We start from the raw sequence: 72089 nt of genomic DNA on the forward strand, positions 1-72089 counted from the left end.
TCCATTGGCTGTAAAGAGAGGCTTCTTTGATGAGGAGGGACAGCTATGCTTATCTGTGGGTGTCAGAAAAAGACTATTATGCTGGTCTGTCAAAGTGATTGTAGCAGATTCTTTTCTGAGATCCATGATCTCGCTAGGCCAGGGAAGCTGGTTACATTTCCAATACCAGGCATGATCTCTTTCCTGTTGAGCGGGCCTCAAGTCCAATTAGACAGGTGTTGCTTACCAGTGACATTTGAGTACCACTTGTAACACCTTTGTCTTGCCATGTTGGCCTATGTTGTGTTCCACAGCGTCATGACTGAATAGGACTATAAATTGCTTCCCTCCCTTAGCATCTTGCATAGTGTTTTCCGTACTATGAAAGCTAGACCATTGGGAAAAGGCTTACAGGTCAAATCCAGACTGAATCATCAAGTCTTGTGTTCTCATTGTCTTCAGCAACAGAGGCCCACCCACAACACCTGAGAGGTCGTAACTAAGGACTACATCAATAATCCCTGTTGTGTCAGAAGTCACTGGGACTACGTGGGCCAGCCACTCAAAAGGATGTTTCTCATGCCTGGTTCTGGGGATCTTGTGAGGCTATGGTTTTTGTGTTGAGTTTTGTCAGTATATGTGGCCTGTGGCCACTCTACCTCATAGCAGACCCTTACCCATGGGCCAGCTCACCTGTGCCCCCTCCACTAGGGCCAACTATACTGTGCTGCCCAGGTGAGGTGCAAGGCCTGCTGTCCCAAGTGCTATGGCAAGGGGTGTAAGTGCAAGGGGTGAGGCACGAGGGAGATTTGCTTGAAATACATTTTTCCATCCCTTCATTTTACAATGGTGCCTATGTTTAAAGCTATGATACATTTCTTTAGACAACAGATAGGCAAATGTTACACATTCAGCTAACCTGTGTATTTTGACTGAAGGGTTGAAGCCATAATGATAGTTAAGAGTTATCATTGAAAAGGTCGTGTAGATTGGAATCACGTTGATGAATTTTGCTAGCTTGTGTTTTTATGGGGTTTTTTTTCCATTAAATTATGGCTTTGTTTGTTTTCTTTCTAGGGTCTTATCACTGTACTCACTCCTCTCTTGAGTTCAAAGTGTTTCTTTCAGTACTCTGCTTAGTGTTTTGTTGTTGTTGGAAGAAAAAGAGGAGGAGAAGGATATGATTTTTTGTGGGGGGGGGGTGCTTGGATCATGGAAAGTTCTTTGGTTGTGTGTCTGATGTGACAATTGTTCATTCCTTAAACTGTACCAGTGCAGGAGATACATAACCTGATCCAGAGCATGCAGGGTTCTATTTGAAGGGTTGTTTAATTGGACCAGGAAAAGATGGCCGCCAAAGCATGGGCCTATAGCTAGGCCAAACAAGGTTCACAAATAAAGTGTGTTCATGGCCCCAGGTCTGAAACTAGGATTGTGAGTTCATAAATGGCATCAAGTTGTGGAAAGAACAGGGTTGAACAATGGATTTTTAAATGTACATTTCACTGCAAGAGAGGGATGTTAGTGCAGTCAGAGAGTGACCTCAAGAAAGATGAAAAATGGGGACTAGAAAGATGACTCAGTCTATGATGTGTTTACCTTGCCAGCAAAGAGACCCACGTTCAATTCCAATAACCCATGTTAAAAAAAAAAAAAGAAAAAGAAGAAGCTAAGTGTAATTGTCACACTTGAAACCATAGCATTGAGAGAGACTAGCACATTCCTAGGACTCAAGAACAGATACTCTAGTCTACTTGGTGAGTACCAGGCCAGTGAGAAAGTTTATCACAATATTAGGTAAATGACACCAGAATAAAAATACTCAAGGTTATTCTCTGACCTCACACAAACACACCCACACAAACACAAGCACATGAACACATGCACACACAAATACACAAAACAAATGGGTGAATGAATGAACAGGAATCCCGAAGAACAGACTTAGGAGCTGAAATCCTTATACAGAACTTCACCACTTCTGCCTCAGGTCCCGTTGCTTCCTCTGGTTAGCATTTAATGCCTATCAATCAGATAGCCTCGGGGAGAGGGGGGGATCTGACCTCCATTTCCGCTTGATGCAGACATCCATGGAGGAAGGTGGTTTTTCCCAGCTTTGATCTCTAAAGTATCCAGAGTAACGTGGGCACTTAATATGTGGAGAATGAAGTATGCAAATGAATAAATGGGTAACCTTGTGAATCACCATCCCTTAAAACTGAAAGTATGATAAAGAAATCTGTTTCAAGAACTACAATATAATTAAAAATAAATGCTACAGATGATAAGACCCTCATGTTCTAAGGCCAGTGATGTTGTTGTAGCTTGGAGGTTTTGCATAGTTGAACTCTAGTCCAGTTTCCATTCCACTTCAGTATTATCAGCCAATAATAATCATCATAATCATAACCATAATCAGTGAATAGTTGACTATCACTCCACAATAAATATGACCCACTTTCAATAATTAATACTTTGTCATGTGTTCAGAGTCCTTTCACTTTATTTGCAAGGATTTTTTTGGCCCTGTGATTCTAGTATTAAACAGAAAATAAAATAGGATCCACATATACATGTTCTCATTCTATAAGTATCAACCTCTTAGAACTGCTTCTTCTTTCTCTTTAAAGATGTCTGCAGTTAGGGGTTGGGGATTTAGCTCAGTGGTAGAGCGCTTGCCTAGGAAGCGCAAGGCCCTGGGTTCGGTCCCCAGCTCCGAAAAAAAGAACCAAAAAAAAAAAAGTCTGCAGTTCATTCTGCACTCTGTGACTTTAATAAATAAACTTATTTTTCTAACATAAAAAAGTTAGCATGGCCTGAACATCACAGTTTCTTGGTATCCTAGATCTTACAAATACTTAATAAAATAAATTAAATCACTTGGTCAGTGTGTGATAAAAATAAGAGCCTGAATTGAGTCAGCTTCTCAGTGGTGTCTCACACCTCTCCCTCTCCACTGAGACATTGAAGAGAAGAGAAGAGAAGAGAAGAGAAGAGAAGAGAAGAGAAGAGAGAGACAAAGACAGACACAAAGACAGACACTCAGAGAGAGAACTTTCTTGGGGTATAAATAAATAGATAGATGAATATTAGAATCTTTGCCTATAGAATGAATAAAAGTAACAAGGAAAGGTCAGTCAAGTTTCCCAGGGCCATTCTAGAAGTCAGTCAGTCCTGGGAAGGAGGAAGAAGCCAGGTTTCCAGGCCACACTGGCTCCAACCATCTTTCTGAGGATTGTAAATTATAGAACTGTTGAAGTCTCTAGATTCTCCAGATGTTATTTTCTCCTCTGTGTCCTTGTGCTACAACCCAATGCATACACATTTTTTATTGAGTTAGATGAAAGGCTCCCTCCTCCTGACAGCTTTATTACCCCAAGAAACCATTATCTCCTTCTAACTTAGAAAGTTAGACTCAATTGTTAGTGCAGTAACCAAACAGGAGTCAAATACATTTATATGATTGATGTTCCCTTCAGAGGAAAACAGCTAAAAATATGACCGCCTGGATATTCCCATTTTTCCAGGTCTAGAGGTTAATAAGTTGACAATGTTATACAGAAAGACTATTTCTAAAATCCAACAACAAAGAGACATGTAAGTTAGATAACTCTTTTCGAACCAAGAATAATAAAGCCAGAATTATCTAGGAATATGAACAAATTGGGGGATATGAGTGTTGCTTATTATGGATGATTTGTAAATCCCATCATATCCAAAAGACACTGTTTTACCTCAATCTTTCCCAAACTCTAGCTCTAACAATCCTTCTGTTCCCTCCTCTACATTGTCTCTTGAGGGATATGGGTATGATACAGATGTCAAACAGGACTGAGCAGCCCACAAGTACTTACTCTCTGTACTCTGACTGGTTTAGTTATAAGTCTCAGAATTAACTGCCATTCACAGCAAAGAGAAGTTTCTCCAATGAGGGTTGAGAACCGGACCAAGTTTAGGTATGAAGATCGGTGTTTGGAAGACAGTTTAGTCCTATGTTTATTTAGCAAAGTAATAGCAGGTTCTCCTCTGGGATTTTACTATGGGAAACACAGTAGTCAACGTACGATCTCCTCTCCTCAGCCATGAGGTCTTGGCCAAGCTTACAGTGCACTGGCATGAATTTCCTTCTTTGGAACAGGCCTTCAACTCAACTGTTAAAAGTTGGTGGTCACGTCCATAACATCCATGGTGCTGTCGCACCAGTGAGCATATCTTGCCAAAGCTAGCTATGTTTTTAGCTCACAGAGTCGCAGCTGGGTAAGACTGTCGATTTCTCTTCTTCCCCAGAAGCCTACACAGCACTTTCTGACATTAAAAAAAAAAAAAAAAAAAAAAACTACCTATGGGGTTTTTAATGGTTCCCACGTGTATCTTTTCATTTATTGCTCGAAAAATTCTGCAAAGTAGATAACACCGCCACAAGTTAATAAAGGAGGTTCATAGGTCAGGAGGTTAAAAAATATAAAAGGACTCAAATATGTCCTTCGGCCATTTCTACACTCGACTAAGGAAGACTGTACTACACCATATCAAAGAAAATCATTTTATGGAAATCCCTAGTAACATGAGATGAAGAACCCCAAGCCTTCATTGCAGATTCTATACAAATTCTACCTCCTGAAAGAGAAAGAGAGAGAGAGAGAGAGAGAGAGAGAGAGAGAGAGAGAGAGAGAGAGAAAGGTAGGTAGGTAGGTATGGGACAGGTGCCTTAGGTGTCATGATCACAGCAGTTCTTATAAGGAAACCTATAATGTGGGGCTGCCTTGTAGTTCCTTATTGTCATGGCAGGGAACATGGTGACACAGGTGCTGGAGAGGAGCTGAGAGTTCTGCATCTGGATCAGCAGTCAACAGGGAGAGAGAAGGGGAGGGAGGACTTGGCCTAGTTTGAGCATCTGAGATCTAAACCCACCCCCAGCGACATACTTTCTCCAACAAAGCCACACCTATTCCAACCAGGCCACATCTCCTAATAGTGCCAATCCCTATGAACCTATAGGGGGGCATTTTTATTCAAACCACCATGCCAGGAACGCCTAACTTTCAAATATGAAGAGGATACATCTATATTCCTCCATTTTTGAAATCAAAGCAAACATACTTAGGTAAGCAATAACATCCATTATTAAAATAAAAGAAATATGGTCAGCACATGTAAAGCAAATGATGAAGAATGGAAACTGGAAGACAATGTTGGCCAATCCGGAGGGAGACAAAGATCCCAGAGCAGGGCAGGGTGGCCCTCTATGAGCCACGCTAAAGAACAGAAACCTTGTCCTTGTGGTAATTGGCTTCGATTTAAAGATGGGGCTAGGGTTATAAATGACATAATCAGATTTGGAAAAAATAACCCAGAATCAGAATCAATAGGAAAGGAGAAGAGGGTATCTATAGGACAAAATGTAATATGAGATAAAGTATGGACATGTAAAATAAATTGAGAGAAAGAGGTCATAGTCAAGAGATTAAAACAGACTCAATAATATGAAGCCTTTGGGAGGAGACATCAAACCAGGTGAATGAATGTTGTTGGCATTCACAAGTCTGAGAAGAACTAAGGTCAATGAGATGGCTCAGTAGGTAAAGACACCTGACAGCCTAAGTTCAGTCCCTGGAACCTGCATGAGAGCAAGAGAAAACATACATGTTGTCCTCTGACCTCTACATGGTCATACACACACACACACATACACACACACACACACACCCATACACACACACACACACACACACACACACACACACACATTCACACATACACTCATGCACACAAATGTATAATGAAAAATTTAAGACTGAGAAGAGAACAATTGTAAAGCAAGTTGAATTTTAATTAATTGTAAGCATACCATGATACACAACCAGTAAACAATATAAATATGGCCCTGGAGATCAAGAGAAAGTTGGTGCTGCTACATGAACACACCTATAATAAAATTAAACTTAAGCATGCTGAAAGACCGAAAATGAGAAGTAATGAACTAGAATAATCCTAACAATAAACTAATAAAATTAGGTGAATATCTTTTTTAAAAGTAAAAATAAATGTTAATGTTTTTCACTGCAGTGAACCACAGGTAACTGAGTCTATGGGAAGTGAGACTTTGGCTAATGAGGGCTTCTGTACCCTCGGCAACCTTTTGTACTGTCTCAATGTGTTCTAGTTCATCCCACTGCCAGCTAAAATCAGCCAGTCCAGTTAAACAAACTCTCCCTTGACTCACCACACTGATGACATCAAATTGAGGGCAAGGAAGATGTCCCCAGCACTGAACCAGTCCAACTGTCCAGACACCACCGAGTCTACTGTGACTGAATTTAACTTTGGTAATAACTGCTCATAGTCAGCACCAAGCCCCCAGGATTAAGGATTTAGTATCCTAAGAGAAACATCAGCTACAAAAGCCACTTGCCGATGTGATCCATTCACTTTCATGACCAGCCAGGTAAAGGCAGGGAGTACACGTTTCTTTCCTCATGTTCCATGATTTGCTAAAGGATTCCTGGAAATTGAGGGAGCATTCGCTGGCTTCTGCCGGTTTCTAACAAGAGGTGCCAAATGAGTGGCCAGACAAAAGAGCATACAAAGTGAGCTCTGGAAGGCCGCAAAGCCCAGGAGCCTCCAACCCCACAGAGCTAGACACTCTACCTCCCACCACATGGTTGCCTTCACCACCCCAGGAGCTCGGTGAATGCAGGGATTCTGATGGCAGACTTACCCTGTAAACACCATAGATTGGTAAACGACTCTCTACCCTTCCATGCTCCAAAGGTTCAAGTTTCTAGTAGTGGTTTGGTCTTCTTGAGGAACAGGCTCTATCCTGAGAATTTCCGGGACCCCAGCAAGAATCACTTCAGAAAAGTAATGCTCTTAGCACCAGGTTTAGGCATTCAGAGTAGGGACGCTCATATCAATTGCTATTACTTGAGAAATTACAAAGATTTCATAAATGTTATGCCAGGAATCAGGGATTAAAAACCAAATACATGCTTCTCCTTATAACACATGTAAGCGAAAATTCTTATTCAAAAGAAAATTTAAAGAAAAAAAGGTATTCAGGCCAAGGAAGAAAGCATAGAGCTTTAGAGAAACAAATTTTCAAAGTTGTCATCATGGGATTTAGGAGATTAAAAAGGAAGAGAGATTGCCATTTCATTTCAAAGTTCAACTGAATAAATCCAATTTGAAAATAATTATTCAGCACCAAATACATGCAAAGTTTCCGGTTTGAAAGTGAACCAGCTGTGTCAGAGTGATGTAAGTCATTTGTTCAGAGTGAAAGTTCACCCCAGCTCCAGGTGATTTGGCAAAAATCACAAAACTCCATACTTACCCCTCCATTGACCTCTTTGCCCTCAAGAGAGTTGAGAGACCGGAGAGCAACACAGGAACACACAATTTCTACCCAAGCTGGTGTCTGTGCTGACAGAGATGTGTAGAGTCTGCTTTGGAAGCCTAGGAAAAATAGCTGGCAAGATAAGGAATAGGTCAAAATCAGATGAGCTAGGTCTAAAAGCCTGCCAGCCATTAGCTGAGAAAAGAGGGGTGAAGGAACAACTGGAAATACACCAGAAATCAATTTTGGCATCCCCAGGAAGCCTGTTAAATGTGAAAATTCTCAAGGCTTTCCCCAGACCTACTGAATCAGAATTCTTGACTGCTATGTCTAGCAATCTGTGATTTCAAGCACTCAGAGGACCCTGTGAGTGCTCACATTGGATAACCTCTGCTGTTAGCTAACAGGAGGCAGCAGAGTGGAGCTGTGAGAGATGTACTGTGGAACCAATCAGCTTTGTCCCCGCTCCAGGCTCCACAACCTGAGAGGTGGGCAACCACAACTATGTTACTTTATCCTCCGGGGCCTGAGTGCCTTCCTTTCTAGGATAATCGCACTTTAACATTACTGTACACGAGGTGCTTAAAACAGCACATAATGAGTGTTGCTTAAGTGTGTACTTGTATTAGGCCAAGAATGGTGGGATGGTTCCTGGGCAGCTCTGTAGTGTGAGCATCAGGCATGAGGGGTGCAGGATATGGCAAGTGTGCTAGATAGAGGCACAGGGGAGATTGTGATACTTCGTGTCGCGAAATTTTCAGTTCCAAAAAAAGGTGCAGTTTTACTGATTCTTCCTGCCAAGTGTAAGCAACATCCCTAGACATTTTACAAAAGAAGCCGAGAGAAGGCAAGTCAACAAGGGCCTGAGGAATGACAGAGTGATAACAGGATAGTTTCTCTTCATACATGGCAGACATAGAGTCAATGCAACCAACAAGACAGAAACAGCCACAAGTGTAAAAGCAAAAACAGCCAACCGCCACCACCTCATGCACACACAGACAGGCAAATGCTGCTCCTAGTCTCAATCGGAGAAGCATCTCTTTGCAATAAACAGCAGTGAACAGAGGTGTATAGCAATGGGGGATGGGGAACTGGGGGTAGCCACCAACAGGTCCCGGATGCCAGGAAAGCAAGAGGCCCGCAGTACTCAACAGGATGAGACTAGATGAAATGCCCAACAAAGGGGAGGGAGAACTGTGGAGACCATATCCAGAGGTTAAACAAGACCCCCTGTAGGGCGATGGGACCACACAACTCATCTCCAAATTCTTAACCCTGAAGGGCTCCTCTCTAAAGGAAATACAGAGACAAAGTGTGGAGCAGAGGCTGAAGGAAAGACCATCCAGAGTTTGCTCCACCTGGGGATCCATCCCATATACAAACACCAAGCCCAGACACTATTTCGGATGCTAAGAAGCACTTGCTGACAGGAGCCTGTTATAGCTGTCTCTTGAGAGGCTCTGCCGAAGCCTGACAAATGCAGAGGTGAGCAGCAATGGGGAGGTGGGGAACTGGAGGTAGCCACCAGCAAGTCCCAAATGCCAGGAAAGCAAGAGGACTGAGCGTAGGGTCCCCAATGGAGGAGTTAGAGAAAGGACTGAAGTAGCTGAAGGGGGTTGCGACCCCATAGGAAGAATAACAATGTCAACCAACCAGACCCCACAGAACTCCCAGGGACTAAACCACCAGCCAAAGAGTACACATGGAGAGACCCTTGACTCCAGCCACGTATGAAGCAGAGGATGGCGTTGTCTGGCATCAGTAGGAGGAGACATCCTTGGTCCTGTGAAGGCTCAATTTTCCCAGTGTAGAGTCATGCCAGGGTGTTGAGGTGGGAGTGGGTGGGTGGGAGTAGGAACGCTTCATAGAAGCAGGGGAGGCCAGATGGGAGGGGAGAGAACCAGGGAAAGGGGATAACATTTGAAATGTAAATACATAAAATACCCAATAAAAAAAAACAAGATTAAAAACATAAAATAAAACAAATAAACAGCAGTGAATGCAGAGCCTTGAAGCCACTCTAACTGCCAAGAATAGTGGGTGAGTGCTCAGCCCCAAACACCACACGAAGGGAGGGAGCAATATAATATTTTGGGACTAACCAACCACTTTTTGATGGAATTTAAGGTCCATTCCATGAAATAGAACCCATACTTAATACTGATAAAGTGGCCAAGAATCTGAGACCATATAGGTTATGGGCCTAAAGGAAAACCTACTACTATGATTCTGCTAAAGAAACATACCAATCAAATGACTCCTGATGACATATGGCCATGCCCATAGATCCCTGTCTAACTCAGATGACATATGGCCATGCCCATAATCCATGTCTAACACAGTTGACTTATGGCCATACCTATAGATCCCTGTCTAACTCAGTTGACATATGGCCATGCCCATAGATCCCTGTCTAACTCAGGTGACTTATGGCCATGCCCATAGATCCCTTTCTAACTCAGATGACATATGGCCATGCCCAGAATCCATGTCTAACTCAGTTGACTTATGGCCATACCTATAGATCCCTGTCTAACTCAGGTGACTTATGGCCATGCCCATAGATCCCTTTCTAACTCAGGTGACTTATGGCCATGCCCATAGATCCCTGTCTAATTCAGGTGACTTATGGCCATGCCCATAGATCCCTGTCTAATTCAGGTGACTTATGGCCATGCCCATAGATCCCTTTCTAACTCAGATGACATATGGCCACGCCCAGAATCCGTGTCTAACTCAGTTGACTTATGGCCATACCTATAGATCCCTGTCTAACTCAGGTGACTTATGGCCATGCCCATAGATCCCTTTCTAACTCAGATGACATATGGCCATGCCCAGAATCCGTGTCTAACTCAGTTGACTTATGGCCATACCTATAGATCCCTGTCTAACTCAGGTGACTTATGGCCATGCCCATAGATCCCTTTCTAACTCAGGTGAGTTATGGCCATGCCCATAGATCCCTATCTAACTCAGGTGACTTATGGCCATGCCCATAGATCCCTGTCTAACTCAGCACTTTTAGAGAAGCATTATCTTGCAGTAGATGGGAATTAACAGAGACCCACAGCTGTGCAATGTACAGAGAGTGAGAGACCCTGGAGCACCCAAATGAGATGTCTTCATCAAACCCTTCCCCTCAAGGTTCAGGGATCTACATGGACGAGGAGGCAGAAAGATTTGTGATGGATGATTCCGAGGAAACTGTGTCTTCTGGACACAGCAGGGCTGAATCACGTAAGCTCGGAGAGACTGTGGTGGCATGCTCAAGATCTGCACAGGTTCAAGCCAGACAGATTCCAGCACTGAGAACAGGAAAGGGAATGAGTCACACCACTAACCAAGAAGCTATCTGCAAATGATAGTCACTGTGTCACTGGATATATCGACCATACTTCGGGGCAAACCCCATGCCCAGGAGATCGCCAACTCAGAACAAACTCCCTCGTTTTATTTGGGGAGCTCTTTTGTTTTAAAGTTGGGTGTGGTGGAGGGTGGAGGTAGGAAGATTTAGAAGGAATTGGTAGAGGTAAAAAATCAAAATATATTGTATTCCAAAACAAATTTTTAATTAAAAAGACAATTATTTTTTTTTCTTTTTTCTTTTTTTCGGAGCTGGGGACCTAACCCAGGGCCTTGCGCTCGCTAGGCAAGCGCTCTACCGCTGAGCTAAATCCCCAACCCAAGACAATTATTTTTAAATATAGACATATATTTAAAATATAGAAATGATGGAGTCGGAGCAGCAATAGCTGACTTAAAGCTGACAATGAAACAGGTAGAAAATTTAGACATTAATGGTTACATTTGTGCTCAAAACAAAACAAAATAAAAAAAAATCCCTGCAAAAGCCTTCTTTGTTTAGCAGTATGACCAGGAAATGAGCAGCCTAGAAAGACAGAGTGAAAATAAACCAATGGCAATCTAATTTAAAGAGCAAAGTTATTGATTCGGGGCTTACAATAGCAAGGACCTCAGGCACGGTCATTGCATTTTGGCAAGAACTCAGGGGCAGGCCAAGAGGTGGGGATGCTTGGGAATGGAGAAAGTCCCTGGTTTCATGATGCCCTGACTGGGGGCTGCCGATATGATACTGCACAAACTGGGTTAACTAGCAGTGAGCAGAGTCTCCTTTGTAAGAGGTTCACAAATGGCTCTTACCAGATGATACTATTGGCACAAAGGGCCAACATTAAGAAAGCTGTTATTACTGAGGACCTAGCTATCTGGGGCAGACAAACGGGCATTATCATTCAGCTTTCTGAATTGTCACTGGGGATGGGGACCTGGCTTCCTGCAAGTCTAACTTGCAGCAGATACACATCCCAGGTTGCTTATTGGAAATAAGTGCTTTCTGGACAGGTTGCTGCAGGCCAATGTTCTATTTTTGTATATAGGCTGATCTCTGTCAGTTCATATACTCTGCTAATCAGACATGAAGCACGGTGAGAGTAGTATGGAAACGTCCAGCAAGGCACAGATTATGGTTGTGCGTGTTTATAAAAAATAGAAAGGAAAGGACACCTGGAAACCTCTCAAGCTGAGCCACGTAAAGTTTTGTGATTGTTTTGAGAAGACTTGAAAGTGTTCAGAGGAAAAAGCAAAAGGGTAAAACCCAAGACCCAAGAGAGGCCATGGCAATGAGTCTTTGGATGTTCCTGTGGCTTCGCGAATCTCTGAATTGTAGCTGATGTGCCTGGCAATTTAGAAATGCCAATGACAGTTACACAAGAGGCCAGAAAACTCAGCTACAGCCGGAGTCCAGGAGAGAGACTACCTAGAAATAAATCCTCAAGAGTTTAGCTGTTCTGCCCAAACACTACAGGTAACATTTGACCTCAACACACACACACACACACACACACACACACACACACACACACACATCTGTAAAGACCAGTAAAGAATTTTGGATCTCACACTAACAAGGCTACAGCATAGGGTCAGAAACCCCACACCAAGTAGGGCCAGAGAGACCAGCAGGGAACTAGGACATGCACACCTCCAACGACCAAGAACCCATTTTCCATGATCAGTAGAGCCAATGTGGGAAGGCAAAATACCATGTCCATCCAGTGGTAATGAGAAATATCCCAGCCTCATACATCACGAACACTAAGTGGGAGGCTTGGCCCACTCCCTCCCTCAACCCTAAGCAGTAATAAATGTCTAGTGTACAGGATTGTGCTCTAATTTTGTAACAATAGCTATGGAGGACCAGGGCAGGTTTTAGAAAGCAGTAAAATGCCTGGGCTTTGGGCTGTATTATTATTAGCACTGAATTTACATGTATAATTTTCCCAAAATGAAGGCTTTAGTCTTAAAAAAAAAGTAAAAGTAAATCTAAACTGACTCAAATGACTCAGAGCTAAGGACTTTGGCAGAGTAACAGATTAAATCTGTGATGATCCACCCTTTGTGACTGCAGTGTAAACAAAGGACTTGATCGTGGCAGCCATTGGAACTCGCTCAAGAGGAGACAGTGGCAGGCTGCAGGCTGCCTGCACTTGATACGGAATCTTCTACTTGGCGTGGTCAGAATTCTTTGGGGTCATCTTTAACCATAAACTGATTTAGTAGGCATCAGGGACGCCTAGAGGATTTGGGCTGTGTTGCTGAAGCACCAAGCTTAAAGCCTTGTGGGAAGTCTTGGGGACAACACGCAGGAGCTTCCTAGAGAATCTCACTTATGGAGAAAAAGGATTTTGAATCAAGAGGCTCTTCATTCTGAGAATGTGCTTGTGAACCCTCTCTGCTAAACCTAAGAGGATCTGGAAATCCAGGAGGATAAAAACGTGTCAGCGTGATCCAAAGGAGACTGCGGGGTTTTTGAAATAAAGACTGTAAAATGTCGCCTGTGTAACCGACCTCTTTCCACATGTACCACAGCAAGTACCACACTAGTCACATCCTGGCATTCCTAGTCTCCCAGGCAGTGGTGGCAGTGACCTGTGACTTCTCAGGGTCTTCACCCTGGGATACTCTTGTGGAAAGTATTTCAGGCAATGAACTACGTTTCTCCCACATCGCCAAAGCCATCTCTCTTCCTTCATCAGCCATGGTTTTTCCAGCCCTGGTTGCCTTTCCTCTGCCATGCCAATCTTCCCCCAGCTCACTATTCTTACAGCACCAGAGTCCAGGGAGGGACAGCATTCCCCTGGTCACTACCAATGACCCCATCCTATCTCCAGTAGCACAGATGTAGCAAGGTACCAATTACAAGGCTTTACTAGCTACCTCCCAAAGAGACTGCAGATCTCACTCTGGTTTCCTGCTTCTTCAGCTCTTTCTCTCATAGATATATCCTGTTATTTCTTATTTTTATATTTCTCCTTCCTGGGGTCAACATGCAGCTTCTAGTCCACCATCTCACCTGTTCGTTCCAAGGACCCACCCAGATCATCTAAGGCAGTGAGTGGTTCCCATCATGTGTGCCACAACCACTTTGGGGTTCACATATCAGATATTTACATTATGATTTTTAATAGTAGCAAAATTATGGTTATGAAGTAGCAATGAAATTATTTTATGGTTGGGGGGTCCACCACAGCGTGAGAAACTGTATTAAAGAGTCACAGCGTTAGGAAGGTTGAGAACTACTGCTCCAAGATAATCTTCCTGTATAGAAAAACCTGTAATAAATCACACCTATGAAGTCTCTATTAAGCCAACATAGTCACAAGTTCTAGGACAGAAATGTGGTCATCTTTGGATCATTCTTCAGCCTACCTCAGACTCTTACCACAACTTACTGTCCTGTGTTACTTTGCATTTCTGTTGTCTTTATCATGCACCAGACTAAATTCCATAAGTGAAAGAATTCTAATCTAGTCACAGTGGTCATTAGACATTTAGCAAACAAATGGATAACAGAAAATCTAAAATTCAGGGGTGTGACCAAAGATGTCTTCTTTAAAAGGTGTGCATAGATATCCTGCCTGTGCCGGATTTCACTAGAAAATAGTAGAAACAAAGCCAGCTTTGTCCAAGAGGCCTTCCTTGCTCTGCTCAACCATGGAGCAAGACTCAACTGGACGAGTTGGTTCCAGTGTCCACCTCATACACTAATACCTGTGGCTATAAAAATAAGATGATGTCATTGTCAGAACCACCATCATTAGTGGGCTATAGCAAAGAGGGCTGCCCACAGAAATAAATAAAAATGGATTGGACGTGCTGCTGCCAGACGGAAGAATGCAGAGTAGACAAGGTCAAACCAGCCTCTGCCCAATGACATCCTAATACGCACTATTAATAAAAACTGTCACTCGAGCCACCTCAAATCATCTATCCATCTTCCTTTTCATGCGTGTGCATTTTTAATGCTTAGATTCTGTATTTAAATTAAGCCACTTCCCTCATTTATCCTTACTATTTTCTCTCTCCTCCCATGCATGTCTGACATAGAAAACTATATTGCTTATCTAAAAGTATTGTGTCAGTTAAACAACCCTTGGTATTCCTAACTCTTAATTTTAAAGTAGGCTGAGTTAGACTATTCTACACCAAGGTGTGGAGGGAGGACTCTTATCGGTTAGATATTTACAGCTCTGAAATCTGCTGCTAATTCTCCAGTTGGCCGAGGGAACTAGACAAGACATTAGCCAATATTCAGCTTTAAATGTATTTCTGATAAATGAAGGAATTTATCTAAATGACTTCTAAGAAGTCAACACTGCCAAGATTTAGATAAACAAATGTAAAAAAAAATATAACAAGGGGAAAATTGCTCATAATCAGGAAGATAGCTTATATATAAATAGCTTTTGTTTTGTTCTTGGAAGCCTTTATCATATAATAATAATAATAATAATAATAATAATAATAATAATATCATATTCATTATATTCAGTCAATTCAGCTACTATAAGATTGTAAGAAAGTACAATCTGCTAAGCTAATGAGAAGGAGCACATGGAAAAGCCCTTCAGGATGAGAGGGGGGAATGAGCTAAAGAAGGGAGGGGCAGAGGCAAGAGGAGGAAGGAAGGAGAAAAGAAAACAGAGCTATATAGACAATGCCTGCCAATAAACTACATCTAGTCCCTTGATATCTAGCTTCCAGCCAGTTTGTCATCAAATTATGTATAACTACCTAAGAGATCCCAAAGTAACCAGGAAACTACTCAACCTTTTCAAACTCATGAAAATGAACAAATCCTTAATTGTTTTGAGATGCTCAATTTGGGAGTAGTATGTTTTACAGGATTGTGTATGTGAAGTTGGAGGAATGAACTTTCCCCATCTCTTTAGGTTCCTTCCCAGTGGAAACAAACACAAACAAACAAACAATGTGAGCTACTTGGTACAAGTTAATTATCTCTAGAGGCGCGATCTAGGCAAAAACAGATGGGTAGAACAGGAAGCTTGTGGTTCTACCAGAAACAAGGGAGTTTGGCCTGGAGTCAAACGGCACTAATATTTGGTCTTATCTATGCATGTGAATTAGACATTCAGCAGCAAAAATATGTGGTTGCATTTAGCTGGGTCCACCATCCAAGCACAGTGACATGTGGTCACCCAAATTCTGCAGTAGGAATCTGTCACATGCCTAGGATATGCCCTAGCTGTAAGCCCATCACAGTCACCTTCACCTTGTGTTCCATCAGGACCTTGGCATCCTCCACACCATAGGATTGTAGCTGACAGACAGAAATGTCACTCACCGTGCAATGGAAAACTGCATGCCCAAGGTTCGGTTTGCTAGGTCCCTCTTCTAACACTGTCAATGCCTGGCACCTCCAGGTACAGATATCTGCTCTTACCTGCACTCTGTAAATGAGTTTCTCTGACTTGCACATTTGCGAGACCTATCCTGTTCCATTTCTCTGATCTTTAAAGTTGGGCAAGGAGGTTCCAGCCTCTGGTTCCAACCCCACAGCTTCTGAGTCCCTGTTAAAGCCAACTCATTAAATATTCTCTGAGTTCAACAGGCGCTAAAAGGAAGCTTTAGATTTAGACCCACCATCAGGGGCTTCCAAACTGAAGGAATTCTATTCTTTTTCTCTTCATTTAAAAGGCTTGGGACCAACTTTATAAATCCTCTGTCTGGTATCTAGAAAGCTACACTGTATACATGGCATCCAGTTTGTAGTGAATTAGAAAAATCACAAAAATATACCTGATACCAAAATTATACTGCACAGAAGTCGATCACTTTCTGAGAATCCATGAGACCCTTCAGGATCTCACAGAGCCTCCAGAATATCATTTTGAATATCAGTTGTTCGGCTTACAGAGCCAAAAATGCCAATTAGCAGAGACGCTTGATTACTAGAAAGCTAGCTAAGCCTGTTCTCATTTGAAGGGGAGGAAAAGTAGTAGCAAAACAGAGAAATGAACAGAATTCAGAAAATAGCGGTGTGGGGAGTAGCCATTTTTAACAAATGCAAGCTTTGAACTGCCTCGTTCTTCTACCCTGGAGCAAAGCTATGATAGAGTACTAGGTATTCATGGGACCTGGTGGGTCTTCACTGGTGCCCCAAAAGTGGGACAGGGTCCCAGGAGGACTCTTACCTTCTTGGAATAAACACCGATTTATTTGAATGTCAAAACATCAAATCTTTCTCATATTTTAAGAGGGTCTAAGAATGGTAATAACTGAAAAAAACTATTTATGTCTTGGTGTTAGAAATGCAGAAGCTAGGCTGGAGAGATGGCTCAGCCAGTTAAGAGCACTAACTGCTCTTCCAGAGGTCCTGAGTTCAATTCCCAGCAACCACACCTCTTCTGGTGTGTCTGAAGACAGCTACAGTGTACTTATATATAATAAATAAATAAATCTTTAAGAAAAGAAAGAGAAGGGCTGGAGAGATGGCTCAGCCGTTAAAGGCTAGGCTCACAACCAAAAATATAAGAAAAGAAAGAGAAAAAAAGAAATGCAGAAGCCACTCCAAAAAGAAGGGAAGAGACCACAATGCAACCCACACAAAATTGTTAATGGCACCCACCCAGGTGAGCTCTGGAATTCTGTTTTAAAGAAATATCCAAAAACTGCAGTGAGGAATTACTCTTACAACAGAATTATTTAAGCCCTCCAAGTTGTTGAGTAAGGAATTACTGGCTCAAGACTTCGCAAGGCTTCAGTAATTAAGCTAACAAGTCGTAAGTACACCTATCTGGATAAGAGCTATTCACCCAGGTTGAGTGACTGACACACCCCACATATTCAGTATCTGCAGGTTTTCTCGTCAGTGCTCTGTGTTGTGATAACCATTTGCTTAGAGAAGGGTCTTCATTTAGTTCTACTTTTTTTATATCTTGAGTGACAGGCCACCGAGGAAGTTTCAGGGGAAGGGGAAGGGGGTGAAGAAAGGAGGTCTGATCCATTTTAATGCCTGAAGCTACAGGAAATTAAATCTTCTAGTCAAGGCTCTGGGAACAGCATAGGATATGAGAGGAAATATTAAGTGTGTATATAGACGAGAAAGGTCAAAGACTTATTTTTCTTGCTCACCTTCATGCAATTTATTGGGAGACTGGCATATCATTACTCACAAAGATAGAAACGAGACCATGGTGGTTTCTGTTACTTTACTGGCTGAGTCAAACTTTGCATTTCAGAACAGTCCTGCATATCAAGGGTGAAGGTATTTATGCTGCCAGGTTTTCCCAGGGGTGGCAATAAAAATTGTTAAACCCAAGTGTTCCGTCTACTGTCCTAGTTAATGATTTGCAGATTATTTAGTGATTACCACAGTGTCACCAGCAAGCCCAGCAGGACCACTAACTAGCCCATCATCCTGATCTTAAAATCTTAAATCAGACTTTTCACTTAACACGTCCTTTGACTTGACCTAAAGCAGTGGCTCTCAACCTTCCTAATGGTGTGACCCATTAGTACAAGTTCCCCGTGTTGTAATGAACCCCAACCACAAAATTATTTTCATTGATATTTCATAATTGTGATGCTGTTACTGTTGTGAACCATAATATAAAGATCTGATACGCAGGATATCTGATATGACACCCCTGTGAAAGGGTTGCTCCACATCACACCCAAAGGGGTCACAAACCACACATGGAGAATCACTGACCTAGAGTCTTGGAAAATTCATGTTTAGATGAAAATGTTGGCATTAGGTCTCTAACCTAGCTTATGGTGGCCTGAGACCTGATGGTTTGGAGACGCAATGCAGCAGAGAACCCACCCACCAGCATTGTAGTGGTAGGCATTTGCCTACTGGGTCCCAGGTTAGCTAACGAATCTTAACTCTAGGCATCTAAGTCTTCCAATTCAGCCTTTCCACTCTGTGATTGTAGCCTGCCATTACTACCCACTGGCAGACATTGATGCATCACACACACACACACACACACACACACACACACACACACACACACACCTCATATTGGTGAGCTGGTCAAACTGAGCAACTTGAGTGCCCCCAGTTTGTATGTTCAGATTCTAATCCCCAGCACCTCATGATGTGCTGCCGCTGTATTTTTAGAAAGAATCTGCATAGAGGCAAACTGAAACTATTGGAGTGGGACCCTGTCAGGTATGCCTGTTGTGTTTATAAGAAGAGATTAGGTATAGACGCGCATGTGATAACACTGAAAAAGAAGGCTATCTGCCGATCAAGGAGGAAAACATCACAACAAACCAACTTGTCACATCTTAATCTTTGATCTCCAATTTCCAGAACTGGGGAAGAAAAAGATACTGCTTTTGCTTAAGCCTAGTCTGTGGCACTTTGTAAAGGTTGTCAGAGTAGACTCCATTGGTTTCTCCCTCAGTGTGCCTTGATGAGTCTGCCTTCTCTGGAATATACCTCATCCCAAAAGTCACTCTTGGTTTCTGGCTCTGAAAGGGAGATTGGCCAAATCAAATGGACCCAAAGGGACAGAGAACATTTTGCTATGATCCAAGAATCAGGATTGCAATAGCTTCTCTGTGTGGGGAACCTATCTGGATGCTGGTAGAGTTAACAAGATGCTCGGCAAACTAAGAGCTGTGACCAAGATGGACTTCTGAATTGATCTCATAAACTAGAGGATGAAGAAACGCCATCAGAGTAGAAGCTGACCCATGGCAGGTTTAGCGGAAATTATCTGAGGAGGCTAAAATCACTATGATTTGTGGTGAGTCTGGTGGATAGCAGAGCCCTGACTGGAGCTGAGAGCAATGATAGAGAAGGGCATGGGGCTCAGGTAGAGAAAATCAAGAGTACTTTATACCGCTGGCCATAATGAATAAACAGCAGAGAAGAATGAAGCCAAGCTTGGCTGTGTTTATAGAGAGACTCGGGCACATGAGCACACATGTGCCTCTTCTCTGAGGTTTACTGAACAGGAGATATAAACCTGGAGAGTTAGGGAGCCTTTTCATAACCAGAAAGATATCTTCAGTTCCCAGATGCCCAAATCTCTACCAAGACATTCTTCTCTCTTCTTCTTTCTCTCCTCTCTGTCTCTTTGTCTCTGTCTCTCTTTCTCCATCCCTCCCTTCTCATAAACCTGTCTTGACATAGATTTTTCCCCTTTAACTAAAAGAATACTAAAGATACTAAAGATACTAAAGAATACTAAAGATACTGCCTTTATATTATATGCTAAAAAGAAAGGTGATAAGTAGGTAGGTAGGTAGGTAGGTAGGTAGAAAGATAGAAAGATAGATAGATAGATAGATAGATAGATAGATAGATAGATAGATAGATAGATAGGTAGGTAGGTAGGTAGGTAGATAGATAGATAGATAGATAGATAGGTAGGTAGGTAGGTAGATAGATAGATAGATAGATAGATAGATAGATAGATAGATAGATAGATAGATAGACAGAGTATTAGACAATATGTACAGAGAATTAAGAGAAAAGAAAATCTTTCTATAAGCTATAATGAGAGGGATAGCTTTATATAAGTGGGAGATTTGAAAACCTAGGAAGAGGGGTTCTTTTAATAGGCCAGGAGATAGGTATGATCAAATATCCCAACTTAGTGGTAGAATACTTGCCTATCATGTGTGATGCCCTGATTGGAATCTACAACACTGGGAAGACAAAATAAAGACCCAAGAAAAGATCACAACATTTGCAAGCTAGAGAATAGACTTCCTCTGCGATCAGGGATTGACACTGAGGCAAAGAGAAAACACTGAAAAATCAATCTGAACCAGGCCTCAGCTTCTTAAAATACTGAATATAAATGTGTGAACAGCTTCAGGCCACTGATGCTTCTTAAACAAGGTTGAGATGGGTGGGAGGGTAGGAGAGGAAGGGGGCCCAGTCTTAGGTGCTAACTCTGCAAACTCTTGCTCCAGTCATGAAGACTTGAACTAGGGGGACCAAGCACAGAGGAAACAGTTAAAGCAGGGCAATTGGTTTCCTGATGTCTCTAATGCACACGTTGCTAGGAATCAAGGCCACACAAAACCCAAAGGGTGAGAAGAATCATTATGGATTCTTGAACCTGGAAACAAAGAAAACTCTGTTTATTCAGTTATTCCAGCTACCACTTCACCAGCAGCAAACCCTCATCAACATCAAGGTTCTCAAATAAAGAATACCACCCCCCTGCATGTGCCTTTCCTGATTAAATACCCAGAAACCTTTCCTGGGGATGCATGAAGAAGCACCATTTAGAATTACCTTCTGAGAGCCATGTGGGCAAAGCACCATCAGCAAAAATCCCCAGGAGATGTGTTTGGAGACCATTGTTGGGCCCAAGAACTGACTAAGACATGAGTGTTTCTGTGTTCAGCCACTTAGTAAGAAAATATTGTCCATATTTCCTCCAAGGTCAAAGCCTAGTAAGTATAGTCTTCCCACATCATCAAGGAAACTTCTCATTGTGATAGAGAGTGACCACTATAAAACCACAACCAATCAAAATGCAGAGTGGGGTCCAGTCCCAACGAAGGTAACTACAAATGCCTGTACCTATAGCTCGAGGACCATTTCAGAAGGAGTAGTAAGACTAAAACAGCCAGATCAGGAAGTTTGCTGTAAGACCGCGTCTCCTAGCAACACCCAAAGTTACACCCATAAAGTCTGGCCAACATGCTTGCCTAAACATGAGGAGAACAAAGTGGGCAGGAAAAGAGGAGGAGGCTCCAACCCTACACAAAGAACTATGGGCAAATAAGGGATATTAAGAGCGGAAGAAAATAACCCTCCAATTTGTTACCCAATACCAAATGGTCATCCCTGAAAACATACATACAAGTGATATTCTACAGGCCATGTGTCTTACATTTAGAAATATATGTATGAGCATATGTATATGCATATGACATACATCTATGCATGCAATAACAGTTAATGAAAAAGAGGCCATGAATTTGCAATGAGGGCTATATGGGGGAGTTTGAAGGGAGGAAAAGGAAGGGAGAAATGTGATTATAATCACACAAAAAAAATTTTCTTAAAAAGCATTTGTTGAAGACTTTCAGTGAGTTACACTAAGCTTCAGCAAAAATATTTGCAAATGACAGTACAGCTACCAAAGCAATCCACACAGTAACTGTGATTTGAGCCCTTCATTGATACGCTTGAAAAGCGAAGCTTTTGGGTCCCCTCAGCTTCTAGAATTAACTTGAGACTGAAGAGTAGATAGATTTATCCAGTCTCTCCACCCACAGTGTGGACCCAGGCGTAGGATTCTACCGTCCAGAACCCCATTCATTCATGATGTGCCAGTGGATAGAAAGTCTGGGGGCAGCAACCAGGAAATGCTGCCTGTGCTTGCTCCAGGCCCAGGACACACCCTAGCAGTCTATAAAGATCAGAAACAAGGCTGAGTGAGGGCAAGGAAATTGACCTCCCTGGCCAGTGGAAGAGAAGAGAACCAAGCTAGTGTACTGAAGCCACCGATAACAGGGTGGCTCTCTGCCGACCACTAATAGAGAACCAAGGGAAAATAGGATTGAATATGGCCCAGGACCACAGCAGAAGCAGGTCCCAAATGCCAAGAGGCCCCATGGTGAATAACTAACCATCCTGAAGAGAATCTGCACAGTTCACAAAGACCTTTCGGGTATTTAAGAAGAGCTAGAAAAGCAGGTGCTCAAAGGTTCTAAATGTAAAGAAAATGTAAATTGAAAATGCCATACCCCAGTTTGTTCAATGGCCTTTGCATACATGTGTTGAAATACCATGCTATAACTCATACATGTGTACAATTATTATGTTAACTTTTTATACAGGATAGTTTACAAGTTAAGGAAGCCTGGGTATTGGGAGTGCTGCTTTCATATTTCAGTTTCTACCTCAGAACATCCTCCAACTCATGACTAAGTTCCACAGTCATGGTAAGTCACAACCACCATCTTACCCGTGAGGACGATGGTGGAAGAGCTGACTTGGTCAAGTCTCAGAAGAGGCTGAGTGTCTGTGTGCTACTTTGGATGAGCCCCTAACCACGAGACTCTATGTTAGTAGTTGTTCTGCATACCTTGTTGGATTGCTTATACGCATTAAACGTAGGAATGCAGAAAGCTGTGGGCAAATGCCTAGCTTGTGATAATGCATCTTATACGTTCATACATCTTAGGTTATGGGTTATTAATATGGTTTCTCTGTTTTAATAACCTAGTGACCAGATGTGGTAATAAAGAACTTCTTAGAAGTCACCACCAGGGAACTCAGTTTCTGGCCTAACCACTCTTTCTTACTAGTGAAACATTCTTTCCAGTGGAAAAACCCACTCTGCGTGGCTAGATAGGACCTGATCAACCACATCCAGAGGCAGGTAACCCGGTGTGGCCAATCAGAGCTTCACATTCCTTGGTTACATGGCTGAGTCCCCCAGAAAACACCACCCAAATACTACGTGAGAGTTGACTTAGGGGTTCTGGAAGGAACAATGTTACTCTTTCTCCAGACTGGAGACTGAAATTATAATGTGATCATGTAGATGTTCCAACAGCAGGGCTTCACCGAAAGGAGATGAGGGGGTGGGAGCAAAGGTAGAAGTGCTCAAGGCAAGGAGACCCATGGGGCCCAGCTTGACCCCACAATAGGCACTTCCTGTGGAGTAAGCCAATAATCTCCCTATTGTGACATAAGCAGCCGATGTTCATTCCCAACTTTCATACCCAGTAGGCCCCTCTCATTCAGGGCAGTATTGGCTGAGTGGGAACTGACCTAGCAACCTGAGCGCCAGGGTAGACCCACATTGTCTGGAACAAAGTCACTGGACGGTTAAGATGCTGCCTCCCCGCCTCATCTGGCAGAATCTAAGCACAGCAAGAAGCTGAAGGAGAAATAGCAAATCCGGCTGTTGTTTGAAAGGATGGATGGTAACGTGTATCTGGCTTTTCAATTATGTCTCCCTCTAAAATGTGTCTACCTAACTCTACCCATTCATAGGTTCTTCTACTTTAGAATAACACTTTGATCTGACCTTGGTCCTGGAGTTGGTGCTCACTAAAGAGAAGGAAAGCATCTTTCCTCCCTCCGTCTCCAAACCCACAGATAGGCTGAAAGGCACCAAACCCTGGGAGAGGAGTGACAATGGGACGGACCATTGTCCTTTCTACACCTCATCCCGAGCTGTGTCACAAAAAGTATATGCTGTTTGGAAGAAGAAAGGATTTGGGCTTGAACAAGAGTAGGAAGTCGCTAAACCAAAGAGGTTCTATTTCAAAATCTAGAGTCTTCGCCCTTGTCTGCTAATAGATTCCCTGGGATGTCAGGGTCACAGAGAACAAGGGGAACCTCTGGGTTACCTCAAAGTCATAACGTCCTGGTGCTGGCCACTGGACAAAGGGATGTCTATGATCCTTGGAAAAATGAAGCATCACTTAGCCAGCCCTCCAGGAGCTCGGCAGCAGTTCCCATCCACCCTGAGCTGCAGCTGAGCCCTGCCCGTGCCTTGAGTCTTGAGAGGCCTTGTAAAACAGTGACAGTGACAACCTTTCCCACAAACTCCTAGCCCAAGGACACAATTTCTGTACCTTTCAGGAAAGACAAGAGATGCTTTAGAAAAGAGTCCCCATACCAGTGCTGGGGGCCTCCAGCTGTGCAGGACAGGTACATTAGAGAGGGCAGATAATCATCAGCTGATTACTGCTAAGCAAAATACACTTCAAGGACACTCAGGAGGAAATCAGCCACCCACAGCCCTAATACTCTCCTCGTAGTTTGTTACCCAAAGCTCCAAACTTAGGTAACTGAAAATCCACTCAAAAAAAGTTAAATAATCAATCCCTAGTAACGTGTGTTTACCTAGTCATGAATTATGTCCCTGAGTCATTGTTCTAACAATATTATGTATGTTATACATGAAAACAGGTATTATAACTGCCAGAGACATAGGTTATTGGAAGGATGTTTGCCTAGCATCTATAAAGCCCTGTCTTCAAGTCTCAGTACTCTTCAAAAACATTTTTTAAAAAAAAAAGGATTCCATTTGTTTTAAAGATTTACTTATTTGCTTATTTATTTGTATGTATGAATGCTCTATCTGCATGCCAGAAGAGGGCACCAGATCCCATTAGAGCCACCATGTGGTTGCTAGGATTTGAACTCAGGACCTCTGAAAGAACAGACAATGCGCACTTAACTGCTGAGCCATCTCCTCAGCCCCCCAAAAAAACATACTTTAAAAAGATGTAATAAAGAAATAAATAATATGCGTACTAATCACCATGTATCCCATTTATACATTCAGGGGAAGATTTAGCATTAGAACCGGGGGATATAAATTCGTATTTGAAATAAATATCTTGATTTCAACATTGAGGCCAGCTTCTTGCTGGGTGACTATACCATACTGTGTTTGCCTCAAGAAACACCTAACAGAAGCAGAAGTGTGGTCCCCACTTGCCCGTGCTGTTTCCTGTCTATGCTAAGTGCCGTCTCCAATCCCAAGCTGTATCTCAGAACTCTTAAACCATTTCCCCATCTTTGTGCATATTGAGTGAGATGTAACCATATTAACATAATCTGAGAATCCATTTAATCAGGCAAATGTACAGAGAGCTGCAATACACTAGAACCCAGCAGAGCAGGGCTCCTGCTGTTAGCCACCAGGAAGCCTCTGTTCATGCCTCAGGATACGTAGGTCCTGTGTGACAAATGGAGTAGCTCACTATGGATTGTGGGAGACATAATTGTGCATGCCTCCAGATAAACCCCAGTAAAAAAAAAGTTTCACTTTTAGGCTATAAATAAATAAGAGAATTTTTTTTTACAATGTTCTCCCATCCGATAGCTCGTGTGGCAAAACTCTACCCTTTTTAGAAACCCTGCTACGGATACCACTGCCCTGCACTTCTGAAGGGGCTGGTTCTCCTAGCCTGTCTCCCCTTCCAACCTCTTCACAACTAGAGAAGCAGAGCCACAATCCTGTCTTCCCACTGCCCATGAGACAGAGTCCGGGCTGCTTAGCACAGTGTGGGAGACCTTCACACCACTCTCCTGTGTCTCTTGGCTTTATCCCTTTCTCTTTCTCTAGCAAAAGCATCTCCCATCCCCACCTCCTGCCCAAAAAGCAAGCACTGATGGATCAGGCTAGAGTCTTTCAGGGCTCCGCAATTTCTCTCTTCTCTGCCTGGACTGTCTTAATTCCACACTAAAACTAAGTGTGCTTTCTAAAAGCACTAAAACCTAAAAGTCTGCTTTCTAACCGGCAATCAACACCACCCCCCAAACCCTCCACCCTCGACCCTATAGACCAAGGCATTACCTCCACCAACTCACGATAAAATGGCAGTCATGTCCTCTCTCTCCAGTTAATCTTTTCAACACTCACCTCTGTCTGGGGACTTCACCACAGCCTGGAAACATTTTCCAGTAAATCAAATGAGTTTAACTCCCATCTACTCCCTAATCAAGCACAGAGACTTAGTCAGACTTTCCCTTTTGTTGTTAACGTGACCTGCCCTTGTTCTGGTGTCTGAAACCTTGAACACTCGTTCACCCCAGAGTACATATTTCTCAGCCCTGTGGAAACATCGACACTGCTGAGTGGCCCGGCTGGAACCCAGCGGCTTCACGGATGCTACACTTGAACTCCTAGTGCCCTTCCTCATGCTCACACACAGCTTAACTCCTCGAAGGCTGGTGGGGCCTGAGATACTTCCAAGTTTAATCACACCCTAGCTCGAACCAGACAACCATAAAAACAATAGTCGTTGCTTTATCGTGAAACCCAGTCAAAGGCACAGTGGTTCCATGTTAGGTGGTAATTAGCTATTCTTGCTAGCATTACCACCATTTCCTGAGCGCCGTGGCTTCTTCAGCAACTCACCGTGTTTGGCTCTGCTAAGCTACCAAAGAACACTGACCATCTGTAAGACTGAGGAAGTCTATTGACTTCATCAGCTGGCGCTTCCGATACAAAATAGAGTGATCACTTCCCACCAGGAATGTGTTGCCTCAAAGTTCTGGAGGCTGGGAATTCAAGATGGGTGGTGCTGGTAGATTAATTTTCTCAATGTCTTTCTCCCTGTCTGTGAACAGTTGCCTTCTCTCTGTGTGTGTAAACATGGCCCCTTCATGCATCTAGAGAGCAGTCTCCAGCGTCTCTTCGTTTCAGAAGATCAGCAGCCCTGTCAGATTGTATGCTCTATGCATGCTCACTTGGAGATTACTATTCCAGTATATGAAGGGAGACAGTTGGATTCTAGCAGCCATCCATAGCTTCATCAAGTTCTGCCCATACTGAGAGCGGAGGCAGCTCACTTGATCAAAGACAAAGAGGAATTATTCTTGCAGAGATCAGTAGGCCCACCTCAACTGTATAAACTCCCCTGGGCACACGCCCCACTCTCCACACAATCCATTAGGAATTAGCTGCTCCACTTCCCATGTGCCCACAGTACTCACTTCATGGTGTGAGCTGCACTATTCACGTGGTCAAGTCTTGACCCAAGGACATCAAAGTGTAATGATTTTAGAAATGAGGCCTTCATGATGATGATCAAGTCATAGCAAAGTCATGTGAGTGGGTCTTGATCCAATAGAACTAGTATATCCAGAGAAGGAAATAACTTGGACACAGATGCGTAGTGGTGGGGGTTGGGGGGAACAAGATGGCAGCCTGAGAGACAGCCATCTACAAGCAAGAAAAGTAAAGGCATCAACCCTGGCAATGCTTTGACGCCACATTTCGTGCTTCCAAAGTGAGGAGGAAAAGTTGTACTGCTTAAGTCATCTAAACTGTCACATCCTTAATTAACGCAGCCTTAGTGAGATAGATCAATTCTATTAGGGAGAGGATTCTGTAATAATGGGAACCACTCAGTGTTAGGCTTACTCTTAGACCATTCTAAGTGTTCCCAGCATCTGTTGATGGAGCAGGGAACAAAGCAAGGGATAGGCAAAGGAGAGGAGAAACGATGGAGAAACTGTTGCCTTCTGTGTCTGTGATTCTAGTTTGTAAAAGTGCATTCAACTCTGGCTAGAAGGGATCTCCTGGGAATTTCTATCGTTGTTTCTCTCCTTTAGCTTCTAGTGGGGCTTTCAATAAGGTGAGCTGAGCATGCTGAAGGCTTGCCTGTTCGACTGAGGCAGAAAGTACAGAAGGTCAGCCTCAGTATAGGGCTGGCATCAGCGTCCTACAGAAACATGGCAAAGCTTAATATGCCTGGCAGCAATTTAAGAAATAGATGGAATTAATTTCAATAATGTATGTTTATTTTCCAGTTCCAGCATATTAAAACTCTTTGGTATTTTACAGTTTAGGACTATGTTTGAAATCAAATGTACAGGATGTAGTTCTGACTGGCCACAGGTTACTTGCTCCCTAGTGACACGTCACTAGTGGCTACTGTATTGCACATCACCAGTGCAGGCGTTAGTGACTTAGAGATCGGAAGGACGTGGTTTTGTGTCTTGACCCATCAATGCCTTGTTTAAACTCAATGCTTCCGTTCTGCATCTCTCAAACGGTGACAACTCTATGGGTCTCTCAAGGCTAACACAAAGGCTCAATGAAACTTTCCAGGCCAAGCGTCTGACATTTTGGCAGCATAATCACCAGGTGCCAAGCTCTGTGCCGTGTGGTTTACGTGATAAACACCCAGTAAATTGCAGCATGTGTCTTTAACCATCAGAGCTGAAGCAGTTTCTGTCAGGTAAATAATAGCCTTCTAGGTCAGTTTTTCAAATAATAAAATGAGAAAATGAATGAATCTCCCACAAAGAACCTTCCTGATCAAGTTGCCTGATCCCTCGGCATGGTCTTGTCACTTTGGAATCTTGTTGGCTTTTAACACTAGACCACAGCAATAAAGACAAAAGTGTTAGCCTTCTCTTCTTTCGCCTTCTATATTCTTGATGTCAGTGCTCCCCATGGCAGAGAAATGGTTCTGAACATCCAAATTCCCAAGCTACCCTGAGTCCTGTGCTGCCTTGGAAAAAAAAAAAAAGGGAGAAGATTCTCCCGATCAATTCATCCACTATTTCTGAAATATGACTTCATAAAAAGAGATACGCCTTTTCTGTGAGATCTCATAATTCACCCTCATATAACATAGGCAATAAACAAGAACGGGTGGCTCCCTGTTAAAATATGTGCAATAGATATATTACTGTATCTACCATATATTTCTATTTCAGCATGCAATGAGCTCTCCTAACACCTTCTGATAGTAAATTACATAACCTTGGCCATATCGTAACACTAAATAAAAAGACACAAATCTTGATCACAAACAGTTGGTGCCTTATAACTGCTTTCAGTTTGGGATCTCACAGCCCTCTGCAAAATTGATTAGCTCAATACTTATATGTGATTCTTTTTAAGGAACAAGAAGCTGTATGCGATGGCTAATTTGGAACATCAACTTGATAAGTTCTAGAATTGAAGAAATGAGCCTCTGGGTGTGTCTTTGAGAGAGTATTGACTAGGCTAACAGAGCTGGGAAAACCCGTCCTGAATGTGGTCAGGGATCATAGACAACCAAGTTCAATGGGCTGAGATCATAGGCAGCATAAAAGGAGGCTACTTGAGTACCAGCACTCACCTTTCTCCCACCCCTGACTGCAGATACAATAGGTCCAGCTACCTCAAGCTTCTGCTCTCATGGCCCTGGACCATCCCTCTCTCCCTTAAGTTGCCTTTGGTGAAATATTTTATCACAGGTTTGTTTGCACTACAGTACAAATACTAGACAATTGGTCATGCACAACCATTTCCTTCATGATTCAAGGAATGGGAAACAGTGGCTTTTAACAGGAAGTGGCCAGCTTTGTCTGGGGACACTTCATCTATAGATAGTCTTGATTGACATAACTAGAGAACAAAACAATTACACTAGCCTCTGGATATACTCCAGGGTTGCTGGTGAGCCTGCCCCAGTGACCAGGATAGCACTCTTCATGAAGAATTACAGAGTACAAAATATGGCCATGTCTTAGCTAGGATTTCCATTGCTATGAAGAGACACCATGACCAATGCAACTCTTATAAGGACAACATTTAATTGGACTGGCTTACAGTTTGAGAGGTTCAGTCCGTTATCATCAAGGCAGGAAGCATGGCAGCATCCAGGCAGGCATGGCAGGCACTAGAGGAGCTGAGAGTTCTACATCTTGCCTTACTGAAGGCAGACAGAAGACTGTCTCGGGCAGCTAGGAGGAGGATCTCAAAGCCCACCCCCAGTGACACACTTCCTCCAACAAGGCCGCATCTCTTAGTAGAACCACTCCAGTGAATGAGCAAAGTAAGGAAAAGTGAACTCCCACCTCAGTTCCCACTGAGAAGACTCCTAACCAGAGTGAAATGTCAATTGATCGACTAGGAAATGATGATAATTGAAAAGAAATGACAAATGCAGGCAGCAAGTCTCTGGATGAAAGGACCCTATAGCCAGCAAGTGCCTGGATTAATGGATCCTATAACCAGCAAGTCACTAAGACAATACTTCTCTCTCTCTCTCCCACCTTTAAGCAGCACCCCAAAAAAGAACAAAGTTTGTTGGCTTCACATAGGGAACAACATCCTCTCCACTTTCTTTGGGCATTCTTGATAACAGTCGGGTATCTCAAAATATGGGCCACTGCTGATGTGAAAGTTGAGTCCCTGGAGCAGGGTGGAGCTGACGTGAGACAAGACAAGCCTTTGCCAAAGCCCTGCTGTCAGGAAAGGCCTCTGACTTACACAGTGGGGAGTACTGATGTGAGCGTGGGTGTCTGAGGGCACGTGTGAGACTCTGATTTCTTCCTGTGTGACTTCTTTGCTCAACATCCTGTCAGAGGATGTGAAAGTTTCTTTCTTGAGAGGTTGCCAATCACCTGCCTCCCACACCCTTGTCAACACTCCTCTTTGATTACAGTGGGGGGAAAGCATGATTTGCTTAAAAGGTAGATCGTAAAGGAAAAAGACAGTAGTCACAGGAGACCTCAGCTGTTTGGAAAGTGGGTATCTTACTGAAATAAACAGAGTATGTGCCAAGCGTCATGGTGCACACCTTTAATCCCAGCACTTGCAAGGCAGAGAAAAGGAGATCTCTGTGACTTTGAGAACAGCTTGGTCTACAAAGCAAGTTCCAGGACAGCCAGGGTTATGACACGAAGAAACCTTGTCTAGGTGGGGGCAAAAAAAAACAAACAAAACAAAATAAATAAAAAAAACAGAAAATGTGACTTGTTTAGCATTCGTTACCCTGAAGATAAGGAAAGACGCTGAAGAGACATTTGTCCTTGAACTCAATTCTGGCCTAGGAAAACAAAATACTTGGCAGAACAAATGCATGGTTCTCTGGGGTTGGGGTGTTTATCATATCAAATATACATATTCAAAATTAGAAGGTAGGGCCTATGAGTGAGAGAGGGAACATGCAATCTCTCTCTCTCTCTCTCTCTCCTTCTCTCTCTCTCTCTCCCTCCCTCCCTCCCTCCCTCTCTCCTTCCCTCCCTCTCTTCCTAGGTTTTCTCACCTAATCTACTTTCTGGTTCCATCCACTTTCTGGCAAATTCAATTTCATTTTTCCTTACAGTGAATAAAATTCCATTATACGAAAATAATCTTAAATGTTTACAATGAGATAATATACGGTGTTAACTTGTGAAACGTGGAAGTCTGGCTAAGTATAGCTCGGAAACAATACTGGGAGAAAAGAAAGGAAGAATAAGTGAATAAGATTCCATTTCGTTTCAAACCTTTGCCATCTGGCGATCCCACTGGCACGTGTATATCCAGAAGAAATGAGATCTGTCCTCCAAATCATACCTGCACTCTCGTATTTAGGGCAGCACAATTTACAACATCCAAGACTTAGAATAAAATGTTCACCAGTGAATGGATGGATGAATGGAAATTCGTTTGTATCATGTTTGTATATTTATTATATGATACCAATATAATCCAAACACTAAAACATGAATTATTAATCCTTGATACAGCATGGATGAGTTCTAAAAGCATTGGGACAAGTGAAGACAGTTACAAAAGGATAGATAGATAGATAGATAGATAGATAGATAGATAGATAGATAGACAGACAGTTATTACAGTGCTAGTGAATTTTATGTCAAAATGACACAAACTAGGATGTCATTTGAGGAGGAAGCCTCAATTAAGAAAACACTTCTGTAAGATTAGGCTTCTGTAAGAAAGCCTGAAGGACGTTTTCAGGAATATTAAAATCAAAATTATAACAGCATACCATTTCACATGCATTACACAATGTTAGGGGTTGGTCGTGTGCTGCTATGTATTCAAATGCTAAATTCTGATCCCCAAGATCTGGTTGCTTCACAAACACCAAGTGTTGCTATGTAAACCTTGCTCCCCCATTTAAAGCTATTGGTTAAATAAAAATGGCTACAGCCAATTACTGGGGAGAATAGAAAGGTCAGAATTTCAGTTATCAGGCTGGGGGGGTCTCAGATAAGGACCACAAGGAGGAAAGAGAGAGGAAAAGAAGGTGAAAGGAGGATAGGAGAAAGAAGAGAGGACTGAAAGTCTCCATTAGATGTGCTGGGCCAGGAGCAGGAGCCATAATGAAAGATCCCCTCCCCCACAGGATAGACTGCTGGAGCAGAAGTGACCCAGGAGAGACTCAAACAGCAAGTACTTGGGGGAGAGCAGCTAGAAAGGTAACATTCAAGCAAATAGAAAAACAGATTTAGGGGTAATCCCCCAGTAATCGTGCCAATGCTAAATAAATAAATAAATAAATAAATAAATAAATAAATAAATCGTAGTTGGAGTCTCGTTCATTCGGAAGCTATCAGGGATTAAAAACAATTTCATCACTTTACATCACAATGGCTCTGAAAGAAGTCAGATAGCAAACACTGGAATGGATGTTGAAAAAGTCAACCCCTTGTACACTGGTGGCGAGAATAACAAATGACAACTCCCTCTGATAAACAAAGCATTCAAGAGACCCAGTCATCCCACTCCTATGCATGCACCAAAGAGTAGTGTCTGGAAACCTGTACTGTGTGGTCCTAGGAGCATTAATCACCATGGCAAAACAGACACCACTGTCTGCCAACTGGCAGGGTGACAAGCTCAGTAATGTACATGTGACGAGGAATGAACTGTCACTCTGTGATACAACATGGGTGAGTCCTGAGAATGTGGGGACCAGTGAGAACAATTCTGAAGGACCGTGCTGTGTATGATTCTCTCCATGTGGAAAGCTCTAGATAGGCAAACCGCATGTGGCCACAGCGGTTTGCATATGGCACCGAGGACATGGGCATGGGGCAGAAGTAGAGTTCAGAACAGAATGTCGGTGGGGAGTAATCGTCTGTTCTAAAGTTGATTCTAAATACATAAGAACCATTGAACCCATTGAGAAATGTTTAACATGTCTCAGAGAGGAGAGAAAGAGGGAAGAGAGAGGAGAGAGAGAGAAGAGGGAGATGAGAGAGAAGGGGGAAGAGAGAGAGAAAAGGGAGAAAGAGAGACAGAGAGAGAGGGAGAGAGAGAAGAGGGAAGAGAGAGAGAAGAGGGAAGAGAGAGAGAAGAGGGAAGAGAGAGAGAAAAGGGAGAAAGAGAGACAGAGAGAGAGGGAGAGAGGGGGGGTGGGGATGAATGTAGGTAAATACAATGTGGTTTATTTCTGGGTTGAATCCCAAAACAGAAAAGAGACACACTCCTGGGAAACTAGCAAAACCTAAATAAAACCTGAAGATTAGTAGTAGTTAGTAGTAGTAATAATTGGTTTCTTGGTTTGGGCAAATATGCACAATACTGTAAGTTGGTAACAATTGAAGGAAACCAGGTAATTTTTAAATCATTTCAAAATAAACATTTTAACGCTAAGAAGAAAAAACAGCATAATAATTCCACCATGATAGCATTCAAGCGATGCTTACAAACACAAAAATCCACAATGTGTTATTGGTGACACCTGCAAGCCATGGGGTATGGAACTATTCATGAACATGATAAACCAAATTCAGGGTGATCTCTGGGAAGGAAAACAATGGCAAGTCGACTAGAAATCATTGTGATACAACCCTTTTGAATTAGGTTCTCGAGCAAATCCAACAAAATGTTAAGAAGAGCTAAACTAGTGATGCACAGTACACACACTGTTGCTGCTCTATGTCTCATATTTTCAGATAATAGGACACTGTGGATCACGCAGCATCTGAAGATGTTTGTACCTCAAGGACCAATGTCTGGAGCATAAGGCCTGCTAACACTTTTGGTTCTGTGGTCAAGATAACAAACATGACTGGGATTTGTTTAGCCAAGACGGCGTTAACACTCCTGGAGTGGTCACTTACTGGCAAGAAGAGCACGGAATTTGCCATCATGGACTGCTTAGCTGTGTGCTTAGGCCTCTCATTGCTTAAAGTTCTATTACCTTGGCCAGGACAGCAAACTCTTTACCTTTGGGTTTTCATAGTAGCCTAATGGCACCTATCATAGTGTCTCTCACACAGAGGAGTTCATACAAGGTGATCCGTGTAGACTGGTAGTAAGCCTTCCTGAAGCTATCTGGAAACATCTGGAAATATGTGGGGTCGCCACACTTTGAAGAACAGGGGTGTTTGTGGCATCTAGTAATCAGACACCAGGGATGTTGCTAAAGATGTACAGCCCCTACTGGAATGAATTAGCCTATTGCCCATCACTCTGTGGCCGAGAAACCCTGACCTGAAACGTTCAATACAATGCCTAGAAGTGCTCACAGGGTACTGTGATGTTAGCTGCAATGTTACTGTCAACATTAAGGTCATAATGTAACACCAGGAGAGAACGGACTACACTGGCACCTAGCTGGATCTCCTTTTGCCTTCTTCAGTAAGTATGTAAGAAGTTCCAGCACAGTTTGTCCTGCAGGTGAATGGCTCAAAAGCTTTTGGACTAGAAGAGACGTCTCCTCTCTTTTGCTTCCAGCTCTGTGGTGGCGTACCCCACCCTCTCCCCCTGCCCAGCTGCCATTTCTTATTTCTACTTTGTAGCAGCGTTAATTAACCCTGGGAAGATTTCAGGCACCAGAGATAGAAAAGGGCATACACTTTCAAAGATAAAGCTGAATCCTTATCAAGCCTCCCTGCACAGCCCAGGAAAACAGTCTTCACAAGAAGAGGCTCTGGGCAAATGCAACAAATTATCCACTCTTAACCTTGGACTCCTTTTAAAAGAAAACATCTGAAAAGGAAAGCAGAGACAAAAAAAAAAAAAAAACCGAGAAGACTGGAAAATTCTGCACCCATTTGTAGGGTCAGCATATGAGTGTGTCCTCTTTGACACCTTGTATGTAAACCACCCAGCTAGTGCACAGTAGGTCTACCATCCATCACATTTAAATGATATGTAGGTAGGGGTTTAAATTCAATGGTTCCATTATTTTTATAAAAAGAAGCCCTTCTGTATCACACAAGTCTTACAAACACAGTTTTACAAAACAAATCTTACAAACACCTTTAAGAGCCGAAAAAGGACAGCCCAGGTGGTGTGGCACATCCGTGCAGCCCTATACTAGTAACCTGAACCCTGGTAGAGATCAGAGATTGCTAGCTCAAGGGTAGATGGAGTTATGCGGTCACATAGAAAAAGAAAGGTTTAGATTGTAAAAAATGAAAGCTTCACGATCCAAAGAGAAGGTTTTCATCTCTAGCTCTCTACCTTCTCCTGCAAACCACAACAAAAACCTGCCCACAGGGCTTGGGCCTATGAATTTTGATTAAGTAATTTTCCACCGAGATAGAAACTTTTACACAATCTGCATTTTAAGGACAAGCTGCAGGATGACCTTCATGTCAGGAATCTTTGGGTTCTGTGACACACCTTGTCGCTCTCCATATGTCTCCCTTCACATTTCTGGAGTGGGGTGCTGAGGAAGGATCCCTGGTGAAAAGCCAAGTCAACTGTGAGTCTCGTGGACCGGGAGAGCAGAATGCAAAAGAGCACGCCCAGGGCAGAGGTTGGATACGGAAAGAGGAACTCAGTTCTACTAACAAATGAGCAAAGCAGAGATGGCCAGAGTAGGGGATCTGAACGAAGCTAAAGCCAAATCTGAGGTGGAAAATGTTTCTCTCCAGCTACCAACATTAGATCTCCTGTCTGCTGTCCCCCTCTGATCTCTCCCTGACCCTGCAGTGTTTATTGGGTTTCATCAAAATTGCCATCAAGGATGCTGGAAAAGACTCAGTTTTCTTCAGGGGTGTGATGCCTGAGAGGCTCCTCAGCTCCAGGAGATGGCCCTACACTCATGCACATACTGAGAGCACAAAGGGGAAGGGACTCAGTAGGTTTTATTTAAAAAAAAAAAAAAACATGAGAAATTGGAAGAGATAAGGTGGGGGAACAGGAACGGACTAGCTGGTAGGAATGCAGATTTGATCAAAATACATTACATGCCCATATGAAATTCTCAAACAGGAAAAGAAAAGATTGCCATCGGGTTGAGCAAATAAATCAGTAGGTTTCTCCTTCTGGAAGATTAGAATAAACTCAGGACCACACACTATCTTGAGACTTGCATTCCTCTCTACTGACTCATGAATATTCTTAGATCTATCTCATGTCCCCAGATCTCCTGTCTGCTATCTCCCTCTGATCTCTCCCTCCTGGCTTTCCTCTTCCAAGAAGCCTCTGTAACTATTAATACTTCAGCCAAGACCACAGGGCACTGCCATTTTCCAACACCGAAGTTAAACTAAAAGATTATACTGTAATTTCATTACATTTGCCTTAGTGGTTAGCATGTAATGACTAGTGTCCTCTGATTCTCTCGTATTGGTAGATTTGTCTTCTCACATATCTCCAGGACTTCCTAAGTTTTCTTTTTATACCTAAAACTCTTTGAACATATTGAATAAATTGGATGAAATTGACCGTGCAAAGCTCCCATGGCCTGCTCCTTGACATGCTCTTAGATTGACACCTGTAGGCATGAATGTATGAAGATGCAGACACCTTTAGATGCCATTAGCTCTCAGCCAGTTCTCTTCAAAATCCCAGAAACAATCTCAGGGACATATAAAGAATTTCCACCATGGAATTCCCTCTTTACCAATGAGAAGACGATGGTTGTTTCAAGAGTTAAAGAGGGGCAGATAGAGTCAAGATATGGACAAAGAGCATTTGTTCACGTGTCACCTCTTTCTTAGTGACTTTCATAAGCTCCAACCTGATGATCATTTTCCTTGTCATTATGGACATAATAATAAAAACAATACAAGTCAATACCCCTGTCCCCTGAACCTAGAAACAGGATATAGTACATATAAAGATGAGTTATGATTACAGATTTAAACTTTGGTTTTCAGCTGATTTAGAATGAGTATGGCTGGGATGTTGCTTGGTAACTGAATGCTTATCCTGTATGTATGAAGCCATGACTTAACCTCTAGCACTAAGAAAACAATAACGATAATATTATAAAATAAGGATATTGTCCTGACCTACCCAAATAAACCTGGTGTACTCTAAATAGATCTTTAAAATAAGAGGGACAGAAGAGGAGACACGTGAGGAAGTACTGTGAAGATGCTATGTGGTTGATATTGAAATTGGAGGATGGGACCACAAGCCACAAAATTCACATAGCCTTGAGAAACTAGAAAGAGCTTCCAGAAAGAACCGGTCCTACCTACTCCAGGAGTTTAGCCCAGTAAGATACATATGAGATTTCTATAGCTTGACTTGTTAGATGAATTTGTGTTGTTGCAAATGCCAAACCCACAATAATTTGTAATCGCAGCAAACCACCAAATACACAATGGCCACCTCTGAACTCAAGAAGGAAACTATACAAGTACAGAGCGTGGCTCTAACTAGAGGACTGCCTGTCAGATGCACGCTAGACATTGATGTCCCCAACTATTAGGCCTCATCTGGGGGCCCTTTGGATTAATTTCATCAGAGTATCTGGAAGATGGATGGTACCTGCAGTTGCTCCTCATAAGTCTTATGGGAGGTAGGAAACATAGGTTGATAGTGAGTGCCTGAAGAACAGGAGACCTGCTTCTAACAAGGTATGATACCTGTGTGAGCCACTGCCCCTGCCAAGCTCTGTCACCTCCTCATAGTTCAAACAAGCTGATCCATGCTGAGCTCCCTCTCTTTGCTTTTTTTTTTCTTCTGATGGGGAGGATTTGTTTTGACTTGTTTGTTTTGAGACAATGTCTCCCTCTATATACCAGGTTGACCTCCAACTCCAGGTCCTCCCGCCCCAGCCTCCTGAAGGCTAGGACTGCAGTCAAAACATCAGTCCAGGGGCTGGGGATTTAGCTCAGTGGTAGAGCGCTTACCTAGGAAGTGCAAGGCCCTGGGTTCGGTCCCCAGCTCCGAAAAAAAAAAAAAAAGAACCAAAAAAAAAAAATCAGTCCAGCACAAGTTTTGATGTTTCTTTGAGTAGCCTCTTTTTGGTCACGTTGTGAAATATATTTCCAAATCTAGTAAAATGTAGACCATATAGCAATGTACATGCAGTCACACTTGCAAGCATGCACATACACACACACACACACACACACACACACACACACACACACACACTCACACACACACACACACACACACAAACACACACACACACTCAAATCACTGGAGGGATTCAAATCAAAACCCCAGTGAACTACTAACCCTGTGCCTATTGATGATATGATGGCTATTCTTGGTTGTCAACACGACTTCTTTTGAAATAACTCAAATTCAAATAACTGGGCATATCTGTGAGGGATTTTTTTTTAATTAAATCATTTGAAGAAGGAAGATCTTTGAGGTGGAAAGATCCACCTTTAATCTGGGTCACATCTTCTGCTGGCAGCCTAGCTAGATAAAGGACATTGAAGAAGGAAGATATCTTTCTCTTCGCCTCCTTGCTCTTACTCTCTCTGGTAAATCCCTTCCTTCACTAGCCTTAGAGCCCAATTGATTGGGAACTCAAGACCATGGGGAACATTCAGCCTCATGGACTGAATACCTACTAGATTCTCGAAACTCCTGTTGGTAAACAGCCATAGTTGGATGACAGCCTATTCTATTCTATAAGTTCTATTCCTCTAAAGTACACTGCTATACTGACTGGTTTTGTGTGTCAACATGATACAAGCTGGAGTTATCACAGATAAAGGAGCCTCTGTTGAGGAAATGCCTCCATGAGATCCAGCTGTGAGGCATTTTCTTAGTCAGTGATCAAGTGGGAGGGCCTATTGTGGGTGGTGCTGTCCCTGGGCTGATGGTCTTGGGTTCTATAAGAAAGCAAGCTGAGCCAGCCAGGGGAAGCAAGCCAGTAAGTAAGTAACATCCCTCCATGTCCTCTGCATCAGCTACTGCTTCCTGGCCTGCTTGAATTCCAATCCTGACTTCCTCTCGTGATGAACAGCAATGTGGAAGTGTAAGCTGAATAAACCCTTTCCTCCCCAACTTGCTTCTTGGTCCTGATGTTTTGTGTTTCCAGGAATGGAAACCCTGACTAATACAGTTACCTGATATAGATGGGAAGGATGGAAAGACAGGGAAAGGAATGAAAAAGGGAAAACATGTGGTGTGAGGGTGTGAAAAACTAGGACCCTGTGTTCCATTTGTGGGACTATAAAATCATGAGTCCCCTGTGGGAACCTATGGTAAGTCCACTAACCACAAAAGCAGAATTGTTTGATTATCCAGCAATTTATATTCTGGATATACACACAAAATAATTTAATACAGGAAAACGAACAAGCATTGAATACCGATGTGTGTGGCAGCATTACTCACAATAACAGTAACCCAAGTGTCCATCAACAGATATATGAAACAATGCATATGGCTACAGTTGGTTATTGTTTTGAGCTCTAAAAAGGAAGGTCTTCTGGCATAAGACAAGGCATGGGTGAACCATAAGGGGGATGTGCAGAGTGAAACAAGCCAGTAGCTGATGGGATGAATTCTGTATGGTTCTGCCAATGAGACCACATTCATTGCCTAAGTGACCACACTGATGGGGACAGAGTGCAATGGTGGCTTCTAGAAGTCAAAGATGGGGGCAGGGAATTTTTGTTTAATGAAAGGAGCTCTGAGGTAAATAGTGCTAAGAGAAGCACAGCGGTGTGACTCTCCTTAGAGTCCTGAAACTGATTTGGTCAACATGGCAAAGCTCTGACCCTGTATAACTGTATCATAAATGTATGTATATAATTATCATAGTTGTAAAGAGGTTTTTATGGCTGGGAGGTATTTGAGTGCATAAAAGCACTTGGCCACACTAGCCTGGCCACCCGAGTTCCGATGCCCAGAACCTGCACATGAGAGTTCAAGCAGCTATATTTCCTGCACCTATAGGAAATAGGAGGCAAAGGCATGAGAACCAGAACCTCCCAGGCCAGCTAGCCTGGCATACACAGTGGCCAAGAGACTGTCTTAAACGAGACGGAGGGCAAAGACCAACACCCCAAGTTTCCTCCAATCTCTACATGTGCGCCACAAGAGTGTGCACATATGTTCACACACATTTTGAAATGTAGACATAGGGGGAAAGTTGTTAGTGGAGTAATAATTCAAAATAATATAAAAACGCAGCCAAGCTCAAGTTGTATACATCCTGCGTGCCTGTCACTACATCACCCAAAGTCAGGGACAAATGTCCTTCCATGCCTGTCTCTCTCTTCATTCAGCTTGAGTTGTGAGTTACTGTCGCCTACAGGAATGAGTGGTCCTCACTGCAACCACCTGCCGGGTGAGCATGGTGAGCTCTTGCTGGGTGTGTAACCTTCAGAAGCATCAATCACCCAGTGGAGGGCAAGCCATGACACTGACGGGCATTGTCACCTTCTCATTTACCCATGAGCACACTCAGACTCCTACCTTCCACTTTCTCATTAACCTCTTAGCCCACCCAAGTTAGGAGGTAAATTTACTTAAGCTCCAGGTAGAGAATGGGAGGCCTGTTTAATTAGACATGTTATCTATTGCCTTCAGTGAGTTTTTCCTGCTGGGGAAGAGCTGTTAACCTAATCACATTTCACAATCACAACCAAGCAGAGAATCCAAATGGTTTGGGCATATAAATCCACGGAAAGGGGGAAATATAATCTGTAAGCTACTGATCCATGAATAGCCACTCTTCATTTCAATCAGCAAAGCAGAGAGAGGACTAAACGGAACAGTAAATGAATGAAAGTCAACTGGGCTGTTGCTGTCAGGTTATGCTGAAGAGCAAGAGGCTTTGTGACTGTTCTCTCTGATCTCCAACACATTCTTCTTTCTTAACCAGGCTGTCTGCACCATGCCGTTGTACTCCCCGGCACAGACACAAGTTGGAGCCCTCTTTAAACACTATCATCTCCCACAATCAGAAGATGCCTCACAGATGCTCTCTGCACTGGTTGACTCTGAAGCCTAGAAGCAGCCAGACCCCTTCCAAAAGTCCAGACACACTTGTCACAGGACTGGGGCTAGAATACAGTCTTGTCAATACTCCACGTCTTCTCTTACTCCACAGTCTACTTCCCTGACCACATATCGCACTCCTTCCCTATGTACTTCCAAGAGAATCTAGTGACATATTGTCCTGCATGAACCAGTCCAAAACACCAGTATAGTCATTAAAATCTTCACAACTTTCTTCTCACCCCTTGGCCTGGCTGCTTGTTTCTAAGTCTTGCTGGACTCCCAAACAAGTCCCACTTTAAGCATTGACTCTTGAGTCCTAAAGTCACCTGACAACCAGAGCTCATCGATCCAAGACTGTAGAATCAACGATGATTTGTTTTCCCACTTTGTTCACGAGAATGGATACAACATCCTCTGTGCTAAATATTTCTGTTTCACCAGCACTGGACAGAACACAACCTTCTTGTGTTGCCCTCCATGGAAATGGAGAAATAGGTAGAGCCACGTGCTTACCTCACAATCCAGAAGCATCACTGTCCAAAGGAGAACAGGAACCTGGTGGGAAGGAAGTGGGGTCATGAGAGGAGCCCACTGTTGCTGCGAGTCTGCAGCTCACCTCTCATTCACACAAAAGCAGACAAGCCAAGTAACTGCTTTTCTGGGGTTCATTTCAAACCAGTTGATTTCTTAAGATAGTAAACAGAGAAAGCTAGTTGTGGGTCGTTGTCTATCTGTTGGTAAAGGCAAGCACAAGATAAGGCAAGGCCTGTGATTGGACAGTGAAAAAGTAAGGTGGGCACAGAGTTTTGGAGAGAGGAGAGACAGGAGACAGGAGAAGAACCAAGATGGAGGCCGAGAAGGACGACCCAGATCCGTGTGGCCTTAAATGGCCACAGGTAGCTATGAAAATCCTATAAGGGATGAATTATTACAGGACAATTTGGCTTATCTGGGTTGTCAGTTTATATCAATATTAATTGGCTCTGAGTTTATCGTGTGGACGTTTTGTGGAGTGAGAATTTACTAATATAAATCTGATTAATAAATTACAACATTATTGAGTTTTAATTTTAACAGGCTACTGGGAGTTATGGCTATAACTATAGGGGGCGGATGCAGGGAATGTGAGCAGAGTTCTTAGCAGAGTCACAAGAGGGTAGCCACTACTGGACTCAGAGAGTGGCCAGCAACAGCATGGGATAGAAATTGAAAACTTAGCAAGTCAGGTTGAGAAGTGTTGCTGATCGAGATTAAAGTACCCCGCAGATGCCATGTGGCCCGTCAGAGCTGGCAATAGTGTGGGTTGGTGTATCTTCATTTTTTACTATTTACCACTACAGCTAGTCTGAGAATAAAAGGCAAGAGAAGGTTGGAGGAGAGACAGAGAAAGACACAGAGATAGAGACAGACAGTCGGGATTGGAGGGGAGGTAGATTCCAAAATAACTCACACTGGGTGCTAACTCACTGGCTTGAACCAAATGCTAGTAATCAATGGGAAAGCCTTTAATGAGTGTGAGCCCACACAGTTAATCAGAAATTTAGAACTTAAGGTCTGTATTACAGCCTTCACCCACCACACATTTCATGCTTCGTTTTCAATTACCCCTTAGTCAATTAACTATGAAGCTTAAATGAGACGAGTGGAACTTGGGAGATTAAAGCTAATAGAGTCAGCTAGTAAAGCCATTTAATAGGATGATAATAGAAAATAGACGACCTTAACCCTTGCTAAGCCAGGCTGCACCAAGCCTGTGTGGTTAAAGGATGCAACCATGACAGACACCAGGGACACAGATACTTTTAGAAAACCACAGCACCCCGTCTTATCCTTTTCTCTTCTTGATGCACCTGCAGCTTTCCCAGAGCCTTCCAGAAGTCTCTCTGATGGGAGGCCTAAGTGGTTGTTCAATCATTGCTTTACTTTGGTGGAACAACTTTCAAGATCATCTTTTCTTCTCTCAAACCTTTTCATATCTGTTTGGCTCTTCTTTTCCTGAATTATCACACAGATAACCCTTGATACGAGAACTAATTTTCTCAAGTTTGTCATTTTTGAGTGACCTTTCAACAAAATGAGTGTCTTGGAATGGTGTAGAGTATCCAGGTCAAAGACATGGATTCTCTTTCTATAGAAAGAATCTCTTGGTTGGGGATTTAGCTCAGTGGTAGAGGGCTTGCCTAGCAAGCGCAAGGCCCTGGGTTCGGTCCTCAGTTCCAAAAGGGGTGGGGGAGAATCTCTTATGTTCTGTATAGAATCATCACCTATCAATAAAAAGGCCTATGATCAATGAGATGAAGCAGGATTAGGGGGTGGAATATCAAACAGAAAGAAGGAATTCTGGGACAGAGTTGTCCTGAACTAGGAAGAAGCTGGTCCCATGAAACTGAGAAGAGGTAGCCAACCACAGGACAGGGCTTAGATAAAACAAACAGGATACTTAAGTTACAAGCTAGGAGGAATGAGCCAAAGCTTTTGTCTAGGCAATTATTCATAATAGGTCAGTCTCACAGCAGTTATTTTGTGATCTTGGGAAAAGCACTCAGTTAGCAAGCTGAATGATTTTGGGAAAGTCACTTAGCTTAAGTTGAATTGTACAGTCACTCATGCCAGACATGCCTGGTGTACATCTGGTAACAGCACAGAAGGCTTGGTAGCTATCCTGTGGGGAGGGAAACAGCTCGATAAAAAGCAGGATTGTGTGGAGACCAAAGTCTTCAAAACTCAGTGTCTGATAAGTACCCAAAGTCAAGGACAAAGCACAACATGAACTCAAAGAGAAATGCCTTAGATGACAGCATATTCCCCAGAGACATAATGAAGGCAGCACCACTTGAGCTGATCTTAGAAGGATCCGTGGATTATTCAGGCAGCAAGTGAGTGGAAGACCAAAGGGAAGCCTCCAGCAAGATGGTATAATATAAAACACCTTCAAGAAGTGCAGGCTCATCTAACAGACTAGTAGCAAAGCATGGAGGCCCTTCTCAGTCAGGCTGAGAAGCTTCTCCCACCAAGTCTCAGACTTACAGAAGAACACAAAAATCAGGGCATGGTGGAGCTTGCTTCTAATCCCAGCTTTCAGAAGGCTGAGGCAGGAGGACTGTAAATTCAAGGCTAGCTTGACACTGTCTCAAATAAACAAACCAAAGCAAAACAAAACAAGACCAAGAAGACAACAGGAGACCCATCCGACAACTAACACATGAGCTAGCATTGTGACTGTAAGGAGAAAAATAAAACCGACTGAAGCAAGAACACAACATGTTTACGAAACATAAACAAAAGACGTTGCCTACTTGGGATTAAAGAAGATATTAAAGATGCCTGACACCACCAGAAAGGTATCAAGGAGGGTGATGATAAAGACCTTGAGAGTTCAAGGCAAAGGCATGAGAATTGGGAGTTCAAACTCACTATTTTGCAAGTCTCAAAACAGAAAAAAAGGCGGGGAGTTGGGGGAGGGACCTCAGGCCTAACTCATTGGAAGAGAGCTTGTTTAATAGGCCCAGAGTCCTAGGTTCAATCCCTAGTACTGCAAAATCTACAAATAAATCTAAAATAAAAGCCAAAATTATACAATTTCTAGAGGCAAGCATAGAAAATCTTTTTAAAAGAAAACTTTAAAAGCCCAGCATGGTGGTACCCAACCTGTAACCTGACACTTGAGAGGATGTCTGGACAAGCAGTAACCAAAGGCCCAGTTGGATGTCAGCAAGGATTTAAATGTAGGATCAGGGTAAGGGAAACCATGGCCTCATCTGGTAAATTGAGGGTTTCTATAATAACAGCAAGTTCTGGCCCTGAGTGTACAGTAGATTCCCCTGGAAACTGTCTGAAAACACACAGTTGGACCAATTAGGCAGCACCAAAACAAAGACAGAGAGAGGGCTCTCTGGGGTGAGGTTCCAGTGCTGGAGTGCACATCGGGAGGTTTCTGCCACTGCAAAAATTCCTCTTTGGATAAGAGAGTAGGTGGTGACTGATTCCCTGTTGGCTCAAGTTGACAAAAATATAAATAAATTTGCCATTGATCAGTAAATAGTCCCTGCAGAACAATCTGTTCCAAACCTATATCCTAGGACCCAGGGTGTGGAGGCAGTAGGATCAAGAGATCTAGGCCAACCTGGGCTTTATGAAACCTTACCTCAAAAAAATCAGATAATGTCCTTAATACAGAGAAATACTTTACTAAGAATTCCAATGAAGAAGCATGTTGTCTTGCTTAGAAAGCCATGGAATAGAAAGGGTTAAGAGGGAAAAAGAGAGGCCCAGGTCTAGAATCCCCGGGTTGTTCTAACTCAGGGCAAGCTGAGCCTTGTGCTGCAGGACCACAGGTCTATTGACATTCTTTATCCTTCCAGCTCATAGTTACCCTCCATCTGTTTTACCAGTGGATTCCACAGCCATCGTGTAAATTACACAGTACAGACATTACAAATACTCTTTTTCTAGATGAAGAAACACAGGCAAGAGACAGCTGGCAAGATCCAGATTGGAAAGGAATTGCCAGGAATCTTCTGTTGCCTCTGCAAAACAGAGCATGGAAGGACTCTGGGCTCTGGGTGAGGAAGCAGAGGTTATATCTTAGTGAAACTTCTTGATCAACCTACAAGCCATTTCTCCCATTGGATTTATAGTTAGAACTCAAAAGACAGCAAGGCTGACTGATTTTAACTTCTCCATGTGTTTTCTTCATGCTGTGGCAGAGCACCTGGGAAAACCAAACTCTAAAAAACTCAGTTGAGAAGTAAGCAATGTAAGTCACTCAGTGTTGGATAATTGTGACTATTCGTCAGATACTTGGCTGTGTGTGAGACTGCAAAAGGCTGTCTATAGTGATATGGATGTGTTACTCAGTCAAACACTAGTCATGTGTCTGAACAAAAATTGGTTCTACTCTGAAGACTTCATGTGACACTCTCAGGCTGAGGAAAAAATTCCTAGGCTATTAAAAAAGTTCTGAATAGTGTATCATTTACACCAGTTGCCACACTAAATATAAACGAGCAATACTCTCCCATTCAATGCCATTCACAGAGCAATAGGTTTTAAGAGTAGAAATCCACTCAATCAGGAAGGCATATAGAATATCCAGAGATTCTCACACTCTGGATTGGAGATATGGCTCAGTGGGTAAAGTGATTGTTGCACAAGAACCTGAGTTCTAGTCCTCAGCACCCACATAAGAGCTGGGAGAAGCAATGCATGGAGACAAGCAGATATCAGGAACGTGCAACCAATAAATCTAGCCAGTTGATGAGCTCCAACTTTAGTATCAAGACTGTCTCACAAAGGTAAAGTAGAAATCCACAGAGGAAGACATCTGCCCTGGACTCTAGCCTTCACATGCCCACACAAGTGTGTGTGAGTGTATGCACTTACTACACACAACACACATGTGTGCACATTGAAAACAAACAAAGCTTGTTTTCTTTCCCACATCATTCTCCTCTGTGTCTCCTCAAATCTGTAGATTCCCATTCACTAAAGAGTCCACCGGACCTCTCTGGTCTGATGTGTTCCCTTGAGTTACTATTGCAAATTTTCAAAAGAGAAAGTCTTTTGGGGGGCTGGGGATTTAGCTCAGTGGTAGAGCGCTTACCTAGGAATCGCAAGGCCCTGGGTTCGGTCCCCAGCTCCGAAAAAAAGAACCAAAAAAAAACAAAAAGAGAGAAAGTCTTTTGGTTGGTTATTGACAAACCAAGGGATTGGATGGATTATGATCACCATGGGTCTAATCAGAGTAGAGAGCTGGGACCGTAGTACAAAGGTCACCTTCCCAGGAACCTTCCTCTTTCAAGATCAGTGGTGTGTGTGTGTGTGTGTGTGTGTGTGTGTGTGTGTGTGTGTGCGTGTGTGTGTGTGTGTGTGTGTAGGGGCAGGGGGTTGCATCACATGTGTGAAAAGGGTATGCATGGTGTGAGTGAGTGTGTGTGTGTGTATGTGTGTGTGAGAGAGAGACAGAGACAGACAGAGACAGACAGAGACAGACAGAGACAGAGACAGAGAGACAGAGAAACAGAGAGTTTGCTTTTAGAAAATCAGGCTATGTGCAGGACAAACATCCCCTAAACTACCTACATGATCACTGTATATAATTAGAAGAAGTTGTTCTAAAGAAGTTAGACAAAGCCATCTGAAACAAAGACAGGGTTTGTGCATTCTTGAATCTCCACAAAAATCAGCATACTATATGTCCCAAACATGTGACATGGGTCTGCCACAAATCCCAAAACAAATCTGCAGATGAGCTACATTTTAAAGCTGTTAATGTATGCCAGCTGATTTGTAATGTAAGACTTGGTTGCAGTAAGGTAGCTTTGACCTTTGAAGATTTTTTTTTCTTTGAAATAAATCTGTTTACACTCACTGTGCTAATTGATGGAAAGGACACCTAATTTGCAGATTTGCTTTCCTATTGGAGAGCAGTTCTCTTTTCCTAAAACCGAGCTAGAAATGAGGTCTACAGCAAAGAAAGCCTATAGTGTCTGAGTATCTGTTCCTTGCCAAGTAACTTGGCACTAGCTCTGGGATAATGGCCTATTGTCCTCACAACCACTTTCCAGAGGAAGATGCTGTGATCTGCACTGAGGAGTTCAGGACAGGAAGCGCGCTCCTCTCTCAGGGCCTCCCTGGTCCTAACTGTAAAATGAGATGATGTTTACCAGAGAGGATCTTCAGGAGAGACGTAAGGACAGCATGAGTGAGGGCATCAAGGAGGAGTAACGGAGGGGCCTCCAAAAGCAAAGTTCCCAATTTCTGAATATGTGTGAAAACACACATGTTCGAGTCCAGGAGAAGAACAATGAGATAACAGTTGGAATCCTGGGATCTGCTCCTCCACCACTCTATAGCTGTGTGTGAGCAGGTAGACTCCTATATGCTTGCATCTCCTCACTGTACAGTAGAGAAGCTGCCTACATCACACAGTTCCTTAAGAACTCAAGATGGCCCCGCCATGGAGACTGCATGTAGAACTTCAATAGGATCGATTCTTTACAAGCTCAAGTTAGGAGAAGATATAATTTGAATTCTAAGAGGACCTTAGAAAATGAGTGTAATTTATTAATTCTTTAATTTCTGTAGAGAACGCTGACTATTACAGAGGGCAAAGAGGGGTATGTCCTAAGGCAGAGCACCAGCCTAGCATGCACGAATCCATGCTTAACCATTAGCAATACAGAAATAAATGACTAAATAGCTTGGCAATGACACCAAGATTCAAACAGATGACGGTGTGTTTTTCTGGAAAAATCTCTCTGACATAACAGCAAGCTTATGCTGCTCATCTTTTCAAGATTCTCAAGCTGTTCAAGATTGAAAGTCACATGCGTCTGCCAAAGTGGGCAGGGAACCCTACACAAGGAGCTACAGGCAACTAAGGAACACTCAGAGTGGGAGAAATAGTCTACTCCAGGGAGGAGCACACCAATTGGTTGTGTAATACCAATAGTCAGCCCTGAGGATACGCCATTGTTCAGAATGAGTAGTTTGTAAAAACTGATATGGGAAAAATCAGAAGCAATACAGTCAAGATCAAGAAGTCAGTACACCCAAGATAGAGTGACTGATAGGCCAGAAAGATCCTACAGAGTGTGTGTGTGTGTGTGTGTGTGTGTGTGTGTGTGTGTGTGTGTGTGTGTGTGTGTGCGCGCCCGCGTGTGTGTGCATGTAGCAACAATTAAAAGAAAGAGATCGATGAATTTGAAAGAGATCAAGGAGGGTGTGTGGGAGGTTTGGAGAGAGGGAGGGAAGCGAAGAATGAAGCAATTATAATGTTAAAAAAAATGGGGGCAAAAGGGAGTCACATGGTTCAATAATGTTTTCTTGAAATTTTGATGTTTGCAAATACCACTGGACTGTACAAGCCAGGAAATGCCCCTGCCCTTGAAGGATGTCTTCAATAAGCTAATGTTCCTACCATCAGTCTCAATGGATGGCTCTGGCCTCTGGGTCATTTTTTTTTTCTTTCCTATAAAATGGGCGTGACAAATAGTAATTACGGATAATTCCAGAACTGAGGGAGAGATTATCATCAGTGTTTGAAGTACTTCCCGAGAGCAAGTGCTAAACAAATCTTCCTTATCTTTGTGATCAGCTACCATTGTCGTTGTTATTGTAAACTCTTCTGGATGCCTGAAACCTGGGCATGCCACTCTCTTGAAATACTGCGTGCTTCTTATATAAACAAGCCATGTTTTCCTTACTCCTGTGAAAAACATTTCTTTGATTTCTTACCAATGTATTCATAAACACTTTAAAGAAATTATATCATTTTTACCAAAGTATTTGCTCAATTTAAAAGAAAAACAAAGGATATGAAATACTCTCCCTCATGAACTGGCTCAATACGTTTTTATTACTCGTGGTTGCACCAAAATAGAAAGAGGTTTTATTGGGACTGAAAGAATGATATGAGAAAAATCAGAAGCAATACATTCAAGATCAAGAAGTCAATACACCCAGGATAAAGTAACTAAAGGAGGTCAATGACTGGCAGGCCAGAAGTATCCTACAGAATCATCCATCCCAAATCCTTCCTGCTTCAGATAGTCTGTGGAACAGGAGGGCCAGCATAACCTGGGAACATGTTAGAAATGTAGAAGACATTCAACCTTGACCTCTGGTTGGAGTCTTGCACACACATGCCTAATTCCCTCACCCCACACGCACAAAATAAATTTTAAAATGCAAAATCTCAAGGTCGGAGACCCATGGAATAACTCTATGATTCTAATGTGTATCGAAATTTTCAAAGCTCCAATTTAGACAACCTTTTAAAAAGTATCAATACTTCAACTCTGACATACTTTGTTCACCCATTGTCCCACATATCCAGTAAGCTGAAGAAGGACCCCTTTGTGTACACACCTAATGTTATTGTTTACTGTGTAAACATATATTTAAATGCTAATTTCCGTGCCTCCATATTTCGCTACAATCCTTATTCTAAGAATCTCCTGTCTCAATGTTGTGTAAATATTGCTCCCTAATTATGTCCTGATTGGGCAATCAAGCTAACTGATCAGCCAATGACAGAGCAAGGGAGAAAATAGGACTGGACTTCCTCCCAGCTGGGGAGTCAGGTAGGGAGGGAGGAAGAAGGGATTAGCCATATGGAAAGCATCCAGGAGAGCACAAGAAGACACCTGGAGCCCAGAGAGCCAGATCAGTACTAAGATACAAGTATCACTGAGATTTTGGCTGGGAGGTAGCCAGATTAACTGAGAGGATTAAAATAGAGCAATACTGCTCAATGTTCATGCCCTTAAAGCTTGCTAAATAAATATTATAGTCCAGTCTCAATTATTTGGAACCCAGCCAGGATAAAAGAGAAACTGCAGAACATACATATAAAAATGACATTAATATTTGGCACCCAACATGGGGCATAGAATTTAAACTTAGACAAACATACATATAAAAAGCCACTAATACTCTAGCTCAGGAATTTGGAGCCAGCCTACCGAACATAATGAGATACTATGTTTAAAAACAAAGCTGACGTCCAGGGACCAGGGAGATGACTCATTGAGTGAAGTATTTGCCACATAAGGTTGAGAACTAAGGTCAAATTCCAAGAGCTGGTGTACATATGACAAGATGGGAAGCCAAAACAGGAGGCTCCCTAGAAACTCAAAGGCTGGATAGTATGACCTACACAGCTGCAGAAACCCTGTCTCAAACTAAGTAGAAGATAATGTCCAACACTCAAATTTCTGGGCGCGCTCTCTCTCTCTCTCTGTCTTTCTCTCTCTCTCTGTCTCTCTCTCTGTCTCTCTCTCTCTCTCTCTCTCTCTCTCTCTCTCACACACACACACACACACACAAACACACACATACACACACACACACACACACACACACATATATTTTTTTTCTAAAAATCAAAAGTACACAGAAATCATTGCCTTTACAAATAAAACCAGATTCTCTGTTTTCCCCCTGGGGAGATGTGGCCAAATGTTTATCCTTGTCAGATAGCATAATGACTGACCAATTACATCTATGCCTAGCTTGGTGACCAGTGAGATTACAGCGGCAACTTCACAGAAGCACAAGTGAGAGGTTACTTGGAGCATCTCTTTGTGTAACTCACAGGTGGCTGCCTCACCTCAAAGGCTATCTTGTCAGCCTGAATGACAACTACTTATGTTATATCCTTAGAGTTCTCTGTGAAACTTACGGGCATCTCAGTGGGCCACAGAATTGCTTCTCCCCAGCAACTGTTAATGTTTGAATAACCTTGAAGAATAGCTTTGGGAACTGTAAGTTTCAGGAGCTTCCTGAGTCTCATGAGCCTCCCTCCTCACTCCAGGAGGAAGTGTTTCAGTTGGGAGGAAAGAACCACAGTGTGGGAGTATAGGTACTGGTATCTTTTAAAGCTTTCTTTATTGCTTCTAATACACAACAGGAGTTGAGAACCCCAAAAAAGAGAAAAGGATAGAGGGATATGACAGGCATCAAAATGATGAAGAAGGGGGAACTTTCTAGACAGAGCAGCAGAATGGAAAGACGAGATGCAAAGGGTTGAAATGTACCATAAATGGTGACAGAAATGAGGCTGTGTGCTTTGATAAGGACCTTAACACGGATGCCGCAGATGGGGTTTCAGGAGGGTTTGAATAAGCACCATTCTGTATACAACTCTGTCCTCTAGCACATCCTGGTGATTGCTCTCCACGGTTGTGATGGTCTGTCCCCTTCTGCTTCCTTATTGGTACAATATCTGATATTAGTTTGTGGATTTGGTGCAACGGATTTTTTAAACAGCAAGCAGGGTTTGGTGATATACAGTGATCAAAAAATTAAAAAAAAAATGAGAATTAGACTATAGTTAAAATAAAGTCTGAGGTTCTGTCACATGGTATGGTAACTACGGGAAAGAATGATGGTTGTACATTTCAAAGTAGAGAAAGGGGGGCTGGGGATTTAGCTCAGTGGTAGAGCGCTTACCTAGGAAGCGCAAGGCCCTGGGTTCGGTCCCCAGCTCCGAAAAAAAGAACCAAAAAAAAAAAAAGTAGAGAAGGGATTTTTAATGATTTCACAGAAAAAGAATGAGCCATGATAGAGAGTCACACTGACAGCAGCTGCAGACACAGGGACGGGCACAGGGAGAGAAACAAAGCAGGATGGGCAGCAGGTATCCCTGTGTTAATTCTAACTCAGTAACCCGGGCACACTGGCTTCTGTCATCCTTCATGCCAGGCACGTTCCTTAGTTGCCTGATGATCTCAGTGCCCTGTTCAGCAGCTCTTTCCCTGTTCAAATGAGTTCAAGGCTCTTCCCCACTTTCTCTTCTATCAGGTTCAGTGTATCTGGTTTGATGATGAGATCTTTGCAACATGTAGACTTGAGGTATACGCAAGGTGTAACTATGTATCTATTCGGATTCTTCTTCATATAGTCTGGTATTTGTTGAAGATGGTGTCTTTTTTTTCCCCAGCTTGTATTCCTGGCCTCTTTGTCAAAAACCAAGTGTGTGGATTTAAGTCTGGGTCTTCCATTCGATTCCATTGATCAACATGTCTGTTTTCCTACCAATACTAGGCTGATTTTATTCCTATAGCTCTGTAATACGATTTCAAACTGGAAATGGTGAGATCTCCAGCAGTTCTTTTCTTATTCTGGATTGTTTTTTGCTATCCTGTACTTGTCATTTTTCAATATGAAGCCGAAAATTATCCTTTCAAAATCTGTTAAAAAATATGTTGTAATTTTGATGAGAATTATATTGAATCTGTAGATGTTCAGGGTAGGGTGACCATTTTTCCTATGTAAATCCTACTGATCCATGAGCATGGGAGATCTTTCCATCTACTGATATCTTCTTCAATTTCTTTCTTCAGTGACTTGAAATTTTTATTATACAAGACTTTCACTTGCTTGGTTAACATTAACCTGGGATATTTTATATTATTTGAGGTTGTTGTGAAACATGATATTTCCCTGATTCTTTTTTTTTAGTCCATTTGTAATTTCATATCAGAGGCTACTAATTTTTGTGAATTAATTTTGAATCCAGTTACTTCGCTGAAAGTGTCTATCAGCTGTAGGAGTTTCCTAATGAAATTTTTAATGTTATTAATGTATTTAATCATATAATCTGCAAATAACGATAATTTGATTTCTTCCTTTCCAATTTGTATCCCCTTGATCTCCTTCAGCTGTCTTATTACTCTAGCTCAGACTTCAAGTACAACATTGAATAGGTGTAGAGAGACTGGACAACTTTACCTTGTTCCTAATTTAGTGAAACTGACTTGAGTTTCCATTTAAATTGATGTGGATGTTGGCTATGGGCTGGCTGTAAATTTCCTTTATTATATCAAGGTATGTCCCTTTTATCCCTAATCTCTCTAGGATTTTTTTTATCATGTACAGGTTTTTGGATTTTGTCAGAGGCTTTTCCTGAATCTAATGAGATGAGCGTGTGTTTTTTTTATTTTTCAGTTTGTCTATATGGTGGATTGATTGCATTAATTTATTGATATATGTTGAACCATCCCTGTATCTCTGGGATTAAACCTATTTCATTATGGTGGACGGTCTTTTTTATGTGTTCTTGGATTCTGCTTGCAAGTATTTTATTAAGTATTTTCCCATCTATGTTCATAGAGGAAATTGGTCTATAATTCTGTTTCTTTGTTGGGTCTTTACATAGTTTGGATTTCAGGGTAACTGTGGCCTCATAAAATGAATTGGGCAATGTTCTTTCTGTTTCTATTTTGCTAAATAATCTGAGGAATATGGGCACTAGCTCTTTTTTGAAAGTCTGGTAGAATTCTGTGCTAATACCATGTGGTCCTGGGCCTTTTTTCATTGGAGACTTTTAATGACTGCTTCTATTTCACTGAGGGTATAAGTCTGTTTAACCTGCTTATCTGGTCTTGATTTAGCTTTGTTAATCATTATATATGGAGAAAATTGTCCATTTCCTTTAGATTTCCCAATTTGATGGAGTACAGGTTTTTTAAGTATATCCTTATGATTATCTGAATTACCCCCAATGTTCTAATTATATACAAATTTTAATGTCAAAAGAAAAATAACCGTAAACAAATACTGAACTCCAATATTATGCTTCACTAAAGTGGTTAAAGGTGATCGATATTAGTGCCTGCATTTAAGTTGAAGTCTACTTTGTAAAAGAAGGTGAGTTAATAGGTAAAAACAGAAGAGCAGATACATCAATTTGCAATAGGTTAAATACTAAAATATCATGTTGGAATCTGGATTGTGGGCATGTGCATGTTCACGGAAAAAAAGAATCCTTTAAACTTCTATGTAATTGGAAAAATGTTCAGTAAATCTCATATGAGCAAATAAAGAGGCAAAATACTAAAGTAATAAAATCTTATGGCCCAAAGCTTTAGGGAAGGTTCTGGAAATCACAGGAAACTGAACTTTGTCTAAATGACTCCACAGGGGAAGAAAGCTCCACAGGAACAAGGAAATGAGAGGAAGAAAGCCCAAAGGAAACAGGAACTTGGGTCAGAGAAGATGGTTCCTGAGATTGGAGATGGGAGCAATAAAGGGGGAGAAACCACAGGAAGCTGCTGGGGTTCCTAACAACATTCCATCTAGACCAGAAGGGCATAGCCTAGAAATACATAGGAATAGCAACGTGCACACATCGCAGTCACAGTTGTGGTGTTCCTAAGAGACGAGAGACTAGATGTGTTTTTCTACTCAAAATAAAGTGTAATGCCCAGAGAGTCTATCACTGTCTAAGGGGAGGGAGTGCAGGGCCTCTTCAAGTCAATAATGCAGGAAGGGCATTTTGTTGGCTGTACAGAATGAGCAGGTTTGAAAGAAAGAAAATCTTAGCTGCCACCCCCATGTTTATAATGACGTCTCTGTAGCTGGGGATGACAAACTGTATAACTGCATCCCAAAAAAAGTTCGTTTTGTGCAAGACTATCCCAGTTGCGCCTTTTTTTAAAGAGTGTATACATTTAAAAAAAAAGTCATCAAAAATTAAATAGAATCTCTGAGCTGCGTTTAAGAAGACTGAGCAAATAGAACATGAGCTGCTGGTCCCATCAAAACGAAATGCAATCCTTCTCTGGGTCGTCTCACAGCATCTAGTCAGTGAGCATTTGGACAGAAGAGGATCTGTAAGTCTTACTTCTGTAACTTTTTATTTGCGAATCTGGACTTCCTGGGGTCTTTGGCACCCTGATATATGAAATGGAAGTATTCCTCAGTGTCCGGGACACTACGATCCCTTAGTACTGGTTTCTATTGTTTCATGAGGACACGTGGATACATGTCATTTAACCACAAACACATCCCTGGAATACGCACACCACAGTGGGACGTGAATTGGTAAGCTTTTTCTGTATTTTGCAAGATAAAACTTAGAGGTTATAAAGCATAGGATATGAGGTCTTTTAAAACATCCTATAGTGATAACTGAAAGAAATCTCTGCGGTACGAGAAAGTCTGTAAAATTTGGAGTGATCTGCACTCGATTAACAGGTGGGGGAAATGTTTAAATGGTAAAAGGAACGATGAGAGGCGACGACCCCAGCCTTTTTGGTTTAGACAGAAATGGAGGGTGTTAAGACAGCCTCTGTCAATGGGAAGAGGGAAGCCATGTTTGCTTCTTACACGCATTTGTCGTTAAACTTTTTCACCAGAAGAAAGACACCCGAGTGCAGGCCCAGATCCTCACTCAGCAGGAGCCACTACCGTGACCAAACATGTGATGGAAAGTTGAGAGAGATGGTGTTCGTGGTGGGAAGACGGGAAAGAAAGTGAAGCTGAGTGGTTAGCGCCCTGTGAAGAGAGGTGAAACTGGACATGCTTGAGATGGTGTTGATGAAGTGGAGGATATGAGGAGTCCAGGAAAAACCACCTGAGGCCAGGGTGATATCCGGGCCTGTCTGTGGTCCATGTTGGCACTAAAGGCTATCCAGATGTCAGTGGTCTGGCCTGATGCCTGAGACCACAGTGATATCCAGGGGCCCTGCTGAGAAGGAGGTGGGGTGCAAATTGATCTGAGTGGCCTGTGCTGCCACCGGAGGACCATGCTGTGTCCATGGGCCTACGTGCAGATGTCCCTGGTCTGGGCTGCTGCCTGAGGCCATGTTGACGAGGTGCAAGCACTGTGCTGAGATAGCCCTGCCCCTCACCTTCAGACGGAGAACTGGCCCTGCCCCCTTGTGGCTTAGGCTCTGGAGAGTTCCCTCTCTAACATCATACTTGGGAGAGCTGGCCCTGCCCCCCTGCTGCTGGGCTGTGTCATAGGGGGCAGGGGAAATGCCTCCACCCCTCCCTGCCTGACACAGCAGGAGAGCTGGTCCCAAGGTTGTAAGAGTGGGAGAATTGGCTCAACCCCTCACTGGTGGCAACATTTGGGAGAGCAGGCCAACAAACCTCACCAAGGTAGCACAGTAGAGATGGTGGTGGTGTGCATGGGTGAGCCAGCCCTGGGGCATGACAGTATGAAAGCTGACCCATTGCTCACCTGGGCGAAGCAGGAGAACTGGCCCTAGCACTGGAGAACAACTGGCAGGCTTATCAACTCACTCCTTCCCAGGCCATATCCAGGGTTCTGAGTTGACCCACCCCAGCATCTACGAACTCTTAAAGCGTGTGAAGGGACTGACCCTGCAGATCCAAAGCCTTAGGACCTCTATGACACAGGGCAACAGCAGGATATCTGAGAGGAGTCCCCTTGAGGATCCAGGGTTGATGTTGTAGCAGAAGCCAGAGGCCTCAAAGCAGACCAATGATTCATTGCAATGACATGTGCAAGTGAAGATGTTTGGGCAAAAGGGTATGCTGTATGACACACATGACATATCACGGCTTCCACAGCAAGATATTTTGGGTGTAGTTGTCTGATTGTTTTTGTTGTTTTCTTTGCTTTGATGGCGGAGGGTAGATAAGAAGAAAAACCAATTTTCAAATGAAGCTGAAAATGGATAAGACGAAAAGATCAATGTGCCAGTCTTAAATTAGGAAAAGTCAAGCTTGAAGAAAGGACTTCCCCATCATCCTTTGGAGAGAGTTTAATTCATGATGGTGGCCATATTAATTAAACTGGATGTCAGGAGTTGTTAAATCCCCCAAGGCCATCCCAAGGATGGGAAAGGTTAAGGAGAACTTTCAGTCTTCCTGTTTGGGGTCCTCAAGGCAGCATTCCCAGCACCATTTGGGAATGTGTTCAAGATATAAATTCTTGGCCTCCCATTCCAGACACACTGAATCCAAATCCCTGGACTTTGACGGCAGTGGCCTGTGCTCTAAAATGCTTCAAGCTGTGTCGCTGGTACAGAACCACATCCCTGTGTTCAGGAGAGGTGGTTAAGGATAAACCGATCACAAATAGATTGGTAACACATTTTACAATTTAGAAACATTACTCCTGGGACTAACGTACACAATTAAGATACGATTCTATTCTATTTTCCACATTTCCTTTAAAGTGTAAGGAATACATTTTTCCCATCCGTAGATGAAAACATGGTGGTTCTGAGGACTTGGGTACCATGGCAGTTCACTCTTGGGTACCATCACTCAGTTCAGAAGTTACAAGGTCCCTTCAAAGACAAGAGTCCCCGCCAACACTTCCCAAAGTCTTGGCAGATACATGCAGGACTGCTGTCCTGGCAGGCTGACAAATGGGTGGGAAAAGAGGAAGGAGAGAGGCAGGGAAGCTTATGGTGACACCATTTTTTCTGGCCTGATGGGTAGATATTTGGGTGCTGTCTTGGGCTCACTGGAAACCCCAGTAGACCTCAGATCAGCCACACTCTCGATACTGGTCCTGCTTTACCTTCTAGATGGGACTTATCTTGGTCTCTCTTCAGCCTTACAGGTCACCCTTTACAGATGGTCAGGACCTTCTTGTATGTCCCTTGCTTTCTATAGGGCCAGTAAAGATGCAACAAGTGTCCAGCCATCTCTAGCTTTAAAGCCAACCATTAATTCCCAGGAAACCTTCATTACTCAATGTTAACGTGTACTCATTGCTCAATGTTAACGTGGGTGAGTTCCAGGAGTCCCCGAACATACCAAGATTCTTGGGTGTTCCAGTCCCCTTTGAAATATGGCAAAGCCTACTTGATCAATGTGGATGATCGTTTTGATATGTTCTTGGATTCAGTTTGCAAGAATTTTGTCGAGCATTTTTGCATCAATATTCATAAGGGAAATTGGTTTGAAATTCTCTTTCTTTGTTATGTCTTGGTGTGGTTTAGGTATAAGAGTGATTGTGGCTTCATAGAAGGAATTTGTAGTCTGTTTCCATTTTGTGGAATAGTTTGGATAGTATTGGTATGAGGTCTTCTATGAAGGTCTGAGAGAATTCTGCACTGAACCCATCTGGACCTGGGCTCTTTTTGGTTGGGAACTTTTAATGACTGCTTCTATTTCTTTAGGAGTTATGGGGTTGTTTAGATGGTTTATTTGTTCCTGATTTAACTTTGGTACCTGGTATCTGTCTAGAAAATTGTCCATTTCCTCCAGATTTTCCGGTTTTGTTGAATATAGGCTTTTGTAGTAGGATCTGATGATTTTTTTAATTTCCTCAGGTCTGTGTCCCCAGCTGCAGAGACAAGTTCTCTGAATATACCCTTCAAGCATCCAGTTCCCTCTGGGCCTACAGAGAGGATACAGAGAGGTAATCATTCTCTCTGAAGAAAACAATTTCCTTACATACCTCCTAGGACCCTCTCTCTTTCCTCAACTCGTTTTTATGATGTTTACACAGAAAAGTTCAAACACCTTGAAGTGGTTGATAGAAAGTTTCTCTCTAAAGTTTCTATGGAGTGAGAAAGCTTGTGTATTGAGATATGGTGCTTATGTGAAAGTTATCGAGTGACATGAAGAGGTTCTGTGGTTCTGAACAATCCACTGGGGCTGTCACTGTTGTCCAAAGCCAGGTATGTGGGACAGAGTAAGGCAGAGACGTGGGTCTTCCAGGTACATCCTGTGCTCTTTCAACTACCCCCAGGATGTGGAGTAAACTCACTGAAAGAGCAATGTGAGCCTAAGAGACGTGGACCACAGTAGCCAGAACTGACCACTCACCTCAAGTAAGGAGAATCAGGAAAAGGACCTCCAAAAGCACAGCCCCAAACCAGCAAATGCCAATAAAATCTCACCTTAGGTTTCTGTTGTTTACAACAACTAAGACCACCTGAAGCAAATACGTTCACTATTTTGACTACGGTGACAGTCTCCTAGGTCTGAACATGTGTCGAAATGGATCAAGTTGTCACTTTGAAATGTGGCTTTTGTATAGTTCACCTCTAATTATCAAAATTGCCTAAAAGAAACGAAGAAGTGTACTAATATACCAGGCCCAGAGTTCGATCTCTAGTATCACAGGATGACAGGATGTTGAGGGGAAAAAAATCAAATAGCAAAACCATATTTCACTAAGTTATACTGAAATGTGAAGGAAGCCTCATCAGAGGTAGCAATGCTCTGAGATAACAAATGCGTGTAAAGTAGATGGACGTTCAGGAATGCACAAGACCTTGGGTTCAATCCCAAGCACTGACCCCAAAGGGGAAAAACAAGAGCTTCACAAAACAAAAAAAGAGGAAAAACACTTGAGGGCCAGTATCCCCGAGATATTAACACTCAGTGTCTGTGGACATTTTATTGTCCTTGTCAAGTGGCAATAAGAGAGTCATAAATTTTTAAATAAAGACTATGAAATGGATTTCACAGTAAAATTCTTATAAAGATCAATGAAATGAAGTATATACTATCAATTGGAATGGCATACTGTGCCAGATCAGTGTACATGACCATCAATAATGGGAAAATGTTACTTCTGATTAATTCAGAGTTCACCAGCAGATTCCTTCTTCCTTTCCTAGGTACCTCCTTCATATCTATAAATTAAGCTTGTCAAAGAGTTGAGATACAGACATGGACCTTTAAGTCTCCTGCCACAGAGTCCTTAGTCTTGACTCCCAGCTAGGGTGCTCCTGACAGATGTCAAGATGCCTCCCTGAGAGAAACAGAAACTGGTGACAAATTTGTAACACAGTTTCGGGGCTGTCGAACTTGTTTAATCTTCAGAAATATGGAAGACAGGTGTCTTAGTTAGGGTTTTACTGCTGTGAACAGACACCATGACCAAGGCAACTCTGACAAGAACAACATTTAATTGGGGCTGGCTTACAGGTTCACAGCAGGGACATGGCAGTATTCAGTCAGGCATGGTGCAGGAGGAGCCGAGAGTTCTCATCTTCATCTGAAGGCTGCTGATAGAAGACTGACTTCCAGGCTGCTAGGATGAGGGTCTTATAGCCCACACCCACAGTGATACACCTACTCCAACAGGGCCACACCTTCTAATAGTGCCACTCCCTGGACTCCATATACAAACCATCACAGCAGACTTGCACACACAAGTGCAAATGCAGCACCTGGAGGAGATGACTTTAGCCCTTCAGGGCATGCTAGGCCTATACCTTCCCTTTCAGAGTAACCTTACACAAGGATGAAAATATGAAACTGTTCAAACACATTTCCAAGCATCCCCTTAAGACCACTGGGCCACACTACCTAAAGACTATACATGGACTGACCCTGGACTCTGACCCCATAGGTAGCAATGAATATCCTAGTAAGAGCACCAGTGGAAGGGGAAGCCCTGGGTCCTGCTAAGACTGAACCCACAGTGAACTAGTCTATGGGGGGAGGGCGGCAATGGGGGGAGGGTTGGGAGGGGAACACCCATAAGGAAGGGGAGGGGGGAGGGGGATGTTTGCCCGGAAACCGGGAAAGGGAATAACACTCGAAATGCATATAAGAAATACTCAAGTTAATAAAAAAAAAAAAAAAAAAAAAAAAAAGAAAGGTACCTGTCAGGCTCTCTTAGCTTTTTGAAGGACTCAGAAATCCTCTTCCGCTCTAAACCACAAATCTGGGATTCTCCATGTCTGTTGGCCAGAGATGTCTGTTCCTTGCCGCTGGGCCACTTCCATAGAAATAGAGTGCTGCTGCCAGAAATTGAGTTATCAACAGATGAATGTATGACACCAAAATGGAAGTCATGGTCTCCCTCTAATCTAATCTATCAAGTGACATTCTATCACTTTGCTATGCTTTATTTGAAAGAAGAGAGTTAAAGATCCAGCACACACCCCAGGGAAGAGCTTACATAAAGGCATGGACACCAGACACAGATAGGGGTGTGTGTATGCTATCGTGAGCACACCTGCAAATCTGTATATTACTTGGGAGGAACAATGTATCAATTCTATTATAAATTTTGTATATTTAGTGGTCTCTTCAATTTAAAAAATCTCTTTCTGCTATTTTTATATGTTTTACATTTTCTTGTAAGTTGTTCATTTAGGCTTTCAATTTAATTAAAATAGTGATTCATAACCTGAAAAAAAAAAAAAAAAAAAAAGACCACTGGGCCACAAGGCCGTCTTCTAGTCAGTGCTCATCAGAGTCACAACTCTTCTCTCGCATCCAGACGCCAACCTTGGCATTGACTCAGCAGAGAAGGAGTCAGTGTCTGTCTGTGTCTCTAAATGCCCAGCACACTGTCAGACACAGATTAAGAACTTCAGAAGTTTTGTGACACAAATGAAAGGAGAAAGGGGGTTCTCTTCCTGGGTTTGTCAATCCTTTGAGGAAGCTGGATTACTGCAGAGGTAAGAAGTATTCCTACGGGGCTGGGGATTTAGCTCAGTGGTAGAGTGCTTGCCTAGCAAGCACAAGGCCCTAGGTTCGGTCCCTAGCTCCGAAAAAAAGAAAAAGAAAAAAAAAAAGTATTCCTACGCAAGTATGAACCAATGCTGTAGGGAATTTGTGTAGCTTGCAAGGCATTCTCTCAAAGCAAACCACACCACTGGGAGATCCTGTGTGCGACTGGAGTGTAGCTACACCCCTGAGAAGTCCTGGCCCAGTCAGTCTTTACCTCCTACATAGTGGAACCTGAACTCATTAGGAGAAGAAAGTTAGGCCTCTCATGAGCCTCAAGGGTCTCCAGGCCTTATGGTCCTTCTCTCTCTATGAGAGAATGTTGTGGGCCTGGCTTCATTTCATTTCTATTGCTGCAATAAAATGACCAAAAAAAGAACTTAGGTGGAAAGGGTTTATTTTAGCTCCCAGTCAATCCCAGGTTACTGTCCACAATTGTGGTGACGTCAAGGCAGGAGCCTGAAACAACAGGTCACACGAACAGACAAGAGCAGAGAGAGAACACACACACACATGCATGCCTGGTGACCAGCCAGCTCTCTCTACTCTTACACAGCCCAGTCCCACCCCAGGGAATGATGCCACCCAGTTTCAGACCGGGTCTTCTCCCATCAAGTACTATCACCAAGGCAATTCTCCACTGATGTACCTCCAGGCCAAGCCTATTCATATCTTCTGTGGTCACCATAGCTGCTGAGCTCTGTGGCCATGGGGGTCATCCCAGAGGAGTAGGCTTGTGGAAGAAAAGAGAGAGGATAGAGGAAGAAAGGAAAGAAGAATGAAAGTGTAGGAGGGAGGGAGGGAGGGAGGGATTAAACAGGACAGGTAAAGAAAACACAAGAAAGGAAAGAAAGGGTGAGGAGAAAAAGAGAGCAGAGGAGGGGAGGCAAGAGGAGAAAGGAAAATAGTAGACCAGAGGGGAAGAAAGGAGAGGAGAGGAAGGGAGGGGAGGGGAGGGGAGGGGAGAGGAGAGGAGAGGAGAGGAGAGGAGAGGAGAGGAGAGGAGAGGAGAGGAGAGGAGAGGAGAGGAGAGGAGAGGAGAGGAATTTTTATAGTTCTTACTGATCTTCCTCCTCTTCCTGCTAGGGACAAAGTGAAAGCCATTTTGCAATCAAGAGGACAAAAGTTCTTTGTCCTTTACAAGTCTGGTCGTACAGCTACACTGCTAGCTCTTTAGAAATCTCGTTCTATCTGCCTCAATCTACCCCACTAGTCTCCCTTTCTCTTGAGCTCCTCCAAACCCAAGAGGGCTCTCAGCTCTCTGTCTTAGAATCCTGTTTCACTTGGGTCCTGCCAGCTGTGTCTCTGTTGTCTCCTACCCAGAACTTCTTCCATAAAAGCTCTCCCAAACTGAGAGAGAGAGAGAGAGAGAGAGAGAGAGAGAGAGAGAGAGAGAGAGAGAGAGAGCTCTATCTAAGGTCCAATTGCTTATAGAAGAAGTCTCTAGCTGTTCCCCTACACCTTTGGCTGGCTAAAACATGCCACCGTCATGGCGTGGGGCTCCAAGCCAAGTCAGTAGGGGCCGAACCATTTCACCTTTATGGTGGGGTAGCTCAACACCATCCAGCTGACTCTGCCTCAGATGACAGAGCAAAGACCCCAAGACTACTCCCAAGTAACTTGCGCTAAAATAGGCAGGGACTGTCCCTTCTTTAGCTTTCATATCTGTGGAGGCTTTAAGGGGCACACCCAAAACGCATCTCTTCGGGACACACCTAACTGCACCTGACAAATGTGTTATCTGTTTCAGCTTTTATATTTTGATACCAGTTAGGTTTTTCTGTGTGCAAGAATCAAATACCCTACAACAGTACACACAAGCCTCCTGGAAACAAATCCACTAAGAGGAAAACAGCAGCGATGTACTCTTGAGGATGTACTCACTAGAGTTAGAGCTGGGTTTATGGATCTTGGTTTCCCATACTTGCGAGAAGTGGGCAAAAAATGAAGTGAGACGAGGCAGTTAGGCATTGCTAAGATAGCCCTAAAAATGTGATCCTGGAGCCAGGCGAGCGAGCCTGTGCCTGACAGCAGGATCCCCACTCGGCAGAGTGGAGCTGTTTGGCTCTAAGTACAAGAGGAAGACAGATTTTCATAGATGAGAGCCACCAGAGGGACACCTAACAGACTGGCTTCTGCACTCCAGGCTCAAAACGAGATGATTGTGGGAGATCATGGGTCATGAGCTATGACCAGGAACCTCTGCATTTCTGCAACAACTTCCAACCTACAGACAAAGTCAGATGAGCAGGCGCTACTGGACCCGGAGGACAACGCTGTCGGGGGCATTGACACCAGGGAAATATGGCAGGTCCTCACGGTTGCCTATCAAGCATGTATCCCTGTGCCTCCATTCCTTGCAGAAGAGCCCCTCACCCACTACAGAAATGAGCTGTTGAGTCTCCCACTTCCTAGTCCTCCCTCCCCTGGCATCTTGGGAATACACATGTAACCTAATCACCGCCCATGCCGAGTAAGGTGCAGTCTGAACATGGCTTTGTTCGCTCGGTGGAGAAATGTAAACAGATGGCACCCAGACAAGTCAGAGTGTTGTTATTGTGACAGGATCCAAATGCCCGAAAGAAACTGTTGAAGGGGAGGAAAGATTTATTTTGGCTCAGTTTGGGGCCCCTGGTCAGTTGTGTCCATTACTTTGGGCGTGGAGTAAGGCAGAATACCACAGGGCTGGAGCCTGCTACCAGGGTCATGTCTCCTTACGGTGGCTACAAGGCTGAGAGAACCATGAAGATGTGAGGAAGAAAACACATCTTCCCAGGGTACGCCGTGTCTCTAATAACCTGCTTCTCCCAACAAGGCCTCACCTCCTGAGGTGTCTGCCACCACGCAAAATAATCTGAGCCTGCGTAGGACAGAATGGTATCCCCAAGCATGCTATCCACTTCATCTTAAAAGAAGATTGTCACAGTGCAGAAGAGGAGAGAATGGACAGAAGTGGCACCCTTAGGTCTCAATGATGGCGGAGCTGCTCTGAGACTCCCTGCTTCCCTCCTGCAGCTCTAAATGAAATAATGAGTGTCCTCAGGCTCCCGTCACTTCGAGTTGTGTTTTCTATTACTCACGGCTTCCGAAAGCATCTTCGCTGATACAGGGGAGATGGGAAGGAGCCCAGTCTGCCCCCCAACCCTTTCAGAGGGGAGCGGAGATTCACACTTACCTTTCTCTCCTCCGGCTCGCACGCTTAGAAGCCTAGAGAGAGCGGCCCATGCTCAGAAATTGAAGTTTTTCCTTTTTAATGATACACCATCCTAGACCGATCTATCACCCTCCAGGTCCCGTCTCTGCAGCTGTCAAAAACCACAAAGGAGGCCAGAACAAAAAGAGCTCCCCAGGCATAGTCACCGGAAAGTTTTCACTCAGCTGCAGTGGTGGGAGAAGCCTGAGACAGTTCCCACGGGCAACAGGGACCCAGGGTGTCAGTGGTGTCTCTGCATTAAACATCCATGGCAGATCTTAATAGGAAAATTAGCATACATTCGAAAAGTGATATTCTGTAGGTAGATTAACTGTTCAAAAGAAGACGGTGTGAGAGGAAATAAGGATACTTTTTCAGAATGTATCCATGTGAGAGGGAATAAGGATACTTTTTCAGAATGTATCCATGTAGCAGCACATTAGCTCATCTCCTTTGGCTCTCCCAAAGGTCTCCCATCGATGAGCTTTTTCATTACCATGTCAAAACACTACGGTCATCACGGCAGAAGTCAGAGATGCGTCTTGGTTTATAGGTCCCGAGGTCTCTGTACATGGCACTCGAGGTCTCTGTGCATGGGCACTTGGTGTTGCTTTGAGACTGTGTATGGCACATTCAGCACGTGAAGGGAATGTGTGGTAGAGGCAATATATACACTCTCCAGTGGCCAGGAAACAAGGGGAGAGAGTTAGGTGTGGAGGTTGTAACATCTGCTTCAAGAGAACAGCCCCCTGGGACCACCTAGCTTTCTCCAACTCAGTCCCACTTCTCGATTTTCAATTGCGTTAAAGATCTGTGACCAAGCCTAAAACATGTGGGCTTTGAAGGACATTTAAGACCTAAAGCGTAGCAAATCCTATAAATGTGCACATATTTCTTTGTAGCAAATTAGGAGAAAGTAAATCATGGGGAAGCCTGTGGAAGATAAGGACTAATTAGTAAGAAGTGTTTTGTAGACTCCTCTGGACTGAACTGTCTGTGGACCAACACAGGTTAATTTCTATTCTACCTAATAAGAAAGGGAAGCGGGACCCCTGTGCAATTTTATGTCCCTCTTTGGGGCAAATGGGAGTGGGGAGCAGAGCGATCGTCTTGTATCTGCTCTTTCTCAGTTGCCTTCGACTCTCGATGAACCTCATGCCAAATGGTGTGTTCAGGACTACTCCCCAGAATCCCTCAATCGGCAATCCCTGCCTCAGGCATCTACTGAGCACTACGAAGAGCAGTGCCTCTCTGCTCTGTGGCCGGAATTTTACAGAAGGAGTTTCCTAAGGCGTGCGCCTTCTCTGCATAAACCTCTTGTCTCTTCTGTGAAGAGAGGACTTTGTCCTTGAAAGGATAAAAGGGAAAGTAGCTGAGGGGTGGGGGAGGTGTCATATTCAGAGAACAGCTTGGGAGTGCGAGCCTGCCGAGCTTCCTCCCACTGAGTTTGGTAAATATTCTGCACTCCTGGACACCGAGGTTACTCACCAACTGTGATATTTGGTCTTAATCATCAACTTGATGGGAGTTAGAACAACCGTGGGAACACACCTCTGGGTGTGTCTCTGAGGGTATTCCCAGAAAGGTTTAACTCAGGATGGAGGACTCATCTGGAATGTGGGTGGCACCGATTCACTGCCCGGTGGGGCGGGGGGGGGGGGGTTCCACACAGAATAACAAAGAAATGAACTGAGTGGCAGCATTCAGTTCTGTTCCGGACAAGGAGTGCAGTGTGACAGCCTGCCTCATAGTCCTGCCATCCTGCCTGCCACACTATGATGGTCTGTCCAAACACTCAAACCCAAATTGTTTCTTTTTAACTTTACTTTTATCAGGTATCTCTTTGTTGGAACAATGAGAAAAGTAACTAACACACCACCTACCATAGCATCGGCCATTCTCTCCCATCCATGGTCATTTACCCATGAGCCTCTTCTCCAAGCTCCTTGGCATTCCTAGGAAGTGCAGGCAGAATAAGATACTCCTTCCTCAGCCACTTTCTGTGAGCCACTTAGACCTAGAATCAAGAGTGGCTTTTCGGGGAGAAGAAATCAGAGCAAATTCCCTAGATCTCATTATTTTGTTTTCCAAATAAAGGTACAAGCCAGGGGGCAGGCCTTTAAACCCAGCACCCAGGAAACAGAGAAAGGCAGATCCCTGAGTTCAAGGCCAGCCTGATCTACAGAGAAAGTTCTAGGACAGCCACAGCCACAGAGAAAAACCCGGTCTCAAAGAAACAAAACAACAACAGCAAAAGTAAGAAAGATACATTTTATGGTTTAAAAAATAAAAACAAAGATTTAGGTATGCAAAACAGGAATAACAATTACTGCCTTCTCACCACTTAGAGAGATGCCAATGTTTTGTTAAACCTTCATGTTAGGTGTTTCCTTTTTTAAATATGTATTTATTTATTTTATGTATGTGAGTCCACTGTCGCTGTCTTCAGACACACCAGAAGAGGGCATCGAATCCCATTACAGATGGTTGTGAGCCAGCATGTGGTTGCTGGGGATTTGAACTCAGGAGCTCTGGAAGAGCAGTCAGTATTCTTAACCGCTGAGCCATCTCTCCAGCGCAGGAGTTTTCTCAAGTACATAAAAGGGCCAAAGTTTAGGCGTAGGTATGTTTGTTAGTGAACTGTGGCTCCTTGGTTCACAGTCCTGCTACCCAAACCCTGCACTCCCAGACACTAAAAGACTAAGTCGGAAAATAGATTGTTACAGGATATTTGACCGTAGAACATAAAAAACCTAATTGTTAGCAAAAATAAAGGCTTAAATAGTTGTCAGACGCAGTTAGGCGTGTCCCGAAGAAATGCAGTTTGGGTGTGCCTCTAAAAGCCTCCGAAATATGAATGCTGAGGAATGGACAGTCCCTGCCTGTTTTAAAGCAAGTTGCTCAGGAGTGGTCTTGTGGTCTTTGCTCCATGACTGAGGCAAAGTCAGCTGGAGGGTGTTGAGCTACCCCACCATAAAGGTGAAATGTCTTGACCCCTACTGACCTCGCTTGGAACCCCCCGCCATGACAGTGACATGATTCAGCTTGTCGAGGGTGTAATGGAGTTTCTAGAGACTTCTTATATAAGCAATCGGACCTTTGATAGAGCTCTCTTTTTTTGGTTTGGAAGACCCTTTATGGAAGAAGCTCTGGGTAGGAGACAGGGATTTTCTCCTTGGCTTGCAGGAACAACAGAGACACAGCTGGCAAGACCCAAGTGAAACAGGATTCTAGGAAAGAGAGCTGAGAGCCCTCTTGGATTTGGAGGAGCTCAAGAGAAGGGAGACTAGTGGGGTAGATTGAGACAGATAGAAAGAGATTTCTAAAGAGCTAGCAGTTTAGTTGAGAGACTAGGCTTGTAAATAGATATTTTGTATATAGTTAAGAAAATAAAGTTCCTCCCTGAGCAAGCAGGTCTTTACCTCTGTTTACTCTTCCCAGGTCTTTATAGGTATAAATATTAATTAAATTTAAAGAGATAAATAATACAATACGTGATGTCCGTGCTCTTGTGCATCTGTGAAGTGACCAATACTTCCCTAATGAACCTTTGAACAATCAAGGCTCTGCCCCTTGTGCTATTTGGACACATGGAAATTTTAAAAGGAAAAAATATGGCTCTCGCCTTCAAGAAAATGACAAGTGTGTACAGGAGGCCACATTTTCAGATGAGAGATCTGGCGTTGCAGCATTTTGTAAATCCTGTAACTGACGGAAAGCCACAGGAGCAAGATGGATCGCGGAGCACTTCATGGAGGCGTTGACTTTAAAGCCAATGCAGACAGAGGAGCAGCAGTCCATTCAGGAAGGAGCACCTTCCCTGGGGAAAGGTACAGAGATGGAACCTCGTACATCAGGAACTGCTGAGTCCATTTTGTCCCTTAAAGATTCCTGTACTGGAACCCCAATCCTAACGTGATAGTATTCAGAAGTGGAACTTCCTGGATTAATTAGGGGGTAATTAAGGAAAGTAGAGCTCCCATGAATTAATTAATGTCATCATAAGAAATGAGAGACCCAGCTTACTCCTTTTCTATAAACAAAGATAAGAGCTTCCCACAAGAACCTGACCATTGGGTGGGAGAGAGACCTCACCGCCTGATCAGGTGGGCACTCCTGAGGCTGCAGAGCGGAGGAGACCACCAACACTGCCCACCCCTGCCCACATCCCTGGCCCAAGAGGAAACTGTATAAGGCCTCTGGGTTCCCGTAGGGGAGGGCCCAGGAGCGGCACGACCCCTGCGCCTGAGACACCACCGGAACCTGAAGGAAACAGACCGGATAAACAGTTCTCTGCACCCAAATCCCGTGGGAGGGAGAGCTAAACCTTCAGAGAGGCAGACACGCCTGGGAAACCAGAAGAGACTGCACTCTGTGCACATCCAGACGCCAGAGGAAAACACCAAACGTCATCTGGAACCCTGGTGCACGGAGGCTCCCGGAAAGAGCGGCGCAGATCTTCCCGGTTGCTGCCACCGCGGAGAGGACTTAGGCAGTACCCCACGAGCAAACTTGAGCCTTGGAACCACAGGTAGGACCAACTTTTCCCCTGCAAGAAACCTGCCTGGTGAACTCAAGACACAGGCCCACAGGAACAGCTGAAAACCTGTAGAGAGGAAAAACTACACGCCCGAAAGCAGAACACTCTGTCCCCATAACAGGCTGAAAGAAAACAGGAAAACAGGTCTACAGCACTCCTGACACACAGGCTTATAGGACAGTCTAGCCACGGTCAGAAATAGCAGAACAAAGTAACACTAGAGATAATCTGATGGCGAGAGGCAAGTGCAGGAACCCAAGCAACAGAAACCAAGACTACATGGCATCATCGGAGCCCAATTCTCCCACCAAAGCAAACACGGAATATCCAAACACACCAGAAAAGCAAGATCTAGTTTCAAAATCATATTTGATCATGATGCTGGAGGACTTCAAGAAAGACATAAAGAACTCCCTTAGAGAACAAGTAGAAGCCTACAGAGAGGAATCGCAAAAATCCCTGAAAGAATTCCAGGAAAACACAATCAAACAGTTGAAGGAATTAAAAATGGAAATAGAAGCAATCAAGAAAGAACACATGGAAACAACCCTGGACATAGAAAATCAAAAGAAAAGACAAGGAGCTGTAGATACAAGCTTCACCAACAGAATACAAGAGATGGAAGAGAGAATCTCGGGAGCAGAAGATTCCACAGAAATCATTGACTCAACTGTCAAAGATAATGTGAAGCAGAAAAAGCTACTGGTCCAAAACATACAGGAAATCCAGGACTCAATGAGAAGATCAAACCTAAGGATAATAGGTATAGAAGAGAGTGAAGACTCCCAGCTCAAAGGACCAGTAAATATCTTCAACAAAATCATAGAAGAAAACTTCCCTAACCTAAAAAAAGAGATACCCATAGGCATACAAGAAGCCTACAGAACTCCAAATAGATTGGACCAGAAAAGAAACACCTCCTGTCACATAATAGTCAAAACACCAAACGCACAAAATAAAGAAAGAATATTAAAAGCAGTAAGGGAAAAAGGTCAAGTAACATATAAAGGCAGACCTATCAGAATCACACCAGACTTTTCGCCAGAAACTATGAAGGCCAGAAGATCCTGGACAGATGTCATACAGACCCTAAGAGAACACAAATGCCAGCCCAGGTTACTGTATCCTGCAAAACTCTCAATTAACATAGATGGAGAAACCAAGATATTCCATGACAAAACCAAATTTACACAATAGCTTTCTACAAATCCAGCACTACAAAGGATAATAAAGGGTAAAGCCCAACATAAGGAGGCAAGCTATACCCTAGAAGAAGCAAGAAACTAATCATCTTGGCAACAAAATAAAGAGAAGAAAAGCACACAAACATAACCTCACATCCAAATATGAATATAACAGGAAGAAATAATCACTATTCCTTAATATCTCTCAACATCAATGGCCTCAACTCCCCAATAAAAAGACATAGATTAACAAACTGGATATGCAATGAGGACCCTGCATTCTGCTGCCTACAGGAAACACACCTCAGAGACAAAGACAGACACTACCTCAGAGTGAAAGGCTGGAAAACAACTTTCCAAGCAAATGGTCAGAAGAAGCAAGCTGGAGTAGCCATTCTAATATCAAATAAAATCAATTTTCAATTAAAAGTCATCAAAAAAGATAAGGAAGGACACTTCATATTCATCAAAGGAAAAATCCACCAAGATGAACTCTCAATCCTCATCTTCGGTTGGTTTATATACAAGTGTGCAATTTCTAGGCTTGAAAGTAAAATGATGCTATCTGGTGCTGGATAGAGGAGCCTTATTTTTTATTATGGCAGCTTGCTATTTTTGTAACATGGTGATTTGGTTGAACACAATAAAGTACAGTAGTAACTGATCTCCCCTTCTTCCTGGATGAGTGAGGAGATGATTAAATGTTGATGTCAGCATCCTTGAGCATATTCAGATGAGCTTCTGCTTCTGTTGAAAAGGATGCTGTGTTTGATTGTGGTCCGAAGCTTTGAAGCACTACTTGGCATCTCCTTCCTTGGAGGTCTCACTGTTTAAACATAACAGATTTGATAGCTTGTTGGTAAGGTGAGATCCAGCTTGTCTCCACTAGGTCATCTTCATGTGAATCCGGTGGTTATACGGTTTTGTTCTAGGGATATTTCATTTTTTTTAATAACGGTTTTAGCTGACATTCATGGAGAGAATGAATCCTTAGAACTGTGCCACTAGTGAAAGGAAATCCTGTCTAGAGTATGTTTCTTTACAAAGCTGTGTCACACCATCCTTTGGGCCCTCTGCTGGAAAAGTAGAATCAAGTCTCAAATAATGCCTTTTAAATTGTATCCTCTAGTATTATAGATGTAGGACAGTACTGTATCATACCTCTGTGGATGTAAAATAGCTTGTACCTGCTTTATGATACGTAGTAGTGACCGTGCTTTATCAGAGCTGTTTTTAATGATGTTGCTCAGAATGTTTTCTTTCCAGATGATGATTGAGAAGCTAATTTAAAAAAAAAAATGGTGCCAGGTACCACAAGAGTAACAGAACTGTGCTGTTTTCTCGGGTTTTGTTTTTTTACTTTTTTTTTTTTTCAATGGAGTGTGCTGGATGTCTCTACAGTTTTGTTCAGATGACTGCAGAACCTGGAAAAGCTGTTGCTGCTGTTGATGCATAACACACTGCTATTATTGGTCTTTTT

The 72089-nt window shown here is 43.1% G+C and overlaps 1 long non-coding RNA gene across 1 annotated transcript; it reads left to right on the top strand.

Annotated features, from left to right (window-relative positions):
• The first annotated feature begins 23372 nt into the window (after window positions 1-23372).
• LOC134483049 (uncharacterized) lies at window positions 23373-41085 on the top strand. Its single transcript, XR_015642638.1, has 2 exons — window positions 23373-23560; window positions 40883-41085. It is a non-coding gene; the product is annotated as an uncharacterized LOC134483049 (long non-coding RNA).
• Window positions 41086-72089: the final 31004 nt, after the last annotated feature.

This window comes from Rattus norvegicus, chromosome 18 (assembly GCF_021556685.1).
Source record: "Rattus norvegicus strain SHRSP/BbbUtx chromosome 18, alternate assembly SHRSP_T2T, whole genome shotgun sequence".
Lineage (NCBI taxonomy): Eukaryota > Metazoa > Chordata > Mammalia > Rodentia > Muridae > Rattus > Rattus norvegicus.